Source organism: Triturus cristatus, chromosome 4_1 (assembly GCF_964204655.1).
Source record: "Triturus cristatus chromosome 4_1, aTriCri1.1, whole genome shotgun sequence".
Classification (NCBI taxonomy): Eukaryota; Metazoa; Chordata; class Amphibia; order Caudata; family Salamandridae; genus Triturus; species Triturus cristatus.
This window is the reverse complement of record NC_140585.1, coordinates 152,446,504-152,518,592: the sequence shown is the minus strand read 5'-3', so window position 1 is coordinate 152,518,592 and position 72,089 is coordinate 152,446,504.

The window sequence follows — 72,089 nt, the reverse complement described above, 5'->3', positions numbered from 1 at the left end:
GACTTTTTAACATTGATCTTTAGGTCCAGGGAACCCATAAAGACCTCAAAAGCGTCCAATAATCGTTGGAGGCCAACACCAGTACGAGAAAGCAAGACAGCGTCGTCCGCGTATAGGAGGACTGGAATTCCAAGTTCTCCTATACGTTGAATGTCATGGGTTGCATCTTTTAGTGTGGGTTCCAAGGCGTTTATGTAAACAGTAAATAGGAGGGGTGCCAAAATGTACCCCTGCCTGACTCCCCTTTCTGAGTTAAAGTGTCTCGTACATCGCCCCTCAGGGGTAACTCTAACTGAAGCAGTTAGATCGGTATGTAAATCTGCTAAGAGATTAACAAGAGCCCTGTCCAGTCCTAAGTCAAGCAAAATTTTCCATAATTTGGAACAATTAACAAGGTCAAAGGCTGACGAGAGGTCCATGAACCCCAGGTACATGGACCCCTCCTTAGCCTTCGTGTATTTTTCTATTAATAAATACAAATTCAGACCTTGATCTATAGTGCTCCTTTTTGGTCTAAAGCCATACTGAACGTCTGCTAGGACCCATTTCTCTGTTAGCCAATCGTTCAGTTTTGTTAAAATAACCCGGCCCAATATTTTCACCGATGAATGGATCAGTGAAATGGGTCTGTAACAGGATGGGTCTTGCCTGTTACCCTTTTTAAAAACTGGTATAATTATAGATTTCTTCCAAGAAAGCGGGATTTTATCAGATGAGAGAACATTAAAAACCTTACATTATACTTTAGACCAAAATTTCGGGGTACTTTTAAAAACATCTCCTGGTACCCCATCTGGGCCCGGGGCTTTATTTTTTAGGGTCAGATCTATTGCCCTTTTCACATCTGCTGCCGCAAAAATAACAGCGTCCTCAGCAGTGCAGATTTCCCCGACTTCAACTTCTTGGATGCCATCAGGGGTGCCAGTGTTACATGTTTCAGAGTATATCTGACTAACATGTTTGATCCAGCCCTCATCTGGAATGTTTGCCTCTAAGGGGGTATTTGTGTCATCAGAAAAGAGGGGCTGATTTATTATTTTTCAGAATAAACCACTATTTTTTAGGGTTTCTGGTTCTAGGAGTTGGGCCAAAGCATTGTCTTTCAAGTCCCTCTTTCTTTCTAAAATAGTTTTTTTGTACACGTTCCTAGCATTAGCTATATCTGCTCGATTTTTAGGACTTGCTTTTAATGCTTTTAGTAGTACTCCATGCGCTTTAGAGCATTTCTTGTCAAACCATCTATTGCCCACTAGCGACTTCTGCCTAGATTTATCCTGGAGACTACGATTAATTTCTATGCAGATATTATCAAATGCTAATATGACCTCTTTGGGATCTGTACTTTCCGCTAAACATATAGAGACTTCATCCTCCACTTTGGATGAGACCTCTGGAAGAAAGATTTCAGGGACTATTTTTGTCCACTTCAACCTACGATTCTGATCTTTGACCTTAAGGTTCAAGCCCCCACTAACTTTTACTTTTTTAAGAGAAATTAATTCAGTATTCTTCAATACAAGTAAAACTGGATTATGGTCACTAAAAACTGACACCTCTGTATGATAATTTAACACGTTATTTAACAAACAAGAAGACAAAAAAATATAATCTATAACTGTACCCTTATCTTTTCCCTTAAACGTAGGGGACCTATTATTACCATCCCCGCAACCAGACTCATATAAGTTCCATTTTGCAAGAAAAAGCTCAAGATGATCACCCTGCCTAGTGTGTTCCGGGTGTACAGTTGAGGAAAGGGGAGGACCTTCATCATCCCGCCTAATGCATGGTAGGGTGCATGGGTGTATATTAAAGTCCCCTAATACTATTAATTCAAAAGTATTTACATTTATACTATAGACTGACAGAAATTTATCCAAATTTTGACTGGTGCATTCATTTGCATGCGAGTTATAACAATTGACAAAAAGAATCTTGACCTTATCTTGGGTAAAAAGCTCAACAATTAGACAATTTTCGGAGCCCGAAGAGCACTGAGTTAGTTTACCTTTAATGTCCAGTTTAAAAAGGCTTAACAGGCCCCCCTTGGGTCTTCCTGCCACACTACTGGTGGCTGGATTACAAAAATGACAATAGCCATCCATGGAAAAGCTGTTCATTTGATCCCAAGTCTCTTGCAGGGCAATAATATCAAAATATTTTAATGTCATTTCCCATTCGGCAATCCCAATTTTGTTCTTTAATCCAGCAATGTTCCATGTGGCGATCTTGAGGGACGGTGCTAAAGACTGGGTAGAATTCCCCAAGGCATCGGGCAGTCAGTCATTTTCCTCCAATGATGATAGAACAGTATACCGATTGTAAAGAGGTAAAATGTTATCAAACTGCCTATTGACCAACTGGACACAATTTGGCTCCCCACTGATTTGAGACCAGGACATATTCACAAATGCATTCGGGGCACACCCAACCATCCCTCCTCCATTCCCATTTAGAGGGTACCTTTGCACATGGGACGGACGACATTGGGTATTATCCAGATGATTATAGAAAAAACCAAGGGGTCTAACACGTACCGAATTTTCCAGGGTTGGCAAAACGGCAGCTCTGAGGAGAACTGTTGCCGCATGTTGTGGGTATTTAAAATTTATAATAATGCAGTCTCCTCTTGTATTTTTTGTGCCATTGCCAATCCAACTAACTCTACGGGTAAAAAATATATCATTAGCAAAGGCACACGGAAAACCACAATTCCGATTCAGCCAGGCAAGCGTTTTGTTTTTAAGAGCATCATAAGTTTCTAGCCTAGGATCATTCAAACAGGAGTCATCCTCTGGTACATTTGTTAGTACCACGGTATATGGAACACACTCCAGAGGCAGATTAATAAAATTATTCCTCCTAGGTCTACTTCTCCCAACAGTGTCTCCCCCTGCTATACTGTCCTGACTGCTCTTTTGTACTATTTGTGGTTGTCCAGATGTTGTTTGTGCTCTAGCAGATCCTGCTAGTGATAAGGTCGAGGATGGAGTATTCAGCGCAATTGCGGCTGATGACGCCTGAACAATAGCCCCTAAGCCACCAGCCGTATTACTGACTAAAGCATGTGCTGCTGGACCCACTGTATGGTTACCCATAGTGCCCGATGAGCCAGGTTGAGGGCTCGACGAGGTGGTGGACCGGGTCATGCAGGATTCTACGAGACCTTCCAGTCTAGTAACCCTAAGAAGCACTAGTTCTACCTTTGCCACCAGGGGACTGATCATTACTTCCAATTTAGACTCAAGGATGGGAGCCAAGAGATCAATCTGAGCTGCATGCAAAATATTTTCCTCTATACTATTTGTGGGCTCAGGAGTATTTCCCCTATTGTGAGATATTAAACCTGCCTTTTTGGGCTTCCGACCCCCTGCTTTCTTAACAGGAACCTTTCTACAAGCACGCACCGCTCTCCTTGTGGGAGATTGAGTTGGAGAGGACCTTAATGGTGGTGTCGGGCTCTGGCTTTGGATAAAATCAATACAAAATTCCTGCTCTACCATGGGTACATCAATACTTGTATCATCCTCGTTATTAGAATTAACCAGGCCACTAAGGGGCATCAATGAGGTAGATGGGCACAGCCTTGTGGGTGACGTTTCTGGGCTAACCCTACTTAATGACAGTCTCCTATCTTTGTTAATTTTACTGACTACTTTAACAAGATAGTTGTCCAGAGTCCTTGAATCATTGTTTGTCGCCAGTTTAGAGGACCTAAGTTTGGACATAATGGGGCCAGCAGACGCAAGCTACCAAATAAATAGTACCACAGTACCTTGTCCGTTTACCTGCCCAGTTATTTAAAAAGAAAAAAAACCCTCAGATTAAAATAAGGCCAACAATCGTAATGTACACAATAAACAATATTAAAAGTTAAAAGTAGTACGTTACAACATGTCCAGGATCCGAGTTCTGAAAGCTGATAGTCTGTGGCCCTGCCCTGCCTCCTCCTGCCCCGGACGGCCACAGACGGCCCGCCCTTTGCCCGGGCTTAGCCCGGCGCCACACGCGCGCGGTCCCGCGACGCAGGGGATGATGTTGGTTTTAAAGCGCCTTCGGGCGCGAAAGACAGCCTGTCCACTTCTGGTGGCCTGGAGCGAAGCGAAGGAGCCTGGACGATGTGGTCCCCAGATCCCTCCACACAGCGGTCGCGGTAAGTACCAGCGACGGCGGGAGGGTAAATTAGGCGCCAGCAGCTATCTAAACATGAGCAGCAACCCCAGGTGTGCAGGGGAACACAAACAAACACTGCAATGTCCTTGCAAGCATGCCTTCGGGTCGAGCTCGCGCTGTATAAAACAGAAAAAAGAATGTGCTCTCACCTGAGATTAGAGATCTGGTGTGACATAATTCGACCAATTGCCCTTTTCACGACTTACATTTTTCATCTCATGTGGATGGTGGAAACACTCATTTCGTTTTTTACAGAAAAACTCTTGGGTCAGCTCTCATCTTGTCTCCTCGCAATTGCTGTTCCTCGTTGGATGTTTCTATGTTAATCACCCCAAGTACCTTATTTCTCCTTGCCAGAAAATTCAAAATTCATGAGTCTATCCTCTATTCTCTTTTCGGTATTTCTTGTTGTTGGACCTGGCCCTTTTTTTTAAGATTCGCCCCAAGATGTTTGCCTTCAGTTGTTAAACCTGTTGGTATTAGAACATTTTTTTTTGGCAGATCTATATAGCGCGAACTCGACCGGAAGGTATTGGAGCGCCTTACACAAGCACTGGTTACGTTACACAAGGACACATTCATTTTTTGGTAGGCACGGGAAGATTAAGTGATTTGCCACAATCACAGGATGTGGACGTGACCCCAATGCTCAAACCTTGGTTTCTAGCACCAGTCAGAAGCTCCAGCCGTCCGACCACATCCTCTCCCCTCTTCCTTCTAACCAATGGGTAAAGTGCTTGTGCTCCCTCCCTATAGAATTACACAATGGGCATATGCCAGTGTCATGTGTCATCCGTAGGACCTGCGCATTTGTTGAACAACAAAAACTTTGGGCGTGGTGCATAGACTGATTCTGGGCACCCCGCAAGAAATTATGGCCTAGAGAACAGCTAGTCCACAGTGCCACCATAAGGCCCCATAACCTTACAATTGAGCGAATGGTTTCTGGCAACCGCTGAATATGACAACCCTGACCCCTCAGGGTTCAGGGAAACAGATCAGAATCTTTGGCTGAGTTACTCGTATACACTCGTGCTCGGAGCAATATACAGAAAATACACACTGGGACACATCAATGTATTAATTGAACTAATGTTATTCTTGTATAGAATGCATGTGATGCAATAATCGGTAGACAGAAGCAGATGAAAGTGTTAACAAGCACCAAAAGAGTAAATAGTAGATAAAGTTCTACCATGGTGCTAAAACAATTGATATATGCAGGCATATAAACAAGGCAGTAATCAGGTGTACTCCTACTATGCAAACCCTACTCTGTGTGTACCTAGAGTTTGTGTAGGTGTGAAGCCAAGAATCCCCCCAAGGGACGATCCAACCCTCTTATCTGGTGGGAGAGAAAGCAGGAGCCTGTCTTGGTAATGAATTGGACACTCCTCGTGGAAGTGTCAGTCCACTGCTTGGTAAAGTCTCAGCATGCAGGGACCCTCGGTGTCAGCTGAAGTGCCTCCTATGCTAATCTTCTGGGCTGCTCATTTTTGATAATTGAAAGCATCCTTACGATGTGTGTATAGATTAGCTGTATTATGGATATGTAGATAGCCCTGTTGCCCCATGGATGAAGATTGAACAACATTTGTACTTAGTGCGTAGAAAGGCTCAGTACATGATGTTTGAGGCATTGTGATAATGTTGTCCGAAGCCAGATGTGTACACAAAATAATTTGAGAGAAACTAATCCAACATTGTCACGCACGCAAATGTGCCAAAGGTCATAGCCGAAATGTTATTGTGAAAAATAGGACAATGAAAGAAATGAGTCACTTCGCTGTATGGATCTAAACACAGGCAAAAGCCAACAAGCAATAACGAAGTTAGGCTATAATGTTTAAAACTACTCTTGAAATCATCTAAAATCAAGCTTCCCTTAAAATATTCATATAAAAGCCTTAAAAAGTCATTATACTATTTGAAATCACAAGCACTCAGAAAGCAATAGTGCGTAGAAAAAATAAAGCAAAACACTGATTTGATGCAGTTTGTTTAAAAAACACGCCAAATTGTTCTCACCATATGGAAAAAGCCAAGTGTTTATGTGTTTCGACTTGTAGACGTAACATTGCTGTTGCTCAAAACTGCAGACAATGTTCCCAGAGGCTCACCTCTGTTGTTTAGTTTCTACTAATCCATGGGATCTGGACATTTTTTTGGCCAACATAAACTAGGGGGTTTGTGCCTACACTGATTTTGGACACCCCCAGAGGATATATTGGCCTAGAGACCAGCTAGCTTACAGTGCCCCCGTAAGTTCCCCTAACCCTACCAGGAATCAAATAGATTCCGGCAACCACTGAACAGGACAATCCTGAACCCTTAGTGATTTTGGAAACAGATCAGAACCTTTAGCTCATTTACTCGTGCTTACTTATGCTCAGAGAAATATACAGAATACACAGTGAGACGTTTTCAATATATAATCATTGAACCAACAATATTCTGGTATAGAATACATATGCTGCAATAATCAGTCAACAGAAGCAGAAGAAAGCTATTACAAGCACCAAAAGTGTAAATAGTAGATGCAGTTCTACCATGTTGAGAAGACCGTGTGTACATGCAGGCATATAAACAAGGCAGTAATTTAGCATACTCCTAATCTACAAAACCTTACTCTGCATGCGTCTGGAGTGTGTGTAGGTGTGTAGTTAAGAATCCCCAAAGCAATGAGCCAAACCAATTACCTAGTGTGAGAGAATGTAGGAGTCCGTCTTGGTCACAATCTGGACGCCTCTCACAGAGATGTCAGACCTCTGAGTGGTGAAGTCTCAGCATGCAGGGACCCTCGGTGTCAGCTGAAGTGCCTCCTCTGCTAATCTATGGGGATGCTCATTATTTATAATAGAAAGCAGGCTTTCGATGTACATCTAGATTACCAATATTATGGATATGTAGATAGCTCTATCGCCCCGTGGATGAAGTTAAAACGACTTTTGCACCTAGTATAAAAAGAGGCCTTGTACATGATGTGTGAGCCAATGTTTTAATGTTTTGCGAAGCTAGATGTGTAAACAAGGCAGTTTCAGAGAAACTAATCCAACATTGCCATGCATGCAATGCGTGCAAAAGTTCATAGCTGAGAAAATAGGCCAATGTAAGAAATAAGCCGCTTCGCCACATGTTCCTAACCTGGCAATATAATACCTACTCCGAATACTAAGGGTCAATATATAAAAGCTGTCTAAAAAGCCAGCAGACCATAATGAAATACAATGTTAAAAAAGGTTAAAGAAAAGTCAAGTTTATTCAAATGTTTGGTCTTTTAAAACCATCACACCGTCTAATTTCATTTACATTACTTATGAAAAAAAAATAATAATAAAAAGAAAAAAATCCTTAGTTCATTGCTCTACACTTCATAAAATCTAGACCCGATTATATTGTCCATAAAGTGCTGCAACCGTAACATCGTCCTTATCTTAAAGAGAAGAATGATCATAAAACGGTATATTAAATTATTTGATTTTCTTCTGCAACTCTTCCTAATTCGTTTAGGTACAAATTTATGAATTTAACCCCCCTGGAGGATAACATTTTTAAAAAGGTTAAAAAGTACACTTAAAATCATCTAGAAGCAAGCATCCCTTTAAAATATTCATATAAAAGCCTTAACGTCATTATACTACTTGTAAATCCAAGCACTCAGAAAGCCATGGTGCCTAGAAAAATAAAACAAACATTTTTTTTTTTTTGTTCATATCGTTTAAAAAACATGGAAAACACTAAGGGGCATATGCATCAACATTGGCATTTGCGATTCCTTATTAGCGAAAAATAAGGAATCGCTAATAAGGAATAGCAAAAGGCTATGCATGTAGGAATCGCTATTCAAATAGCGATTCCTTAACTTTCCTTAATTGCTACTAGCAAATTGCGAGTAGCAATTAAGGAATGCCATCCCAATCATTCCTATGGGCCTCCAGGCCCATAGGAATGAATTGGAGATTGCATGAGCAAATAGCGAGTACCAGTAGGTTCTCGCAAATTGCTCATGCAATTTCAAGGGTGCAAGGGTGTCAAAATGACACCCTATTGCACCCCTGAAATTGATAAGTGCACATATGTTGCACACACACATGCTCTAAGGGCATGTGTGTGCGCAACATGAAACTTTGAAAAATGCACAAAAGCGCATTTTTCAAACTTTTAGCAAATTACCATGCAGTTCATCTTCATGGTAATTTGCTCCCCCTATTAGCGAATTCGCTAATTTTTTTACTTTCATGCATTGCATTTAAGGAATCCCAAATAGAGATTCCTTAAATTAAGGAATCTCAATTTGGGATTCCTTAAATGCTATCGCTATTTAAGGAATCGCTATTTAAGGATTCCTTAAATAGTGATTTTTGCTTTTGGGTTGATGCATTGGGATTGGGTATTTTTAACTCAATACCGGGAGCTATTAGCGAATCGGTATTTTACCGACTGGATTTTGGCTTGATGCATGAGGCTGTTATTGTTTATGGGTTCCGAGAGGTAGTTGCAACATTGCAGTTGCCAACAACTGCAGACTATGTTCCGCACCTCATAGCAGGTTTATAGAGCAAAGGTGATTCCATCCAGTTCCCAAAGCAGCCGCTGAGGGAGGGACTGCATCCTGTAAGTGTATTGTACAGCCGATGTCCTTTTCACCATAGGCCATTAAAGGGTCCATCAGTAACTCAATGTCCAGTGGCTCAACCAGTGTGTGACCCTAGGCATAGGTCCAATACACATTTGTGACTGCATATTAGACAGCCGCATACGAGTTGTAAGCAGTGAAGCCAAACAGGTCTCAACTACAAAAACCAGTGATCATTCAGCTCTCAAAGCTGACGAGTACCGAAACAGTGTACCATGCATTCACGGGCATCGCAGCTCAAGCAGTGCGGTCTCCATGCGGGGTTGAACTGGGAGGTCCACTGGGGAGCAGAAAAATGTAAATCAGAATTCCCGCCACAAGTAGCAGGACAAGCAGAATCCCTCCAAAAACACTTCCCAACACAGAGTGTAATAATGGTGGTATAACTCTGAAAATAACCTGAAAGGTGCTGACCTGTCTAGAGCCGATACATACAAAAAAATACACTATTCCCCTCGTAGCAGCCATTAAAGAAACAGTGGACCAACTCCCCAAAATGCAGTGGGAAGTTAGTGTGGAGTTGCGTCTGTATCTCAGATGGACCCTGTAACCTGGAGATCAAACCTTTCTCTGTCCGAAGTTAAGGCATGTACAATGACAAAATATCGACACTCAAAATATCCCCATACTCAACTATTGTGACCAAAATATCGATGCCAAACATATCTACATCCTATACTTATAATGGTAAGTACAAAATAGCAAAAAGAAAATATCAATGTCATATATTTAGTTGTACACAATATTGTTTTTTTAATATATATATATATATATACATATATATATATATATATATATTCAAAAATGAAGCAGAGAACTCTGGGAAGTTCTCAAGTTTAGAAAGAAAGCAGCACCTGTATAGAGCACTCTCAATACCAGCGACACTCTGGATCTGCTCACCCCAAATGTCTGCTTTTCTATCAAAGTATTTAAGCATAGGATTAGCACAGTGCTATCCACACCGAGATAGAAAGGGACAAAGTCTTTTGCCATTTCTACAGCAAAGTCTTTAAGCATAGGACTAGCACAGTGCGGTCCTTGCCGAGCTGTAAAATGACAAAAGCCATTTACCACTCCAGGCACAGTATTACAGCTTTGAATTGGTAAAATACCAATCAAGCCAACCTGAAATCAGTAAAAGCAGCACCTGACACAGTATTTTGCTCTAATTAGATCTCTTCAGAGAGGTATAGCTTTGTCCAGTCACAAGGAAGCACCCAGTATAAGTAAAAAAAAGTCCTATGCTGGTCCTATGCTTAAAGACTTTGGTGCAGTGAGTTATTGGCACCTGAAGCAACCAGCGTGTGCGCACCCTGCGATGATACGTGGTCAGGGCAGGCTGGATTGGTAGCAATGTCTTTTGTCTTATGAATTCTGCCTTAATAAGGCCACGTGGCGTTGACTTGTGGTGCACTGAGTTAGTGGTACCTCTGGCGCTCAGAGTGTAAGCAGCCTGCGATGATGGGTGGTCCGGGCGGGCCACACTGAGAGCAATGTGACTTGCCTACTGGACTACGTCATCTGCATTCGCGTCTCCATCTGAATTGCGAGCCCTGCTGTCCGCAGTGTAGTTTGAAGGCAGTAGTCTGAGCAGACATATGTCTGCGGTGCTGTGCCGCTGTCTTCGCAGGGGGGCTGTGTTGAGGAGGCCAGCGGTCATGGCGGCAGCTACGTGGCAGGGTGAGGTCCTCTGGCCTCACACAAGTGAACCACGCCCAGATCCCAGTACTATTTATTCACACGTCTACGCTGGAGTGGCGTATGTTGGACCAGCCCACTGCGCTTCACCTTACAGGGGACGACGACACAGGTACATGACCGAGATCTTCCTCACTGCCTGAGGTAACAAGGGTGCGTCCACTGTCCACAACACTACAATCACCAGGAGTATATGTACACATGGATAGGTTTGTGCTCTGCATAGTGAGGTCTGTGCAGCACATCACTGCTACAGTTGGTATTGCGTGCATTATTATTGGTGGGTGACTTGCGTCCTTAACACATGTTTGGTTGCCACATCTCACAACATTCAACTATTGTGTGGCTGAGGGGCCATGCCGTATTTGGAAGGTTCACTGTCCTGTTGAGCGCTGCCTCAGTGGTAGTGGGGGGTTCAGGGGGAGGTCCTGAGGGTGGTGGCAGTGGGTTTTGTAGCCTTCTTGGGTGTGGGAGGTGCATGATCAGTAGCTCTATGACATGTGTTCATCTTTAGAGGTGATTCAGAGGTGATTCTGGGTGGGCTCCCTTTCACACTGTAGGTAGTCGTCCTACTTTACAACAGTAAAAGGCAGATGTTACATTCCTACTGCTAACGCAGCTTATCGCCTGTTTTTGGATTGCACCGCAGATTTGGCTGCTCGTTGAAAATATTGGGAAGTGGTGTTTTATCCAACAACATCATCACTTGTTTGCATTTTCAGCTTCTTTACATCTTTTCTTTTCTGTTGATTTTCTTTCTGCTTTTCAACTATAGTTAACTCTTCAACATATTTGCGCTTTGAACACACAACACGTTTCTCATAAATAGGATATTCACCTAAATGGGGAGCATAAAGCCTTCTCAAACGATTATATTCTGTTACCCAATTAACATCAGCACTAACCTTGTTCTCATCAAAATCAATTAAATACAAACCAGACAATGTTCTAACTCGAGATAATGCAACATATACCATTTCCTCTTTAAACACAGTTTTTCCAACATTTACCAAAGCATTATCTACACTTAAACCTTGTGATTTGTGAATAGTTACTGCATATGCTAAACAGAAGGGAAACTGTTTTCTACGAACATACAAGCCTTTTACAAGCAAAAAACGTGCGGCAGAACGTGCAATCTGTCTTACCTCTGCAATCTGATCAAATTTAACTTTCAAAAATTCAATTCCATTTCTATTTTGATATTTCACAAAATCAACAACTTTCCCCATTGCTCCATTCACTAATCCTTCTTCTACATTCAGATTACACTTCAAAATTCCCCGACAGTTTAAACATACATCTAAATGTTTTTCTAAGCCAGCAGTTTTTGATACAGACTTTTCCAAAGAATCCAATTTAGTCTGTAGTTTTTCTGAAAGAACAATTGTTATTCCTTGATGCTCTATTTTATCAATAGCTTCAATGTGAACTATTTCTTGATTTTCCAATTTCATAAGCTCTCTATTAAATGTATTACACTCTTCCACTGTAGGCATTAAGCAAACTATAGACTTTTTTTCTTTCATTTTCTTGTACATTACTTCTGCTGGTGTGTTTTCATTTGTAAACAAGTTCTTTAGTAGACGACTTGGAAAAGCTTATTTACCATGTTTGCTTAGAACACCAATTCTTACATCTTTTAGAATATTTGCATAATCTTCATCTCTTGCTTGTCGCATATTCTGAGTGAGTTCTTTATATTCAAAATTTAACCACAGATTCACATTTCCAATACTTCCCAGAGATTTCTTTGTGTCTTCATGTAGAAAGTAATTCACTTTCGCTACGCCATGGTTTAAACAGCTGCAGAAGTGCTGAATAGTAAAATCCTCGCTTATCTGGAGTTTCACAACTAAGTTTCTTGTGGTTTATAAGATAACCCTTTGCATGTTTTACTAAACAACCATCACATCCAACTACTGCAAACTTTCCTTCTTTTAAATTCTCTTTAACATTTCTTTTGAAGCTGTAATGTTGAAGTACTTCATACAGACATAGCTGTTCCAGATGTTGACTCCTTTTCGGATAGTATGTGTCCAACATATTAGTTTTACGAATGTCTGTACTATCTGCTCATTTGCTGCTAATTGTTCAATTTCTTCCAATGATTTCAACACTCTATTTCGTTTGCAGGCAAAACCTAAACTTACCCAAATGATTCCTCGTCGACTTTGAATATAAACTTGAAGAACACAAGCGGTCTGAACATTCATACGATCCAAATTCTCGGTGGGAAAGCATTTTCAAACTAAAGCTGTACAATTTTTTGCTAAGACTATTCTCTTGTGCAATTTCTTCCCATATTTGTTTCATCTCTGTTTTTGCAGATTTTGTTATGTACGATGTAACATAACGTGCAACAGCAATGGAGTTATCCGCAACATACTGGATGTCCATGTTTGCATTCCACATTTTTAAAATGACTGGATTGTAGTCATTGATATACTTTGACACTTCTGTTCTTTTTAAGTTGTAGGTATTCTTTGGAGATTTCCAAGTTATTGTGTGCCTCACAGAAGAAAAAAAATAATTTATTCTTCCTTTACAAATGACTGGACGGGGAAAACCAAACCGACATTTGGTGTAAAATTTTCCTTTAGACTTTTATTTTCTTCTGCAGTACTTTCCACAACGGTGACTTTGGAAACGTAAAACTTGCTGTCTCAAGCTTCTATCTCCTCCTTCTCTTGGAATCTCACATGTCACATACTGTTCGATGAAAGACAATACCGTTTCATCAGAATCAGTTCCAAATTTAGGTGCATCCTTGACCCATAGTAGCATATGCATATGAGGTGCACCTCTTGCTTGGTACTCCTTTCTCCAAAAGAAATCGGTAACTTCTCCAAGAGGTGGATTCTTTTTATTACAGATAAAAGACATCATACCTTGAAACTTATGATTAAAATATCTGCACACATTTACAGGATCCAATGAACACAGTTCACCAGGAGTCTTTATTTCAACATTTTTTATATTAGAATTTGCTTCTCTTAAAAACTCAAGGAAATCTTCCCATGCATACTAAGCACAGCTAAGTGTGACAAACCATGTTGGTGCACCTAAGTTCCGTAAAATACACTTGAGTTCTCCATGACGACAATACCAATACTCATTTGTTTCACGTTGACATGCCATCAAATTGATTAACTGTGCTTCTAAATTTTCATCTGTTTCCTGAACTTTCTCCACAAATTCGTTCGCAGAAAGAAGTGATTCGTAAACTCCAGTTTTAAGTATATGATTCACTGCATACGAGAGAGAAGACAGATCACTTTCAATCATTCAATCAATCAATCAAGCATTTGTATAGCGCGCTACTCACCCGGAGGGTCTCAAGGCGCTTGGGGGAGGGGGGTCCACTACTGCTCGAACAGCCAGGTCTTGAGTTGCTTCCTGAAGGAGAGGTGGTCTTGGGTCAGGCGGAGGTGGATGGGGAGGGAGTTCCACATCTTGGCAGCCAGGTAGGAGAAGGATCTTCCTCCTGTTGTGGCTCTTCGGATGCGGGGGACGGCGGCGAGGGCGTGGCTGGTTGATCGAAGCTGGCGGGTGGGAGTGTAGAAGGTCACGCGGTCGTTGAGGTATCTTGGGCCTTGGTTGTGGAGAGCTTTGTGTGCGTGGGTGAGGAGTCGGAACGTGATTCTCTTACTGATGGGGAGCCAGTGCAGGTTTCTCAGGTGTACGGAGATGTGGCTGTGTCGGGGAATGTCCAGGATGAGGCGTGCTGTGGCATTCTGGATGCGCTGGAGTCGTTTCTGGAGTTTGGCTGTGGTTCCGGCGTAGAGGGAGTTGCCGTACTCCAGTCGGCTGGTGACGAGGGCCTGGGTGACCGTCTTCCTGGTTTCGGTGGGGATCCACCGGAAGATCTTACGTAGCATGCGTAGGATGTTGAAGCATGATGCGGAGACGGCGTTGACTTGTCTGGTCATGGAGAGGGAGGAGTCCAGGACAAAGCCCAGGTTGCGTGCGTGGTCTGTTGGTTTGGGTGCGCTGCAAAGGGCAGGGGGCCACCAGGAGTCATCCCAGGCGGAGGGTGATGATCCCAGGATGAGGACTTCTGTCTTATATGAGTTCAGTTTCAGGCGGCTGTTCGTCATCCACTCGGCTACGTCTTTCATCCCTTCGTGTAGGTTGGTTCTGGTGGTGGCGGGGTCGTTGGTGAGGGAGAGGATCAGCTGGGTGTCATTGGCGTAGGAGATGATGTTGAGGTTGTGTTGGCGTGCGATGGCTGCGAGGGGGCTCATGTAGACGTTGAAGAGGGTGGGGCTGAGTGATGATCCTTGTGGTACGCCGCAGATGACTTTGGTGGCCTCGGATCTGAATGAGGGTAGGCGGACTCTCTGTGTTCTTCCGGCGAGGAAGGAGATGATCCATTCCAGTGCCTTCTCCTGGATACCGATGTTGTTGAGGCGCTGCACTAGGGTGCGGTGGCAGACCGTGTCGAACGCCGCGGAGAGGTCCAGGAGGATGAGGGCCGTTGTTTCCCCGTTGTCGAGCAAAGCTCGGATGTCGTCGGTGGCTGCGATGAGGGCGGTCTCGGGGCTGTGGTTGGCCCGGAAGCCGGACTGCGAGTGGTTGAGGGATCCGTTCGTCTCGAGGAAGGCGGCCAGTTGTCTGTTGACGGTTTTCTCGATGACTTTGGCCGGAAAAGGAAGGAGCGAGATGGGGCGGTAGTTTTTGAGGTCGGTGGGGTCCGCTGATGGTTTCTTCAGTAGGGCGCTGAGTTCGGCGTGCTTCCAGCTCTCTGGGAAGGTGGCGGTGTCGAAGGAGGCGTTGATGATGTCCCACAGGTGGGGTGCGATGACGGAGTCGGCCTTGTTGAAGATGTGGTGAGGGCAGGGGTCGGTTGGAGATCCTAAGTGGATGGAGTTCATCGTGCGGATGGTGTCTTCGGTGTTGACTGGGGTCCAGGCGCGGAGGGTGGTGGTGGGGGGCGTTGTTCCGGTCGAAGGGTGCGTTGGCTGTGTGCTGAAACTGTTGTGTATGTCTGCGATCTTGCTGTGGAAGAACGAACCGAGCGAGTTGCAGAGGTCTTGCGAGGGCGTGATGTCGTTGTTTCCGGCGCTGGGGTTCGAGAGCTCTTTGACGATGTTGAAGAGTTCCTTGCTGTTGTGGGCTTTGTTGTCCAGTCGTTCCTTGAATGCGGATTTCTTGGTGGCGTGGATCAGCTGGTGATGTCTTCGAGTGGCGAGCTTGAGGGTGGTCATGTTGTCTGTAGTTGGGTATCTGTGCCAGGCTTTCTCAAGGGCCCGGCAGTTCTTCTTGGAGCTCTTGAGTTCGTCGGTAAACCAAGATGCTTTCTTGGTGCCGGGTCTGGCGGGGGGGGTCTTCAGTGGAGCGAGGTCATCTGCGCAGTTGCTGATCCATTTCATGAGGTTGTTGGCGGCTTGGTTGGGGTTCGATGATCTGATGGGGGGGTTCTGGCTCAGGGATGTGGTGAGCTGGTCGGCAGTGATCTTGTTCCAGCTTCTGCAGGGGACCAGTTGCGGGTGGTGGTGAGTCGTGGTCCTTCTGAAGCTGAAGTGGACGCAGCTGTGGTCTGTCCAGTGGAGTCCGGTGTCGTGGCTGAAGGTGATGTCTTTGCTGGAGGAGAAGACGGGGTCGAGCGTGTGGCCGGCGTAGTGGGTGGGGGTGGTCACCAATTGCTTGAGTCCGAGGTTGGCGAGGTTGTCCAGCAGGGTGGTGGTGTTGCGGTCGTTGTTGTTCTCCAGGTGGCAGTTGAGGTCCCCGAGGAGGATGTAGTCAGTGGAGGGGAGGGCGTGTGTGCTGATGAAGTTGGCGATGTCTTCGCTGAACTGTGTGCGAGGTCCCGGGGGTCTGTAGATGAGGGTGCCTCTGAGGGTGGTCTTGGGGTTGGTGTGTATCTGGAAGTGCAGGTGTTCGGCGGCTGTAAGGGTGTCTTCGGAGTTGGTCGTGATGCGGATGGTGTTCTTGTGGACGATGGCGATGCCTCCTCCATTCTGGTTGGCGCGGTCCCTCCGGGTGATCTTGTATGCGTCCGGGATGGCGATGGCGCTGTCAGGTGCTGAGGAGGCGTTCATCCAGGTTTCCGTGAGGAAGGCGACGTCTGGGCATGTGGCGTCTGTTGGACTTGGCCCTTCTGGCAGGTTCACCCCTGAACTTTTTGCTTTTATTGGTGACATGGTGGTGGTGATTTTTGGTTTCTGCGCACTTTCCCTGTGTCCCAGAGGAAAGTGCGTGCGCATTCTGAGTGCATGTGGTGAGATAGGCCTGCCCTCCCATAGGAATGCATGGGGAATGTATGTGTCCCTGGTAGTTCCTGATGCGTGGGGTGTGCAGGCTCGAGTTTGGTATGTGCGGACTCGTGTGATTGAATGCTGCGCGATGATGTGTGCGGCGTGCATGTACCTAGGGTGGAAGTGCCACTTCTAGAAGTGGGCACTTCGGTGTGCAGTGTAAAATGTGTGCCTTGTCGCGTGATTAGCTGGCTGAGGTCATGTGACGGGCTAGGGATTCCCCAGAGTCAGGAGGAGTCACCCGGTGGTGAATAGGGAGATTAGCATGCTGATGGCTGGGGAGGAGTGCACCTTGGACCTGAATAGGGCAGGGCTTTCCCCACACACTGCTGGCTCCGCCCCCTGTGGTGCGACTGACGACCCTAGCCCTACCAGTGAATAGAGTGAGGGGCTGAGCACATCAAGGGTGCTCCCCAACCAGCTGCGACTGGTTTTCCCCCTCACCCTGAACCAAGAACAAAGGGTTTTACTGTATAAAAATGGGGCTGTGTCCCCACAGAATCTGTTCACTTCCAGGATCCTGAGGGGGGCTGCCGCTGCTGGAGGCCAGGAGGACCCGCCACTTGGGACTGCCTTCCTGCCCTGGAGGGCCCAGTGAGCTGGCCCCTGGCCCAGCCTTGCCCCCTGCCCACCTTCCTAAATACTTTGCTGGACTTTGTGCTTATTTTCCCCTAAGCGCTGGGAGCGCTTTATTTGTATCCCTAAAGCGCCTGGGAGCTTCTATTGGCCTTTAGCGCTGAGAACGCTTTCCCTTTTTATCCCTAGCGCTAGGAGCGCTTTATTTCTGCTAGCCGGTGCCCACCCGGCGTTTGCCCCGTTTTTGCTGATTCCAGAGTCTCCTGGCAGGTGCCCACCCTGCCAGGGACATTGCTGTAACTGTAAGCGGGTGCCCACCCCGCTGGATATTGTTTTATTATCACGAGGGAGCCTACCCCTCTGGTTTCCGAGTTGTGGAATCACCGCCGCGGCCGGGCTTGTAGGAAGTCAGGCAGGCCGGGGGCGGGACTCTGGGACAACCGGAAGTAGGAGGGCGGGAGCCTACCCCGCCTCCTTCCGACGACGCGCGACTGGACTGATTCCCCTTCGAGACCCAGGCGGGAGCCTACCCCGCGCTGGGCCGGCCAGGAGAAGAAGCGGGCCGGAGGTTCGGCCCACCCCGCCAAACAGCGAAGAAAAGAGCCCCGTGTCGGCTGCTGCGCCCGATCCGACGGAGTCCGGTGAGTGGGGGCAGCCTGGTTGGTGTGAAGGGCGCGAGGTCGCTCCCAAGCAGGGCGCATTGGTGTCTAGAGCCCCGAAAGACTCCATCGCGGGCAGGAGGCTGCATTGAGATAACGAAGCCCCGTGGGGCTTGGGGGGGACATTTTCTAGTGCCCCAGTCTGCTCAGTGCCACTGAAGGCACAGCACAGTTCTGCCTCGCACAGCTCAACCCCGGGGGCAAGTCGTTTTGTCTAAGAGCCCCGAGAAGGCTCCAACGTGGAGATTGATTTATCCAAGAGTCCAGAGGGACTCAGATTGCGTTGAGGTATCTTGGGCCTTGGTTGTGGAGAGCTTTGTGTGCATGGGTGAGGAGTCGGAACGTGATTCTCTTGCTGATGGGGAGCCAGTGCAGGTTTCTCAGGTGTACGGAGATTTGGCTGTGTCGGGGAATGTCCAGGATGAGGCGTGCTGAGGCGTTCTGGATGCGCTGGAGTCGTTTCTGGAGTTTGGCTGTGGTTCCGGCGTAGAGGGAGTTGCCGTACTCCAGTCGGCTGGTGACGAGGGCCTGGGTGACCGTCTTCCTGGTTTCGGTGGGGATCCACCGGAAGATCTTACGTAGCATGCGTAGGATGTTGAAGCATGATGCGGAGACGGCGTTGACTTGTCTGGTCATGGAGAGGGAGGAGTCCAGGACAAAGCCCAGGTTGCGTGCGTGGTCTGTTGGTTTGGGTGCGCTGCCAAGGGCAGGGGGCCACCAGGAGTCATCCCAGGTGGAGGGTGATGATCCCAGGATGAGGACTTCTGTCTTATCTGAGTTCAGTTTCAGGCGGCTGTTCGTCATCCACTCGGCTACGTCTTTCATCCCTTCGTGTAGGTTGGTTCTGGCGGTGGCGGGGTCGTTGGTGAGGGAGAGGATCAGCTGGGTGTCGTCGGCGTAGGAGATGATGTTGAGGTTGTGTTGGCGTGCGATGGCTGCGAGGGGGCTCATGTAGACGTTGACGAGGGTGGGGCTGAGTGATGATCCTTGTGGTACGCCGCAGATGACTTCGGTGGCCTCGGATCTGAATGAGGGTAGGCGGACTCTCTGTGTTCTTCCGGCGAGGAAGGAGATGATCCATTCCAGTGCCTTCTCCTGGATACCAATGTTTTTGAGGCGCTGCACTAGGGTGCGGTGGCAGACCGTGTCGAACGCCGCGGAGAGGTCCAGGAGGATGAGGGCCGTTGTTTCCCCGTTGTCGAGCAAAGCTCGGATGTCGTCGGTGGCTGCGATGAGGGCGGTCTCAGTGCTGTGGTTGGCCCGGAAGCCGGACTGCGAGTGGTCGAGGGATCCGTTCGTCTCGAGGAAGGCGGCCAGTTGTCTGTTGACGGTTTTCTCGATGACTTTGGCCGGAAAAGGAAGGAGCGAGATGGGGCGGTAGTTTTTGAGGTCGGTGGGGTCCGCTGATGGTTTCTTCAGTAGGGCGCTGAGTTCGGCGTGCTTCCAGCTCTCTGGGAAGGTGGCGGTGTCGAAGGAGGCGTTGATGATGTCCCGCAGGTGGGGTGCGATGACGGAGTCGGCCTTGTTGAAGATGTGGTGAGGGCAGGGGTCGGTTGAAGATCCTGAGTGGATGGAGTTCATCGTGCGGATGGTGTCTTCGGTGTTGACTGGGGTCCAGGCGCGGAGGGTGGTGGTGGGGGGCGTTGTTCCGGTCGTAGGGTGCATTGGCTGTGTGCTGAAACTGTTGTGTATGTCTGCGATCTTGCTGTGGAAGAACGAACTGAGCGAGTTGCAGAGGTCTTGCGAGGGCGTGATGTCGTTGTTTCCGGCGCTGGGGTTCGAGAGCTCTTTGACGATGTTGAAAAGTTCCTTGCTGTTGTGGGCTTTGTTGTCCAGTCGTTCCTTGAATGCGGATTTCTTGGTGGCGTGGATCAGCTGGTGATGTCTTCGAGTGGCGAGCTTGAGGGTGGTCATGTTGTCTGTAGTTGGGTATCTGCGCCAGGCTTTCTCAAGGGCCCGGCAGTTCTTCTTGGAGCTCTTGAGTTAGTCGGTAAACCAAGATGCTTTCTTGGTGCCGGGTCTGGCGGGGGGGGGGTCTTCAGTGGAGCGAGGTCATCTGCGCAGTTGCTGATCCATTTCGTGAGGTTGTTGGCGGCTTGGTTGGGGTTCGATGATCTGATGGGGGGGTTCTGGCTCAGGGATGTGGTGAGCTGTTCGGCAGTGATCTTGTTCCAGCTTCTGCGGGGGACCAGTTGCGGGTGGTGGTGAGTTGTGGTCCTTCTGAAGCTGAAGTGGACGCAGCTGTGGTCTGTTCAGTGGAGTCCGGTGGCGTGGCTGAAGGTGATGTCCTTGCTGGAGGAGAAGACGGGGTCGAGCGTGTGGCCGGTGTAGTGGGTGGGGGTGGTCACCAGGTGCTTGAGTCCGAGGTTGGCAAGGTTGTCCAGCAGGGTGGTGGTGTTGCGGTCGTTGTTGTTCTCCAGGTGGCAGTTGAGGTCCCCGAGGAGGATGTAGTCAGCGGAGGGGAGGGCGTGTGTGCTGATGAAGTCGGCGATGTCTTCGCTGAATTGTGTGCGAGGTCCCGGGGGTCTGTAGATGAGGGTGCCTCTGAGGGTGGTCTTGGGGTCGGTGTGTATCTGGAAGTGCAGGTGTTCGGCGGCTGTGAGGGTGTCTTCAGAGTTGGTCGTGATGCGGATGGTGTTCTTGTGGACGATGGCGATGCCTCCTCCATTCTGGTTGGCGCGGTCCCTCCGGGTGATCTTGTATGCGTCCGGGATGGCGATGGCGCTGTCAGGTGCTGAGGAGGCGTTCATCCAGGTTTCTGTGAGGAAGGCGACGTCTGAGCATGTGGCGCCTGTTGGACTTGGCCCTTCTGGCAGGTTCACACCTGAACTTTTTGCTTTTATTGGTGACATGGTGGTGGTGATTTTTGGTTTCTGCGCACTTTCCCTGTGTCCCAGAGGAAAGTGCGTGCGCATTCTGAGTGCATGTGGTGAGATAGGCCTGCCCTCCCATAGGAATGCATGGGGAATGTATGTGTCCCTGGTAGTTCCTGATGCGTGGGGTGTGCAGGCTCGAGTTTGGTATGTGCGGACTCGTGTGATTGAATGCTGCGCGATGATGTGTGCGGCGTGCATGTAACTAGGGTGGAAGTGCCACTTCTAATGAATGAATGAATGAAATGAAATTTATATTGCGCAGAACAATAACCCTCAGGTATCAAGGCGCCTAACAAAAACCAGAAAATGATCAAAAGGAGGAGACAGGAAACCTTACATGTAGGCTTGCCGAAAGAGGAGAGTTTTTAGAGCAGAACGAAAGTCCTGTAAGGACGGGAGAGATCTCAGGTCCAGGGGGAGGTCGTTCCACCACTTAGGGGCAAGAGTGGAGAAGGCTCTACCTCCCCACTTGGCTTTCCGCACACGGGGGGTAGTCAGACGCAGTTTCCCAGAGGAGCGCAAGTTCCTTCCGGGAATATAGTGGGAGATGATGGACCCAATTCCTGTGTCGCTATTATTGACAATGGCTCTGTAGGTCATACATAGAACTTTGAATCGGATTCGGTGTTCTACCGGCAGCCAATGCAGTGTTTTCCTAGCTGCAGAGGCCGAAGAGCGTCTGGGGGTGTCCAAGACAAATCTAGCTATGGCGTTTTGGACTACCTGTAAGCGATGCAGCTGGCCTTTGTTAAGCCCAGCATACAGTGCATTACAGTAGTCCAAGCGCGATCCAATGAGCGCAACAGCTATTTGTTTTCTTGCCTGCAGGGAGAGATAATTCCTGATCCTTCGTAAGGTATGAATCAGACCCCAGCAGGTGGAAACAGTTCTGCTCACCTGGCTGCCTAAGTCGAGAGCAGGATCTATTAGCACCCCGAGGTTCTTGGCAGATGTTGTAGGGGAGGGGCATGTCCCTAGTGAGTCAGGCCACCAATTGGCTGACCAGATGTTTTCTTTCCCCCCGAACACCATCACCTCAGTCTTCTCCCCATTCAGTTTTAGAGAGTTCTGAATCATCCAATGACCAACCGCCTCCATACAAGATCTAAACCTGGAGGCGATTAGGTCATCAGAATGGGGAAGAGAGACGAGGATTTGAGTGTCGTCTGCATAAGAGACTACCTCCATCCCGAAAGATCTTACTAGTCTGGCCAGTGGGGTCACATAGATATTAAAAAGGGTTGGGCTAAGAGCTGACCCTTGAGGGACCCCACATAGCACAGATCGGGATGGAGATAGGAACTCCCCCAGCTTGACTCTCTGCTCCCTCCCTGTGAGGAAGGAGGTCAAAAGATCCAACGCTGCGTTCTTCACCCCCACCTCCCTCAGTCGAGATGTAAGGACTGAGGGGGAGAGGGTATCGAAGGCCGCAGTTAGATCCAGCAGGACCAGGAGAGAGGTCTGGCCCTCATCTACTGTCGTGCGAATTTTATCGAGCACGATGGTGAGGGCTGACTCGGTGCTGAATTCTCTTCTAAATCCATGCTGGGAAGGATCTAAGCATTCCGAGCCCTCCACAAAAACAGCGAGATGCTTGTTGAGATAAGTCTCAAGCATCTTCGCTGGGGCAGGGAGCAGAGAGATAGGCCGGTAGTTTTTTAAGTCACCCGGGTCCAAGGAGGGCTTTTTCAACAGGGGTTTTACTACCGCCTTCTTCCATTCCATAGGGAAGATACCATCTCTAATAGCTAGATTCATTACCTCTAGCAGTGGAGGTAAGAGGGTATCCCTACACTGCTTGATGACTTTCAGTGGACAGGTATCCAGAGGGGAACCAGACTTGATCTTAGTTAGCAGTAGTTCAAGATCTTGTAAGACCAACGGGGGAAAAGAGTCCAGGGTGCTTGGGGGGGAGATTTCTGTGATGGTCAGACTCATCTCTACCCCAGGTGTAAAAGCACTAAGACCAGCTCTTTGTTCCTCGAGGGCCAAGTGGATATCTTGGATTTTAGTGTGGAAGAAGGAGGCAATCTTGTCGCATAGATCCTGCGAAGGAATAACAGGATCGGGGGCTTGCAGTTTGACCAAGGAATCTACAGTTTTAAAAAGCTCCTTCGAGGAGGAGAGCGAGGTGGTCACCGTAACAAAGTAATCTTGTTTGGCTTGCAAGATTGCAACCTTGTATTTTTTGACAAGGAGTTTATGGACTTCCTTGTTCTTAGGGTCCCAACTAGTGTGCCAGAGCCTCTCCTTTCTCCTCACCTCCTGCCTAAGGAGCCTGAGGGAATCAGAGAACCAGGGGGCAGATGGTCTCTTTCTGGCTCGGCGCCGAGATTGTACTGGGGCCAATTTATTCAAGGCCTCGGTAGTAACCTTTTCGAAGCGAGCGACTGCAGTCTGTACATTATCTAGGTCCGTGATAGTAAGGCTAGCGGCCCAGGGCTTAAGAGAGTCACTGTTAATATTCCTAAAATTTCTGGCAGTCTCCATTAGGTGGTTCCCTTTTGTACCGGAGTCCATCCTATGATATTTCAAAAGAAAAGGGACCGCCAGATGATCCGACCAGGAAAGATGAATAGGGTCCTTAGTAGTCAGGCGAGGGTCATTGGAAAAGATACCATCCAAAGTGTGTCCTGCCCGATGTGTGGCTCCGGAGACACGTTGTGTAAGCCCACAAGATTCAAGGGCCTCAGTGAGACAGAAGGTATCAAAAAGATCAAGCCGTTCAAGATGGTAATTAAAATCACCCATGATAGAGAAATTGTCCCGGCCAAAGTAAGGTTCTAGGGACTGGAGAAAATTGTGCGTAAAGTGAGTCCTCGAACCGGGAGGTTCTAGAAGTGGGCACTTCGGTGTGCAGTGTAAAATGTGTGCCTTGTCGCGTGATTGGCTGGCTGAGGTCATGTGACGGGCTAGGGATTCCCCAGAGTCAGGAGGAGTCACCCGGTGGTGAATAGGGAGATTAGCATGCTGATGGCTGGGGAGGAGTGCACCTTGGACCTGAATAGGGCAGGGCTTTCCCCACACAATGCTGGCTCCGCCCCCTGTGGTGCGACTGACGACCCTAGCCCTGCCAGTGAATAGAGTGAGGGGCTGAGCACATCAAGGGTGCTCCCCAACCAGCTGCGACTGGTTTTCCCCCTCACCCTGAACCAAGAACAAAGGGTTTTACTGTATAAAAATGGGGCTGTGTCCCCACAGAATCTGTTCACTTCCAGGATCCTGAGGGGGGCTGCCGCTGCTGGAGGCCAGGAGGAACCACCACTTGGGACTGCCTTCCTGCCCTGGAGGGCCCAGTGAGCTGGCCCCTGGCCCAACCTTGCCCCCTGCCCACCTTCCTAAGGACTTTGCTGGACTTTGTGCTTATTTTCCCCTAAGCGCTGGGAGCGCTTTATTTGTGTCCCTAAAGCGCCTGTGAGCTTCTATTGGCCTTTAGCGCTGAGAACACTTTCCCTTTTTATCCCTAGCGCTAGGAGCGCTTTATTTCTGCTAGCCGGTGCCCACCCGGCGTTTGCCCCGTTTTTGCTGATTCCAGAGTCTCCTGGCAGGTGCCCACCCTGCCAGGGACATTGCTGTAACTGTAAGCGGGTGCCCACCCCGCGGGATATTGTTTTATTATCACGAGGGAGCCTACCCCTCTGGTTTCCGAGTTGTGGAATCACCGCCGCGGCCGGGCTTGTAGGAAGTCAGGCAGGCCGGGGGCGGGACTCCTGGACAACCGGAAGTAGGAGGGCGGGAGCCTACCCCGCCTCCTTCCGACGACGCGCGACTGGACTGATTCCCCTTCGAGACCCAGGCGGGAGCCTACCCCGCGCTGGGCCGGCCCGGAGAAGAAGTGGGCCGGAGGTTCGGCCCACCCCGCCAACCAGCGATGAAAAGAGCCCCGTGTCGGCTGCTGCGCCCGATCCGACGGAGTCCGGTGAGTGGGGGCAGCCTGGTTGGTGTGAAGGGCGCGAGGTCGCTCCCAAGCAGGGCGCATTGGTGTCTAGAGCCCCGAAAGGCTCCATCGCGGGCAGGAGGCTGCATTGAGATAAAGAAGCCCCGTGGGGCTTGGGGGGGGACATTTTCTAGCGCCCCAGTCTGCTCAGTGCCACTGAAGGCACAGCACAGTTCTGCCTCGCACAGCTCAACCCCGGGGGCAAGTCATTTTGTCTAAGAGCCCCGAGAAGGCTCCAACGTGGAGATTGATTTATCCAAGAGTCCAGAGGGACTCAGATTGCGGGGGCATTAAGTGCGGAATCAGAGTGGCCCCGGAAGGCAGTGGGCCGCTCCCACGAAGGAGCGCATTATTGATTCGAGCCTGCGAGGCTCAGGGGGCATTTCTTGTTTAGAGCCTGCGAGGCTCAGGGGGCCACAAGTGTGGCATATTTAGAGTCCAGGAGAGGCTCCAACCCCTGCCATATTTGTTTGTTGTAACAATATTTGTTTAGGAAGGCACAGTGGTGCCCCAGCATCCCTCCAGTTGCCCAGCACTTAGTGGGCAACTGCTACGTGTAGGTTGTGCTTTGTGCGCCCTGGTTTGTGCAGCCTGCGCAGGTGCGCCCTGTCTCTGCTGGACACAGGGCGTCCTTGCCCCTTCAAGGCCAGTTGGCCCAGGGACTGCCACAAGTGGTGGCTGATGTGAGTTCTTGCGCAATTGTGTTTCCCTGCACCTCTGAATGTGGTTTTATGCGTCATATGCCTTGTTCTACACCGCTGAATGTTTTTATGCATCATGTGTTTTCCTTACCTACACCTCTGAATGTGATGCATCATGTGTAACGTGCTATTACCCCTACAGGTATTGTGATACTTAGGTGGTTGTTTGTTTTCTCCTAGTACAGGTGGTGCTAGTGAGGTCCTAGTTCCCTGCGCGACATTTTCCTAAGGTGGTTAGGGTTGCGTAGGTGGTACTTACCTGTTACCAGTAGTTACTGGTTGTGTGCTACATTTGCTATTTTGTACTACAGTATTATTCCTACGTTCTAAGTGCTATTTCTAAAAAGTGCTAATTCCTGACAGTGGTCCATGTGGCCCTGTCCCCTGTACATATAATCCCTTGTACATTCTGCCCGTGCCTGTTGGCACATTGTAAAGTGTGTGTTTTTATCTAATGTGTTTGGTATAATACAAAGGTTATTTTTATATAATTCCTTGTGTGGAGTTTCTTTTGTGGTGGGCCTTGGGTGTTGTTGCTGGGTGTGCGCGCAAACGCTTTACACATCACCTCAGAGATCAGCCTGACTGCTTGTGCCAAGCTACCAAGGGGGTGAGCAGGGGTTATCTTCGGCGTGTAACTTCCTTGCCCTGACTAGAGTGGTGGTTTCTGCCTGACTTTGGCGCAAGCCTTAGCCAACCAGAAATCGCCATTTCTAACAGCGTCGAGCAGATTCCAGAGTTCCACTGCTTGCCTGTGGACGGAGCGGGTGTTGAGCAGGATGCACTTCAGGTGCTTCAGGGGGTTGCTGTTGGTGCTTGGCTTGGCGGGTGCGGTACGGGTCCGGATGCAGGAGAACTTGCAGGATTGGCAGGTGAAGGGTCCGTGGGTGCGTCTTGGGGTGGCTCTGCAGCAGCCGGGGCTCTGGCCGGTGTTGAGTGCGATGAGAGTGGCGGCGTTGTAGGTCTTGCGGGTGGGCTGGCATCTGCGGGGGCCAGGGGGTCTGGCGCTGGGCGCGGGCCAGGCGCAGACGGGCGCAGACGGGCTTGCCTTAGGCGCGCCGGCGGCACGCCCCCTGCGTGGCCTCCATATGAGTGGGAGAGGGAGGGAGGAGCAGCTGGGAGGTGGGAGCGGGGCGGCCAATAGGGTGCGAGGGGGGCGGAGCTATGGGACGTGGCAGCCAATAGGGTGTGAGGGGGGCGGAGCTACTGGACATGGCGGCGGGAAACGGGCGGCGAGGGGGAGACGCGGGGAAAGACAGAAGAAAAAAGGGACACAATCTGGGCACCAAAGGAGAGGGGGACAATCAAGGCAGCAAAATACACAGGTACAGTGGGGGAGAATCACTCACTCGTGGGTACAGAAGAGAAGGAGGGCACAGTCACTCTAATGCAGGCAGACACAATGCAGCAGCGGTCAGTGGTCACACAGGGGGCTGCGTGGCGGTGAGGGGAGCGACCTGCCTGGTAAACAGGGTCAGAGGTCGCTCTCTGTACCGCTGCGCGACCTCCATATGAGTGGGAGAGGGAGGGAGGAGCAGCTGGGAGGTGGGAGCGGGGCGGCCAATAGGGTGCGAGGGGGGCGGAACTATGGGACGCGGCGGCCAATAGGGTGCGAGGGGGTGGAGCTACGGGATGCGGCAGCGGAAAACGGGCGGCGATGGGGAGACGCGGGGAAAGACAGAAGAAAAAAGGGACACAATCTGGGCACCAAAGGAGAGGGGGACAATCAAGGCAGCAAAATACACAGGTACAGTGGGGGAGAATCACTCACTTGTGGGTACAGAAGAGAAGGAGGGCACAGTCACCCTAACGCAGGCACACACAATGCAGCAGCGGTCAGTGGTCACACAGGGGGCTGCGTGGCGGTGAGGGGAGCGACCTGCCTGGTAAACAGGGTCAGAGGTCGCTCTCTCTACCGCTGCGCGGCCTCCATATGAGTGGGAGAGGGAGGGAGGAGCAGCTGGGAGGTGGGAGCGGGGCGGCCAATAGGGTGTGAGGGGGCAGAGCTATGGGACGCGGCGGCCAATAGGGTGCGAGGGGGGCGGAGCTACGGGACGCGGCGGCGGGAAACGGGCAGCGAGGGGGAGACGCGGGGAAAGACAGAAGAAAAAAGGGACACAATCTGGGCACCAAAGGAGAGGGGGACAATCAAGGCAGCAAAATACACAGGTACAGTGGGGGAGAATCACTCACTCGTGGGTACAGAAGAGAAGGAGGGCACAGTCACTCTAACGCAGGCAGACACAATGCAGCAGCGGTCAGTGGTCAAACAGGGGGCTGCGTGGCAGTGAGTGGAGCGACCTGCCTGGTCGAAACAAAAGGTGAAATATGTATGGAATGCACTGTCGAAATCTAGGATCTTTAGAATATAATCTTGTTGACTGATATTCTGAAGCAGTAATCTATACAGGTCGATCATCATAGCGTCCACCTTCTCCAGTAGGAAACAACTGTGGAAAACAACGAGCTTCCAAGCTTTTCTCCCATACACTCATTGGAGTTCCCTGTGCTTTTTTCATTTGAAATAACTCAATGCTACTTCCTTTCACTTCTTTTGAATGCAAAGTACATATTGTACAATGTTCATAAATCTCTTCAGTCCTTGACTTGTCCACTTTCTCTATTTGACCACTTGAAATTTCAAAATCATCTTCTAAACGTATTACCTGTTCATTCACATTCACATTTTTGTAATAAATATTGTTCTCCATAAGATATAAGGTAGCCTTTTCAACTTTATTAACATCCACAAATTTTTGCCATATTTTCCGACTCCTTGTGGGTACACCATTTACTAAAATAACTACTGCCACATCTTGCTCTTTCTCTCCAGCAATAGTTTCTATATTTTTCTTAAAATCCAAAGGTAAGTACACCACTCTTCCTTTCAGCCCTCTTTGCAAGTCTGTTGGTGGCCGTTTACCTGTTTTAGGCTCCATCCAAATTATAGTTTGAAAAGGATGAACAGATTGAATTAGAACTGACTCATATGTATTCAATTTGGACAGCCCCTGTGGAATAGTTACTAACTCCAACGTATTATAACAGGCATTTTGTTCTCTTCTAATTTGTTGTAACAATATTTACATATATGTTGATTACTACCTAACTCAAATCGGCCTTCAACAAACAAGTAAATTGCAAATTCTTCCCACTTACCATTGTTCTCCTTTTCACTTTTCAAATACAAATCAACATTCCTACTTTGACTTTTATAATGAGTACGTCGACAACTAACATAGTTTGGTACTTCAGAGCACACTACATTAAACTTTCCAATTTGTTCTTCAGTGCTAATCACTTTCTCATCTCCTCCAACATCTGTATTTGTCAAACTTGCCTGATAATATGCCCTTGTGAATTCCCATAGAAGCCCATGATCCGGTGTGAACATGGGCTTCCATGGGAATTCACAAGGGCATATTATCAAGCCCATTATCGCCGCTTTAGTGGCAGTTTCCTGCCGCTAAAGCGGCGATAATTTTAACGCCGTCCTTGATAATATGGCCCCATATTCTTATTATAACTCAACTAAGTATCACATGATTCAACCTATGCGTACATATAAAAGGAACGTATCACTTTTCCTATCTCCATATCCTCTCCATGTACTCTCAAAACACTGTACACGGCCCCACTGTACAACAACCTATCCTGACTTACATTCAAACCTACCTCTCAGTGTCAAAAATAAGACCACAACCTGCCCACATAACATTTCTGCATTTCGTTTTATCGCTTTTAACTTAACCCCTTCGCTGCCAGGCCTTTTCCCCCTCCTGTGCCAGGCCTTTTTTTGGCTATTTGGGGTAGTGCGCGCTTAGGCCCCTGTAACTTTTTGACCGCATTAGGTAGCCACGCCAAATTTGCGTCCTTTTCTTCCAACATCATGGGGATTCTAAAGGTACTCAGGGTTTGTGGATTCCCCTGGAGGGGTCACAGAAAAGAGCCAAAATACAGCAACATTTTGTTTTTTTGGGGAAAAATTGGAAAAACGGGCTGCAAATGAAAGCTTCTGGGTTTTTCCCTGCAAATGTTATCAAAAAAGGGTTTGTGGGGTTGAAATCACCATTTTCCCAGCTTTTCGGGGATACCTGACTTATGTCAGCAACCCAACATTTTTTACACAGTTTTGGCATTTTTCTGGGACATAGCCTATTTTTGCTATTTTTTGTGCTTTTGACCTCCTTCCAGTTAATGGCAGAAATGGGTACAAAAGCAATAATGGATCCTGGAAAACTATACATTTTCGAAAAGAAGACAACATTCTGAATTCAGCAAGGGGTCATTTGTGTAGATCCATCAAGGTTTTTTTATAGAAACAAACAGTTAAATGTAGGATAAATTCAAAATTAGTTGACAAAAACAGCCTTTTGTGTCAATGTTTTCACCTGTAACTTCTTCTAATTATGACAGCTCTTTGAAAGCAATATACCGTTGCATCCGCTGGACATTACTGGTTGTGGGGGTATATAGGACTTGTAGGTTCACCAAGAACCCGACGAACCCAGAGCCAAAAACTGAGTAGTAACTTGCAATGGTTTTTTATTATGTACCGGGTATATAGTAATTATTCTGTAAAAAAAGTGTACATGGAAAAATCGGTATGAAAGACACCTATGTATTTCTGAAATGGGAACACAATATAGAGTTTAGAAACAGTAGATATTTGCACATTTCTGAAATTGGGAATACTCATACTAGCATGAGAATTATCAGTCATTTTTTAGAATGACTTCTTTTTTACACAATATCTTTCATTTGGAAAGCAGAAATGCATCGAAAGTCAATAGATAATAACAGTTCCTTTACAAACCTGAATTACTCTAAGTCTCCCAATAAAAATGGTACCTCACTTGTGTGGGTAGGCATAGTGCCCACGACAGGAAACGGCGCAAAACGCAACGTGGTCACAACTCAATATCGCAGTGAAAATTTACCCTTTTTTTGCAAAGTGGCTAGCTGTAGTTTTTGAACCCTAGCTCTGCGGGCACCTTGGGAAACCTAGCAAACCTATACATTTTTGAAAACTAGACACCCAGGGGAATCCAGGATGGGGTGACTTGACTGCCTCCCGCCAGGGTCTGTTACCCAGAATCCCTTGCAAACCTAAAAAATTGTCCAAAAAACACATTTTCCCCACATTTCTGTCGTGGAAAGTTCCGGAATCTGCGTGGATCCACAAATTTCCACCCACCCCGCGTTTCCCAAAGTCTTACGAGAAAAACGGTACCTCACTTGTGTCGGTTGGCCTAGTGCCCGCGACAGGAAACGGCACAAAACGCAACCTGGTCACACCTCAATTTCGCAGTGAAAAATGACAATTTTTTGGAAAAATGACTAGCTGTAGTTTTTGAACCCTAGCTCTGCGGGCACCTTGGGAAACCTAGAAAACCTATACATTTTTGAAAACTAGAAACCCAGGGGAATCCAGGATGGGGTGACTTGACTGCCTCCCACAAGGGTCTGTTACCCAGAATCCCTTGCAAACCTAAATAATTGTCCAAAAAAACACATTTTCCACACATTTCTGTCATGGAAAGTTCCGGAATCTGCGTGGATCCACAAATTTCCACCCACCCCACGTTCCCCAAAGTCTTTCGAGAAAAACGGTACCTCACTTGTGTGGGTCGGCCTAGTGCCCGCGACAGGAAACGGCGCAAAACGCAACCAGGTCACACCTCAATTTCGCAGTGAAAAATGACCCTTTTTTGGAAAAATGACTAGCTGTAGTTTTTGAACCCTAGCTCTGCGGGCACCTTGGGAAACCTAGCAAACCTATACATTTTTGAAAACTAGACACCCAGGGGAATCCAGGATGGGGTGACTTGACTGCCTCCCACCAGGGTCTGTTACCCAGAATCCCTTGCAAACCTAAAAAATTGTCAAAAAAAACACATTTTCCCCACATTTCTGTCGTGGAAAGTTCCGGAATCTGCGTGGATCCACAGATTTCCACCCCCCCCCATGTTCCCCAAAATCTTACGAGAAAAACTGTACCTCACTTGTGTGGGTCGGCCTAGTGCCCGCGACTGGAAGCGGCGCAAAACGCAACGTGGTCAAACCTCAATTTCGCAGTGAAAAATGACCCTTTTTTGGAAAAATGACTAGCTGTAGTTTTTGAACCCTAGCTCTGCGGGCACCTTGGGAAACCTAGAAAACCTATACATTTTTGAAAACTAGACATCGAGGGGAATCCAGGATGGGGTGACTTGACTGCCTACCACCAGGGTCTGTTACCCAGAATCCCTTGCAAACCTAAAAAATTGTTTAACAAAAACACATTTTCCCCACATTTCTGTCGTGGAAAGTTCCGGAATCTGCGTGGATCCACAAATTTCCACCCACCCCGCGTTCCCCAAAGTCTTACCAGAAAAACGGTACCTCGCTTGTGTGGGTCGGCCTAGTGCCCGCGACAGGAAACGGCGCAAAACGCAACCTGGTCACACCTCAATTTCGCAGTGAAAAATGACCCTTTTTTGGCAAAATGACTAGCTGTAGTTTTTTAACCCTAGCTCTGCGGGCATCTTGGGAAACCTAGCAAACCTATACATTTTTGAAAACTAGACACCCAGGGGAATCCAGGATGGGGTGACTTGACTGCCTCCCACCAGGGTCTGTTACCCAGAATCCCTTGCAAACCTAAACAATTGTAAAAAAAAACCACATTTTCCCCACATTTCTGTCGTGGAAAGTTCCGGAATCTGCGTGGATCTACAAATTTCCACCCACCCCGTGTTTCCCAAAGTCTTACGAGAAAAACGGTACCTCACTTGTGTGGGTCGGCCTAGTGCCCGCGACAGGAAACGGCACAAAACACAACGTGATCACACCTCAATTTCGCAGTGAAAAATGACCCTTTTTTGGCAAAATGACTAGCTGTAGTTTTTGAACCCTAGCTCTGTGGGCACCTTGGAAAACCTAGCAAACCTATACATTTTTGAAAACTAGATACCCAGGGGAATCCAGGATGGGGTGACTTGGCTGCCTCCCACCAGGGTCTGTTACCCAGAATCCCTTGCAAACCTAAAAAATTGTCAAAAAAACCACATTTTCCCCACATTTCTGTCGTGGAAAGTTCCGGAATCTGCGTGGATCTACAAATTTCCACCCACCCCGCGTTCCCCAAAGTCTTACGAGAAAAACGGTACCTCACTTGTGTGGGTCGGCCTAGTGACCGCGACAGGAAACGGCACAAAACGCAACATGGTCACACCTCAATTTCGCAGTGAAAAATGACCCTTTTTTGGCAAAATGACTAGCTGTAGTTTTTGAACCCTAGCTCTGTGGGCACCTTTGGAAACCTAGCAAACCTATACACTTCTGAAAACTAGACACTCAGGGGAATCCAGGATGGGGTGACTTGGCTGCCTCCCACCAGGGTCTGTTACCCAGAATCCCTTGCAAACCTAAAAAATTGTCAAAAAAAACACATTTTCCCCACATTTCTGTCGTGGAAAGTTCCGGAATCTGCGTGGGTCCACAAATTTCCACCCACCCCGCATTCCCCAAAGTCTTACGAGAAAAACGGTACCTCACTTGTGTGGGTCGGCCTAGTGCCCGCGACAGGAAACGGCGCAAAACGCAACGTGGTCATACCTCAATTTCGCAGTGAAAAATGACCCTTTTTTGGCAAAATGACTAGCTGTAGTTTTTGAACCCTAGCTCTGTGGGCACCTTGGGAAACCTAGCAAACCTATACATTTTTGAAAACTAGACACCCAGGGAAATCCAGGATGGGGTGACTTGGCTGCCTCCCACCAGGGTCTGTTACCCAGAATCCCTTGCAAAACTAAAAAATTGTCAAAAAAAACACATTTTCCCCACATTTCTGTCGTGGAAAGTTCCGGAACCTGCGTGGGTCCACAAATTTCCACGCACCCCGCGTTCCCCAAAGTCTTACGAGAAAAACGGTACCTCACTTGTGTGGGTCGGCCTAGTGCCCGCGGCAGGAAATGGCGCAAAACGCAACGTGGTCACACCTCAATTTCGCAGTGAAAAATGACCCTTTTTTGGCAAAATGACTAGCTGTAGTTTTTGAACCCTAGCTCTGTGGGCACCTTGGGAAACCTAGCAAACCTATACATTTTTGAAAACTAGACACCCAGGGAAATCCAGGATGGGGTGACTTGGCTGCCTCCCACCAGGGTCTGTTACCCAGAATCCCTTGCAAACCTAAACAATTGTCAAAAAAAACACATTTTCCCCACATTTCTGTCGTGGAAAGTTCCGGAATCTGCGTGGGTCCACAAATTTCCACCCACCCCGCGTTCCCCAAAGTCTTACGAGAAAAACGGTACCTCACTTGTGTGTGTTGGCCTAGTGCCCGCGACAGGAAACGGCACAAAACATAGTGAGGTGACATCAAAATTGCCTTTCTCAAAACCACCTGATTTTGCATGGGGGGTCACTTGGGTTTTTGGCCCGGTGCACGGCGGACATCTAGGGAAGCCTACCAAACCCATACATTTCTGAAAACTAGACACCCAGGGGCTTCCAGGGAGGTATGGCTTGCGTGGATCCCCCAACGTTTCCTTACCCAGAATCCCCTGCAAACCTCAATTTTAGCTGAAAAAATCACTTTTTTCACACTTTTTTGTGTGGGAAAGTTGTGGCATCACCGGGCTCACTCAAATTTCACACCTCCCAGCGTTCCCCTGGGTCTCCCGGTAAAAATGGTGCCTCACTTGTGTGGGAGGCCCAAGTACCCGCGACAGGCAAGGGCCCAAAACATAGTGATGCGACATCAACATTGCCTATCTCAAAACCACCTGGTTTTGCAAGGGGGGTCTCTTGGGTTTTTGGCCCGTTGCACGGCGGCCATCTAGGGAAACCTACCAAACCCATACATTTCTGAAAACTAGACACCCGGGGGCTTCCAGGGAGGTATGGCTTGCGTGGATCCCCCAACGTTTCCTTACCCAGAATCCCCTGCAAACTTCAATTTTAGCTGAAAAAATCACTTTTTTCACACTTTTTTGTGTGGGAAAGTTGTGGCATCACCGGGCTCACTCAAATTTCACACCTCCCAGCGTTCCCCTGGGTCTCCCGGTAAAAATGGTGCCTCACTTGTGTGGGAGGCCCAAGTACCCGCGACAGGCAAGTGCCCAAAACGTAGTGATGCGACATCAACATTGCCTATCTCAAAACCACCTGGTTTTGCAAGGGGGGTCTCTTGGGTTTTTGGCCCGGTGCACGGCGGACATCTAGGGAAGCCTACCAAACCCATACATTTCTGAAAACTAGACACCCGGGGGCTTCCAGGGAGGTATGGCTTGCGTGGATCCCCCAACGTTTCCTTACCCAGAATCCCCTACAAACCTCAATTTTAGCTGAAAAAATCACTTTTTTCACACTTTTTTGTGTGGGAAAGTTGTGGCATCACCGGGCTCACTCAAATTTCACACATCCCAGTGTTCCCCTGCGTCTCCCGGTAAAAATGGTGCCTCACTTGTGTGGGAGGCCCAAGTACCCGCGACAGGCAAGGGCCCAAAACGTAGTGATGCGACATCAACATTGCCTATCTCAAAACCACCTGGTTTTGCAAGGGGGGTCTCTTGGGTTTTTGGCCCGGTGCACGGCGGCCATCTAGGGAAACCTATCAAACCCATACATTTCTGAAAACTAGACACCGGGGGCTTCCAGGGAGGTATGGCTTGCGTGGATCCCCCAACGTTTCCTTACCCAGAATCCCCTGCAAACTTCAATTTTACCTGAAAAAATCACTTTTTTCACACTTTTTTGTGTGGGAAAGTTGTGGCATCACCGGGCTCACTCAAATTTCACACCTCCCAGCGTTCCCCTGGGTCTCCCGGTAAAAATGGTGCCTCACTTGTGTGGGAGGCCCAAGTACCCGCGACAGGCAAGTGCCCAAAACGTAGTGATGCGACATCAACATTGCCTATCTCAAAAGCACCTGGTTTTGCAAGGGGGGTCTCTTGGGTTTTTGGCCCGGTGCACGGCGGCCATCTAGGGAAACCTACAAAACCCATACATTTCTGAAAACTAGACACCCGGGGGCTTCCAGGGAGGTATGGCTTGCGTGGATCCCCCAACGTTTCGTTACCCAGAATCCCCTGCAAACCTCAATTTTAGCTGAAAAAATCACTTTTTTCACACTTTTTTGTGTGGGAAAGTTGTGGCATCACCGGGCTCACTCAAATTTCACACCTCCCAGCGTTCCCCTGGGTCTCCCGGTAAAAATGGTGCCTCACTTGTGTGGGAGGCCCAAGTGCCCGCGACAGGCAAGTGCCCAAAACGTAGTGATGCGACATCAACATTGCCTATCTCAAAACCACCTGGTTTTGCAAGGGGGGTCTCTTGGGTTTTTGGCCCGGTGCACGGTGGCCATCTAGGGAAACCTACCAAACCCATACATTTCTGAAAACTAGACACCCGGGGGCTTCCAGGGAGGTATGGCTTGCGTGGATCCCCCAACGTTTCCTTACCCAGAATCCCCTGCAAACCTCAATTTTAGCTGAAAAAATCTTTTTTTTCACACTTTTTTGTGTGGGAAAGTTGTGGCTTCACCGGGCTCACTCAAATTTCACACCTCCCAGCGTTCCCCTGGGTCTCCCGGTAAAAATGGTGCCTCACTTGTGTAGGAGGCCCAAGTACCGGCGACAGGCAAGGGCCCAAAACGTAGTGATGCGACATCAACATTGCCTATCTCAAAACCACCTGGATTTGCAAGGGGGGTCTCTTGGGTTTTTGGCCCGGTGCACGGCGGCCATCTAGGGAAACCTACCAAACCCATACATTTCTGAAAACTAGACACCTGGGGGCTTCCAGGGAGGTATGGCTTGCGTGGATCCCCCAACGTTTCCTTACCCAGAATCCCCTGCAAACCTCAATTTTAGCTGAAAAAATCACTTTTTTCACACTTTTTTGTGTGGGAAAGTTGTGGCATCACCGGGCTCACTCAAATTTCACACCTCCCAGCGTTCTCCTGGGTCTCCCGGTAAAAATGGTGCCTCACTTGTGTGGGAGGCCCAAGTACCCGCGACAGGCAAGTGCCAAAAACATAGTGATGCGACATCAACATTGCCTATCTCAAAACCACCTGGTTTTGCAAGGGGGGTCTCTTGGGTTTTTGGCCCGGTGCACGGCGCCCATCTAGGGAAACCTACCAAACCCATACATTTCTGAAAACTAGATACCCGGGGGCTTCCAGGGAGGTATGGCTTGCATGGATCCCCCAACGTTTCCTTACCCAGAATCCCCTGCAAACCTCAATTTTAGCTGAAAAAATCACTTTTTTCACACTTTTTTGTGTGGGAAAGTTGTGGCATCACCGGGCTCACTCAAATTTCACACCTCCCAGCATTCCCCCGGGTCTCCCGGTAAAAATGGTGCCTCACTTGTGTGGGAGGCCCAAGTACCCACGACAGGCAAGGGCCCAAAACGTAGTGATGCGACATCAACATTGCCTATCTCAAAACCACCTGGTTTTTCAAGGGGGGTCTCTTGGGTTTTTGGCCCGGTGCACGGCGGCCATCTAGGGAAACCTACCAAACCCATACATTTCTGAAAACTAGACACCCGGGGGCTTCCAGGGAGGTATGGCTTGCGTGGATCCCCCAACGTTTCCTTACCCAGAATCCCCTGCAAACCTCAATTTTAGCTGAAAAAATCACCTTTTTCACACTTTTTTGTGTGGGAAAGTTGTGGCATCACCGGGCTCACTCAAATTTCACACCTCCCAGCGTTCCCCTGCGTCTCCCGGTAAAAATGGTGCCTCACTTGTGTGGGAGGCCCAAGTACCCGCGACAGGCAAGGGCCCAAAACGTAGTGATGCGACATCAACATTGCCTATCTCAAAACCACCTGGTTTTGCAAGGGGGGTCTCTTGGGTTTTTGGCCCGGTGCACGGCGGCCATCTAGGGAAACCTACCAAACCCATACATTTCTGAAAACTAGACACCCGGGGAATTCCAGGGAGGTATGGCTTGCGTGGATCCCCCAATGTTTCCTTACCCAGAATCCCCTGCAAACCTCAATTTTAGTTGAAAAAATCACTTTTTTCACACTTTTTTGTGTGGGAAAGTTGTGGCATCACCGGGCTCACTCAAATTTCACACCTCCCAGCGTTCCCCTGCGTCTCCTGGTAAAAATGGTGCCTCACTTGTGTGGGAGGCCCAAGTACCCGCGACAGGCAAGGGCCCAAAACGTAGTGATGCAACATCAACATTGACTATCCCAAATGTCGCATCACTACGTTTTGGGCCCTTGCCTGTCGCGGGTACTTGGGCCTCCCACACAAGTGAGGCACCATTTTTACCGGGAGACCCAGGGGAACGCTGGGAGGTGTGAAATTAGAGTGAGCCCGGTGATGCCACAACTTTCCCACACAAAAAAGTGTGAGAAAAGTGATTTTTTCAGCTAAAATTGAGGTTTGCAGGGGATTCTGGGTAAGGAAACGTTGGGGGATCCATGCAAGCCATACCTCCCTGGAAGCCCCCGGGTGTCTAGTTTTCAGAAATGTATGGGTTTGGTAGGTTTCCCTAGATGGCTGCCGTGCACCGGGCCAAAAACCCAAGAGACCCCCCTTGCAAAACCAGGTGGTTTTGAGATAGGCAATGTTGATGTCGCATCACTACGTTTTGGGCCCTTGCCTGTCGCGGGTACTTGGGCCTCCCACACAAGTGAGGCACCATTTTTACCGGGAGACCCAGGGGAACGCTGGGAGGTGGGAAATTTGAGTGAGCCCGGTGATGCCACAACTTTCCCACACAAAAAAGTGTGAAAAAAGTGATTTTTTCAGCTGAAATTGAGGTTTGCAGGGGATTCTGGGTAAGGAAACGTTGGGGGATCCACGCAAGCCATACCTCCCTGGAAGCCCCCGGGTGTCTAGTTTTCAGAAATATATAGGTTTGGTAGGTTTCCCTAGATGGCCGCCGTGCACCGGGCCAAAAACTCAAGAGACCCCCCTTGCAAAACCAGGTGGTTTTGAGATAGGCAATGTTGATGTCGCATCACTACGTTTTGGGCCCTTGCCTGTCGCGGGTACTTGGGCCTCCCACACAAGTGAGGCACCATTTTTACCGGGAGACCCAGGTGAACGCTGGGCGGTGTGAAATTTGAGTGAGCCCGGTGATGCCACAACTTTCCCACACAAAAAAGTGTGAAAAAACTGTTTTTTTTCAGCTAAAATTGAGGTTTGCAGGGGATTCTGGGTAAGGAAACGTTGGGGGATCCACGCAAGCCATACCTCCCTGGAAGCCCCGGGTGTCTAGTTTTCAGAAATGTATGGGTTTGGTAGGTTTCCCTAGATGGCCGCCGAGCACGGGCCAAAAAGAGAGTTGACCCCCTTGCAAAAGCAGAACGTTTTGACATTGTTTCTACAACGTGAGAATTTCGGCACAATATTGCATGGACAATGTGACAGATATTTTGAGGTTTGCAGGACATTGAGGATAAAAAACCTTTTTGGAATTCACAAGAGAGACATCACCATGAACTCCCATGGGTTTACGACAATATCTACAGTTGGTGGGTTATTTTTACATGGAACATGCACCTTGGCAGAGAAACTAAAAAGACAAAGATTCCTGCACAGCCATCTATTCCTCAAACGCACACACATACTGGTTGGATTTGGCACGAGGGCGAGTGATGGTTCAGTATATTAAATTTTATTAACAAGAGATTTCACAAAAATGAAATGCACTGTCAATAATTCAATGGAGAAAAAACTGAACCAATGACTCGCAGCTCGTGAGCTGTAAAGCCACGGCAAGGCACCAACCGCTTTACAGGCCATTCACACACCTTTCATACGTGATACACACAAGACAACCTAGCAAACCTATACATTTTTGAAAACTAGACACCCAGGGGAATCCAGGATGGGGTGACTTGACTGCCTCCCACCAGGGTCTGTTACCCAAAATCCCTTGCAAACCTAAACAATTGTCAAAAAAAACACATTTTCCCCACATTTCTGTCGTGGAAAGTTCCGGAATCTGCGTGGATCCACAGATTTCCACCCCCCCCGTGTTCCCCAAAGTCTTACGAGAAAAACTGTACCTCACTTGTGTGGGTCGGCCTAGTGCCCGCGACTGGAAGCGGCGCAAAACGCAACGTGGTCAAACCTCAATTTCGCAGTGAAAAATGACCCTTTTTTGGAAAAATGACTAGCTGTAGTTTTTGAACCCTAGCTCTGCGGGCACCTTGGGAAACCTAGAAAACCTATACATTTTTGAAAACTAGACATCGAGGGGAATCCAGGATGGGGTGACTTGACTGCCTACCACCAGGGTCTGTTACCCAGAATCCCTTGCAAACATAAAAAATTGTTTAAAAAAAACACATTTTCCCCACATTTCTGTCGTGGAAAGTTCCGGAATCTGCGTGGATCCACAAATTTCCACCCACCCCGCGTTCCCCAAAGTGTTACGAGAAAAACAGTACCTCACTTGTGTGGGTCGGCCTAGTGCCCGCGACAGGAAACAGCGCAAAACGCAACCTGGTTACACCTCAATTTCGCAGTGAAAAATGACCCTTTTTTGGAAAAATGACTAGCTGTAATTTTTGAACCCTAGCTCTGCGGGCACCTTGGGAAACCTAGCAAACCTATACATTTTTGAAAACTAGACACCCAGGGGAATCCAGGATGGGGTGACTTGACTGCCTCCCACCAGGGTCTGTTACCCAGAATCCCTTGCAAACCTTAAAAATTGTCAAAAAAAACAAATTTTCCCCACATTTCTGTCGTGGAAAGTTCCGGAATCTGCGTGGATCCACAAATTTCCACCCACCCCGCATTCCCCAAAGTCTTACGAGAAAAACGGTACCTCGCTTGTGTGGGTCGGCCTAGTGCCCGCAACAGGAAACGGCACAAAACGCAACCTGGTCACACCTCAATTTCGCAGTGAAAAAGGACCCTTTTTTGGCAAAATGACTAGCTGTAGTTTTTTAACCCTAGCTCTGCGGGCATCTTGGGAAACCTAGCAAACCTATACATTTTTGAAAACTAGATACCCAGGGGAATCCAGGATGGGGTGACTTGGCTGCCTCCCACCAGGGTCTGTTACCCAGAATCCCTTGCAAACCTAAAAAATTGTCCAAAAAAACACATTTTCCCCACATTTCTGTCGTGGAAAGTTCCGGAATCTCCGTGGATCCACAAATTTCCACCCACCCCGCGTTCCCCAAAGTCTTAAGAGAAAAACGGTACCTCACTTGTGTGGGTCTGCCTAGTGCCCGCGACAGGAAACGGCGCAAAACGCAACATGGTCACACCTAAATTTCGCAGTGAAAAATGACCCTTTTTTGGCAAAATGACTAGCTGTAGTTTTTGAACCCTAGCTCTGTGGGCACCTTGGAAAACCTAGCAAACCTATACATTTTTGAAAACTAGACACCCAGGGGAATCCAGGATGGGGTGACTTGGCTGCCTCCCACCAGGGTCTGTTACCCAGAATCCCTTGCAAACCTAAAAAATTGTCAAAAAAAACACATTTTCCCCACATTTCTGTCGTGGAAAGTTCCGGAATCTGCGTGGATCTACAAATTTCCACCCACCCCGCGTTCCCCAAAGTCTTACGAGAAAAACGGTACCTCACTTGTGTGGGTCGGCCTAGTGCCCGCGACAGGAAATGGCGCAAAACGCAACGTGGTCACACCTCAATTTCGCAGTGAAAAATGACCCTTTTTTGGCAAAATGACTAGCTGTAGTTTTTGAACCCTAGCTCTGTGGGCACCTTGGGAAACCTAGCAAACCTATACATTTTTGAAAACTAGACACCCAGGGAAATCCAGGATGGGGTGACTTGGCTGCCTCCCACCAGGGTCTGTTACCCAGAATCCCTTGCAAACCTAAACAATTGTCAAAAAAAACACATTTTCCCCACATTTCTGTCGTGGAAAGTTCCAGAATCTGCGTGGGTCCACAAATTTCCACCCACCCCGCGTTCCCCAAAGTCTTACGAGAAAAACGGTACCTCACTTGTGTGTGTTGGCCTAGTGCCCGCGACAGGAAACGGCACAAAACATAGTGAGGTGACATCAAAATTGCCTTTCTCAAAACCACCTGATTTTGCAAGGGGGGTCACTTGGGTTTTTGGCCCGGTGCACGGCGGACATCTAGGGAAGCCTACCAAACCCATACATTTCTGAAAACTAGACACCCGGGGGCTTCCAGGGAGGTATGGCTTGCGTGGATCCCCCAACGTTTCCTTACCCAGAATCCCCTGCAAACCTCAATTTTAGCTGAAAAAATCACTTTTTTCACACTTTTTTGTGTGGGAAAGTTGTGGCATCACCGGGCTCACTCAAATTTCACACCTCCCAGCGTTCCCCTGGGTCTCCCGGTAAAAATGGTGCCTCACTTGTGTGGGAGGCCCAAGTACCCGCGACAGGCAAGTGCCCAAAACGTAGTGATGCGACATCAACATTGCCTATCTCAAAAGCACCTGGTTTTGCAGGGGGGGTCTCTTGGGTTTTTGGCCCGGTGCACGGCGGCCATCTAGGGAAACCTACAAAACCCATACATTTCTGAAAACTAGACACCCGGGGGCTTCCAGGGAGGTATGGCTTGCGTGGATCCCCCAACATTTCCTTACCCAGAATCCCCTGCAAACCTCAATTTTAGCTGAAAAAATCTTTTTTTTCACACTTTTTTGTGTGGGAAAGTTGTGGCTTCACCGGGCTCACTCAAATTTCACACCTCCCAGCGTTCCCCTGGGTCTCCCGGTAAAAATGGTGCCTCACTTGTGTAGGAGGCCCAAGTACCCGCGACAGGCAAGGGCCCAAAACATAGTGATGCGACATCAACATTGCCTATCTCAAAACCACCTGGATTTGCAAGGGGGGTCTCTTGGGTTTTTGGCCCGGTGCACGGCGGCCATCTAGGGAAACCTACCAAACCCATACATTTCTGAAAACTAGACACCTGGGGGCTTCCAGGGAGGTATGGCTTGCGTGGATCCCCCAACGTTTCCTTACCCAGAATCCCCTGCAAACCTCAATTTTAGCTGAAAAAATCACTTTTTTCACACTTTTTTGTGTGGGAAAGTTGTGGCATCACCGGGCTCACTCAAATTTCACACCTCCCAGCGTTCCCCTGGGTCTCCCGGTAAAAATGGTGCCTCACTTGTGTGGGAGGCCCAACTACCCGCGACAGGCAAGTGCCAAAAACGTAGTCATGCGACATCAACATTGTCTATCTCAAAACCACCTGGTTTTGCAAGGGGGGTCTCTTGGGTTTTTGGCCCGGTGCACGGCGGCCATCTAGGGAAACCTACCAAACCCATACATTTCTGAAAACTAGATACCCGGGGGCTTCCAGGGAGGTATGGCTTGCATGGATCCCCCAACGTTTCCTTACCCAGAATCCCCTGCAAACCTCAATTTTAGCTGAAAAAATCACTTTTTTCACACTTTTTTGTGTGGGAAAGTTGTGGCATCACCGGGCTCACTCAAATTTCACACCTCCCAGCATTCCCCCGGGTCTCCCGGTAAAAATGGTGCCTCACTTGTGTGGGAGGCCCAAGTACCCACGACAGGCAAGGGCCCAAAACGTAGTGATGCGACATCAACATTGCCTATCTCAAAACCACCTGGTTTTTCAAGGGGGGTCTCTTGGGTTTTTGGCCCGGTGCACGGCGGCCATCTAGGGAAACCTACCAAACCCATACATTTCTGAAAACTAGACACCCGGGGGCTTCCAGGGAGGTATGGCTTGCGTGGATCCCCCAACGTTTCCTTACCCAGAATCCCCTGCAAACCTCAATTTTAGCTGAAAAAATCACTTTTTTCACACTTTTTTGTGTGGGAAAGTTGTGGCATCACCGGGCTCACTCAAATTTCACACCTCCCAGCGTTCCCCTGCGTCTCCCGGTAAAAATGGTGCCTCACTTGTGTGGGAGGCCCAAGTACCCGCGACAGGCAAGGGCCCAAAACGTAGTGATGCAACATCAACATTGCCTATCTCAAAACCACCTGGTTTTGCAAGGGGGGTCTCTTGGGTTTTTGGCCCGGTGCACGGCGGCCATCTAGGGAAACCTACCAAACCCATACATTTCTGAAAACTAGACACCCGGGGAATTCCAGGGAGGTATGGCTTGCGTGGATCCCCCAATGTTTCCTTACCCAGAATCCCCTGCAAACCTCAATTTTAGCTGAAAAAATCACTTTTTTCACACTTTTTTGTGTGGGAAAGTTGTGGCATCACCGGGCTCACTCAAATTTCACACCTCCCAGCGTTCCCCTGCGTCTCCTGGTAAAAATGGTGCCTCACTTGTGTGGGAGGCCCAAGTACCCGCGACAGGCAAGGGCCCAAAACGTAGTGATGCAATATCAACATTGACTATCCCAAATGTCGCATCACTACGTTTTGGGCCCTTGCCTGTCGCGGGTACTTGGGCCTCCCACACAAGTGAGGCACCATTTTTACCGGGAGACCCAGGGGAACGCTGGGAGGTGTGAAATTTGAGTGAGCCCGGTGATGCCACAACTTTCCCACACAAAAAAGTGTGAAAAAAGTGATTTTTTCAGCTAAAATTGAGGTTTGCAGGGGATTCTGGGTAAGGAAACGTTGGGGGATCCACGCAAGCCATACCTCCCTGGAAGCCCCCGGGTGTCTAGTTTTCAGAAATGTATGGGTTTGGTAGGTTTCCCTAGATGGCCGCCGTGCACCGTGCCAAAAACCTAAGAGACCCCCCTTGCAAAACCAGGTGGTTTTGAGATAGGCAATGTTGATGTCGCATCACTACGTTTTGGGCCCTTGCCTGTCGCGGGTACTTGGGCCTCCCACACAAGTGAGGCACCATTTTTACCGGGAGACCCAGGGGAACGCTGGGAGGTGTGAAATTAGAGTGAGCCCGGTGATGCCACAACTTTCCCACACAAAAAAGTGTGAGAAAAGTGATTTTTTCAGCTAAAATTGAGGTTTGCAGGGGATTCTGGGTAAGGAAACGTTGGGGGATCCATGCAAGCCATACCTCCCTGGAAGCCCCCGGGTGTCTAGTTTTCAGAAATGTATGGGTTTGGTAGGTTTCCCTAGATGGCTGCTGTGCACCGGGCCAAAAACCCAAGAGACCCCCCTTGCAAAACCAGGTGGTTTTGAGATAGGCAATGTTGATGTCGCATCACTACGTTTTGGGCCCTTGCCTGTCGCGGGTACTTGGGCCTCCCACACAAGTGAGGCACCATTTTTACCGGGAGACCCAGGGGAACGCTGGGAGGTGGGAAATTTGAGTGAGCCCGGTGATGCCACAACTTTCCCACACAAAAAAGTGTGAAAAAAGTGATTTTTTCAGCTGAAATTGAGGTTTGCAGGGGATTCTGGGTAAGGAAACGTTGGGGGATCCACGCAAGCCATACCTCCCTGGAAGCCCCCGGGTGTCTAGTTTTCAGAAATATATAGGTTTGGTAGGTTTCCCTAGATGGCCGCCGTGCACCGGGCCAAAAACTCAAGAGACCCCCCTTGCAAAACCAGGTGGTTTTGAGATAGGCAATGTTGATGTCGCATCACTACGTTTTGGGCCCTTGCCTGTCGCGGGTACTTGGGCCTCCCACACAAGTGAGGCACTATTTTTACCGGGAGACCCAGATGAACGCTGGGCGGTGTGAAATTTGAGTGAGCCCGGTGATGCCACAACTTTCCCACACAAAAAAGTGTGAAAAAACTGTTTTTTTCAGCTAAAATTGAGGTTTGCAGGGGATTCTGGGTAAGGAAACGTTGGGGGATCCACGCAAGCCATACCTCCCTGGAAGCCCCGGGTGTCTAGTTTTCAGAAATGTATGGGTTTGGTAGGTTTCCCTAGATGGCCGCCGAGCACGGGCCAAAAAGAGAGTTGACCCCCTTGCAAAAGCAGAACGTTTTGACATTGTTTCTACAACGTGAGAATTTCGGCACAATATTGCATGGACAATGTGACAGATATTTTGAGGTTTGCAGGACATAGAGGATAAAAAACCTTTTTGGAATTCACAAGAGAGACATCACCATGAACTCCCATGGGTTTACGACAATATCTACAGTTGGTGGGTTATTTTTTCATGGAACATGCACCTTGGCAGAGAAACTAAAAAGACAAAGATTCCTGCACAGCCATCTATTCCTCAAACGCACACACATACTGGTTGGATTTGGCACGAGGGCGAGTGATGGTTCAGTATATTAAATTTTATTAAGAAGAGATTTCACAAAAATGAAATGCACTGTCAATAATTCAATGGAGAAAAAACTGAACCAATGACTCGCAGCTCGTGAGCTGTAAAGCCACGGCAAGGCACCAACCGCTTTACAGGCCATTCACACACCTTTCATACGTGATACACACAAGACAACCTAGCAAACCTATACATTTTTGAAAACTAGACACCCAGGGGAATCCAGGATGGGGTGACTTGACTGCCTCCCACCAGGGTCTGTTACCCAAAATCCCTTGCAAACCTAAAAAATTGTCAAAAAAAACACATTTTCCCCACATTTCTGTCGTGGAAAGTTCCGGAATCTGCGTGGATCCACAGATTTCCACCCCCCCCGTGTTCCCCAAAGTCTTACGAGAAAAACTGTACCTCACTTGTGTGGGTCGGCCTAGTGCCCGCGACTGGAAGCGGCGCAAAACGCAACGTGGTCAAACCTCAATTTCGCAGTGAAAAATGACCCTTTTTTGGAAAAATGACTAGCTGTAGTTTTTGAACCCTAGCTCTGCGGGCACCTTGGGAAACCTAGAAAACCTATACATGTTTGAAAACTAGACATCGAGGGGAATCCAGGATGGGGTGACTTGACTGCCTGCCACCAGGGTCTGTTACCCAGAATCCCTTGCAAACATAAAAAATTGTTTAAAAAAAACACATTTTCCCCACATTTCTGTCGTGGAAAGTTCCGGAATCTGCGTGGATCCACAAATTTCCACCCACCCCGCGTTCCCCAAAGTGTTACGAGAAAAACAGTACCTCACTTGTGTGGGTCGGCCTAGTGCCCGCGACAGGAAACAGCGCAAAACGCAACCTGGTTACACCTCAATTTCGCAGTGAAAAATGACCCTTTTTTGGAAAAATGACTAGCTGTAATTTTTGAACCCTAGCTCTGCGGGCACCTTGGGAAACCTAGAAAACCTATACATTTTTGAAAACTAGACACCCAGGGGAATCCAGGATGGGGTGACTTGACTGCCTCCCACCAGGGTCTGTTACCCAGAATCCCTTGCAAACCTTAAAAATTGTCAAAAAAAACAAATTTTCCCCACATTTCTGTCGTGGAAAGTTCCGGAATCTGCGTGGATCCACAAATTTCCACCCACCCCGCGTTCCCCAAAGTCTTACGAGAAAAACGGTACCTCACTTGTGTGGGTCAGCCTAGTGACCGCGACAGGAAACGGCACAAAACGCAACATGGTCACACCTCAATTTCGCAGTGAAAAATGACCCTTTTTTGGCAAAATGACTAGCTGTAGTTTTTGAACCCTAGCTCTGTGGGCACCTTTGGAAACCTAGCAAACCTATACACTTCTGAAAACTAGACACTCAGGGGAATCCAGGATGGGGTGACTTGGCTGCCTCCCACCAGGGTCTGTTACCCAGAATCCCTTGCAAACCTAAAAAATTGTCAAAAAAACCACATTTTCCCCACATTTCTGTCGTGGAAAGTTCCGGAATCTGCGTGGGTCCACAAATTTCCACCCACCCCGCGTTCCCCAAAGTCTTAAGAGAAAAACGGTACCTCACTTGTGTGGGTCGGCCTAGTGCCCGCGACAGGAAACGGCGCAAAACGCAACGTGGTCACACCTCAATTTCGCAGTGAAAAATGACCCTTTTTTGGCAAAATGACTAGCTGTAGTTTTTGAACCCTAGCTCTGTGGGCACCTTGGGAAACCTAGCAAGCCTATACATTTTTGAAAACTAGACACCCAGGGAAATCCAGGATGGGGTGACTTGGCTGCCTCCCACCAGGGTCTGTTACCCAGAATCCCTTGCAAAACTAAAAAATTGACAAAAAAAACACATTTTCCCCACATTTCTGTCGTGGAAAGTTCCGGAATCTGCGTGGGTCCACAAATTTCCACCCACCCCGCGTTCCCCAAAGTCTTAAGAGAAAAACGGTACCTCACTTGTGTGGGTCGGCCTAGTGCCCGCGACAGGAAACGGCGCAAAACGCAACGTGGTCACACCTCAATTTCGCAGTGAAAAAGGACCCTTTTTTGGCAAAATGACTAGCTGTAGTTTTTGAACCCTAGCTCTGCGGGCACCTTGGGAAACCTAGAAAACCTATACATTTTTTAAAACTAGACATCGAGGGGAATCCAGGATGGGGTGACTATTGCCTACCACCAGGGTCTGTTACCCAGAATCCCTTGCAAACATAAAAAATTGTTTTAAAAAAACACATTTTCCCCACATTTCTGTCGTGGAAAGTTCCGGAATCTGCGTGGATCCACAAATTTCCACCCAACCCGCGTTCCCCAAAGTGTTACGAGAAAAACAGTACCTCACTTGTGTGGGTCGGCCTAGTGCCCGCGACAGGAAACAGCGCAAAACGCAACCTGGTTACACCTCAATTTCGCAGTGAAAAATGACCCTTTTTTGGAAAAATGACTAGCTGTAATTTTTGAACCCTAGCTCTGCGGGCACCTTGGGAAATGTTAGACCTGGCATCATTGGCATGAGTCTCTCCTCCATTTTTTTCTGTTTGCCTCCTCTGTTTACGATGTTTTTGCTGGATTATTGCTTTGGGCACTGTGCCACTGCTGATCAGTGCCACAGTGCAAGTGCTCCCTATGTTAAATTGTTACATTGATTGGTGTTACCATGATTGGCTTGGTTGACTTACTGTTCAGACCCTAGTCTAGTGCACTGCGTGTGCCAAGGGCGTGTAAGTTAACTGCTGCTGGTGGGCTTGCAGCACTGGTTGTGCCACCCACAGAAGCAGCGTGCAAAATGTGTCTCAGGCCTGCCACCGCGGCGCCTGCGTGCAGTCCCTGACTGCCATGTCGACTTGGTAAGGAAACCTACTTACCCGTCTCTAAACCTTCCCTTTGCCACATATCAGACACCTCTATGGTAGGCCCTAGGGCAGGGTGCATTGCTGGTAAAAGGTAGGTCAGGCCCTGATGTGTGTGGCATGACCTAATAGTGAATTACAGCCATTTTCGTTTTTCACTATTGAAGGGCTACCTGCCTCCAATAGGCCAGACTGGGCAGACTGATTATTAACTCCATTATAATCTATCTGACTCAGGGAGCATGGTAGCAAGTCGAGTTTAGTATCCCTGAACTCAGAATTTAATAACACACCCTTTAGGATGGATGGTTTTTAAATTCTATGTTTGAAAATAGCACTTTTAGAAAGTGGCTATTTTCTTGTCCAACTATCTACCGGTCTCTGCTGGTTTGGTGTGTGTGTCAGGGGCTGGGTGGCTCCAGAGGTCTGAGTGAGTCAGTGTGGGGGGAATGGGGCGTTTACACCTAGAGTGAGGGAAGAGTAGCCTGCCCTGCCTGACACAATACTGGCTCCGCCTCCTGCTGGGCGGCTGATAGCCCTGCTCCTGCCAGTGACAATACTGGCTCCGCCTCCTGCTGGGCGGCTGAGGACTCTGCCCTGCTCAGTGAATGGGCCAGGTGCCTCTGCCTGGCAACACCCACAACAAACCTGAGATGGTGGGAATCTCCCTGCTTGGACAAAGGGAACAAAGGGAAAAAGGGGTATAAGAGAAGGACCCCTGAACCAAGAACTCAGATCACTTCTGACAAGGAAACCTGTACCAAGGACAAGAAGCCTGCTGATCTAAGGACTTGCCTCCCCTTTCTGCCAGAGTGCTGTTCTGCTGTGGAGGAACCTGAAAGCTGCTTCTTTATTTTTGCCAAGGAACAAGGAGAGAGGAACTTGGTGTGTACTCTCTGAACACTTGCTAGGAAATCTCCAAGGACTGGAAGAGTGCCAGTCTCCTGTTGAAGTCACAGGGCCAAAGGACTTCACCATCTACTGAATTGCTGAATTGCTGGAAAGTGTTGTTTCCAGTACACAAGGGAAAATCTGCAGTCTCGACGCCAGCAGCAACGCCAGTGAGCAGTGGGTATCGGCCCCGGCTCCAAGTGACCCCGTCTCGACGCCGGTATCGACGCCAGTGAGGAGTGAGTATCGGCTCTACCTCCAAGCGGCCCCGTCCTGACGCCGCTGCTGATCGCATCGACTCGACGCCCTGCTCGACGCCGTGAGCGCTGCTCCGGCCCGACATCCCTCGACGCCGCTGCGGATTGACCCGACTCCGAGGCACGATCGACGCCGACCTCGACGCCGACATCTCGACGCCGTGGATCATCGTTTTCTTCGTTTCTCAAGGTACTGTACTTGTGGGGTCTGTTGCAACTCCAGGCTCGACGTAGCGCTCCTCGCGGTCGACGCCGAACCTTGGGAATCCTGTAGACTCGACGTCGTGTGACTCCTGTGGGGGTTACATTGTTGCCAAAGAACTGTGCTCAGAAGAATACTTTGCTAAAGAACTATTTGCCAAGAAGAAACCTTACTTGAACTATTATTTTTCCTTCCAAAGAGTACTTATTAAGACTGTGGTATATTTTTGTCGTTATTTGGTCTTGTGCTAAGCCTTATATAAAAATACTATTTTTATAATAACTTCTGTGTCGTGTCCATCTGTAGTGTATTCACTTTATTACTGTATGTGGTCATAAATGCTTAACACACTGCCTCTGAGATAAGCCTGTCTGCTCTGCCAAGCTACCAAGGGGGTAGCAGGGGTTATCTGAGTGTGTAATCCCCTTTCCCTGACTAGAGTTGGTTGGCCCCTATTTGTCAGAAGTGTATACCTCTGCCAACTAGAGACCGCCGGTTCTAACATTGGTGGCAGCGGTGAGGATTTGAACTTTGCATTTATGACTCATGTGCAGTAATTAGTGTACGCTACATAGTGAAAGCAGACCATAACGCAGCCACAGTCTGTTTGGTAGGATATTCTATTCTTGTTCTCCGCTTTCCGGGATCTGATTTTTTTTAAACACTGCCAGTTTTGACCATGGAGAATGCCGGAGCTGCTACACCTGTGGAGAATGTTGTGGGGGAATTCGATAAGGAGAAGATAGATTCCTACATGCTAAAAGATCTAAAAGGATTTTGCAAGCAGTTTAAAGTTCCTACCACAGGTGTCTCAAAGAAAGAGGGCTTCCTCAAAGCGCTGAAGGCCTGGTTGGAGGCCAGAAATCCCTCTGATCCGGTGGTGGTACCGGAAGAGGAAGAAGAAGAGGAAGAGGAAGAGCCCACAGGTGGGCCAGTGTCATCTCCAGGCAGTAGTGCGTCCTCTAGGAGCCTTTCCCCCGAAGAATTAGAAGACAGGGAGAAGGAGAGGGGGTACAAGTTAGAAATGGCAAAACTTAAATTAGGAGGGCAGTTGGAATTAGAGAATGCGAGAAGCAAGAGAGAAGCTGAAATGGAGAGCAAAAGATTAGATTTTGAGAGAGAGAAATTAGCGTTTGAACGTGAGAAGATGGTGAGGGAGATGGAGCTTAAAACTAAGAGTTTAGAGTTGAATCCCTCTGGTGGCAGCACTCCATCTGTGCCTGCAGAAAGTAGGTTTTATTTTCCTAAAGATGTGATCAAGGATTACAGTAAGAATGAAGATATTAGCCAATGGTTTAAAGCATATGAGTTAGCGTTATTGGCCCACCGGGTCCCTGAGAAGGATTGGGGAACGGGGTTGTGGAGCCGCTTTACAAACGAGGGGAGCGATACCTTGTTGAGCCTTCCTGCTGAGGATAGGATGTCTTATACTCATATGAAAGATGCTTTAATGCTGAGATATGGCTTAACTCCAGAAAAGTACAGACAAACCTTTAGAGAATGTAAGAAGTTGCCTGGTACTACGTGGGTTGAATATGTGTCTTTTTTCTGCAGAACCATGGATGGTTGGATAAAGGGTAGCAAGGTTGATAGTTATGATGCTCTTTATGATTTGTTCGCTTGGGAGCACTTGTCTAATAACTGTTTTCCAGAGCTACGCCAGCACCTTGTTGATAGCAAGCTATCTAACCCTAGAAAACTTGCTGAGGAGGCGGACCGCTGGGTCAGTACCAGGGTCCACAAGGGTCCAGTGGGAGACTCAGCCAAAGGTGGGCAGGGTCCCCAGCAGAAGAGTGGGGGGGACAGGGGTAAACAGAGGGAGTTTCAGAAAGGGCCCCAAAGTAGTCCCCAAGGGAACCAAGGGAAGGGTTCCCAGCCTCCCCCTGTAAAGAAGCCAGAGGCCCCGACAGGTAAACCTGTTCACAGGGGCCCCATGACCTGCTATGCCTGTAAGCAGGTGGGACACCGTTATTATGATCCCCAGTGTCCCATGAAGGATTCGAATGCACCGCCGCGTGCACCCCCTCGTCAGGTAGCGAGTGTAGCCCTGGGAGGGGATGAGATGGGTGCCCCCGGTGGGTGGGGTCCCGCAGAAATGTCCCTGGTCTCTTTAGGAGACGTGGAAATGGTCCCTCCAACCCCTCTGCCTAGTAACACTAAGAAATATAGGCAGTGGGTGACCATTAATGGCCATAGGGTGGAAGCTCTCAGAGACACCGGAGCGAGTGTGACAGCTGTCAAGTGTCACTTGGTGTCCAAAGAGCAGGTGGTCCCTCATGCATTCTACCCCGTTGTAGCTGCTGACAACTCACAGAGTCAGTGTGAGGTAGCTCAAGTTCCCTTTGAGTGGGGGGGGTCTCAGGTACTCTTCAGGTTGCTGTGAGGCCCGCCATGCCTGTTGATTGTCTCTTGGGCAATGATTTGGAGGACTCCCCTTGGGCTAAGGTGGAGAGAAAAGCGCATCTGGAAATGTTGGGTCTGCCTGAGTGGGTGTGTGCGACCACCCGGTCCATGTCAGTCAGTAAGGGTGTTGATGGGGGCCCGGAGCCTGAAAGTATGGCCCTGGTCCCAACCGTGAAGAGAAGAGGCAGGGGGCGCGGGAAACCGTCCCCCATCGTTCCCGCGGTCCAGGAGGGAGCAGACCCTGAGGGGGATGCCCTGGAACCGACAGGAGAACAAGTGGCCGAACTGGGAGACCTGCCCGAGCTGACCTATTGGCAGCAGGATGGTGGTCCCTCCAGGGAGGAATTTTGTGCTGAACAGAAAGTGTGCCCTTCTCTTGTGGGTATGAGGCAGCAGGCCTCAGCCCAAATGACAGGTGATCAGTCAGGATCGCATTGGGTCTACTGGGAGAACGACCTCCTGTATAGCGAGCCTAAGGCTGCTGAACCTGGGTCAGCCCGTGTGCTGGTGGTACCCCAGCGCTTCAGAGCCTTCCTACTGGGGTTGGCTCATGACGTTCCGTTAGCTGGACATCTGGGGCAGGACAAGACCTATGACAGGCTTGTCACCCATTTTTATTGGCCCCAGATGAGAAGGGATTCAGATATCCATTGTAGGACCTGTCAAACTTGCCAGGCAAGTGGGAAAAGTGGGCGGAAGCAGAAGGCTCCCCTCCAACCTTTTCCCGTCGTCAGTACCCCCTTTGAGCGAGTGGGAATTGACATTGTGGGGCCACTGGACCCCAAGACAGCCATGGGCAACAGGTTTATCCTGGTCTTGGTGGACCATGCCACCCGGTACCCGGAAGCCATCCCTCTCCGAACAGTGACGGCCCCCGTGGTGGGACGGGCACTGATGGGTGTTTTCTCCCGCATGGGGTTCCCCAGAGAGGTGGTGTCAGACCGGGGCACCAACTTCATTTCGAATTATATGAAGTCTCTGTGGAAGGAGTGTGGGGTAACCTACAAGTTTACCACTCCTTACCACCCTCAAGGTAATGGGCTGGTTGAGAGATTCAACCGGACCCTAAAAGGCATGATCATTGGTCTTGAAGAACCAATGAGGCGTAAATGGGACGTCCTCTTGCCATGCCTGCTGTTTGCTTACCGTGAGGTGCCACAGAAGTCTCTAGGGTTCAGCCCCTTTGAGCTTTTGTATGGTCACCCGGTAAGAGGACCTTTGAGTCTGGTCAAAGAAGGCTGGGAGCAATCTCCCAGGAAACCTCCCCAGGATGTATATAGTTACATGCTGGCCTTTAGGAACCAGACTCGGCGCTTCAGAGATCTTGCTCAGGCAAATCTGGAGGCCAGCCAGGAAGAGATGAAGCGGTGGTACGATCAGAATGCCACTCTGGTTGAGCTTCAACCTGGTCAGAAAGTTTGGGTCATGGCCCCTGTGGAACCTTGTGCGCTCAAGGACAGGTGGACTGGACCATTTGAGGTTGTGGAGAAGAAGAGCGATGTCACCTACTTGGTGGACTTGAAATCTCCCAGGAACCCCTTAAGGGTCCTGCATGTCAACCGGTTAAAGCCCCACTTAGAAAGGTCCGAAGTGGGCATGCTCCTTGCCACAGATGCTGGGATGGAGGAGGAGAGTGACCTCCTGTGTGCAAAAGAAAAAGATGGGTCAGTGGATGGTGTTGTCCTCTCTGACACACTGACCCCTGAGCAGCAGCAAGATTGTCGCCATCTGTTGGTACAGTTCCCTGATCTGTTCTCCTTAATCCCTGGTGTCACTCAGTGGTGTGTCCATGATGTGGACACTGGGGACAGCACTCCTGTGAGGCACAAGGCCTACAGGGTGACTGAAAAGGTCAGAGCATATATCAAGGAGGAGGTCTCCAAGATGTTTGCCTTAGGGGTGGTTGAGTCCTCTAGCAGTCCTTGGGCCAGCCCAGTGGTCTTGGTCCCAAAGGCTGCAGCGCCTGGTGCTTCACCAGAACTTCGGTTCTGTGTGGATTACCGAGGACTCAATTCGGTCACCAAGACTGACGCGCACCCCATCCCCAGAGCTGATGAGCTCATCGATCGGTTGGGGGCTGCCCGGTACCTTAGTACGTTTGATCTAACGTCTGGGTACTGGCAGATCGCCTTGACTGATGGGGCAAAAGAGAGGTCTGCATTCTCCACACCAGATGGGCACTACCAGTTCCGTGTGATGCCCTTTGGGATGAAGAATGCCCCTGCCACATTCCAGAGGTTGGTTAACCAGGTATTGGCCGGGCTGGAAGATTTCAGCGCCGCCTACCTGGACGATATAGCAGTGTTCAGCGCCAGCTGGGAGGAACACTTGCGCCACCTCCAGGAAGTGTTGTTGGCCCTGCGCAGAGCAGGCCTCACAATCAAGGCTAGTAAGTGCCAGATTGGGCAGGGTTCAGTGGTGTACTTGGGGCACCAAGTAGGGAGTGGCAAGGTGGCCCCCCTGCAACCCAAGATAGATACCATCCTGGCTTGGGAACCGCCCAAAACCCAGACTCAGGTGAGAGCCTTCTTGGGTCTCACGGGTTACTACAGGAGGTTTGTCAAGGGGTATGGCAACATTGTGCACCCCTTGACCTCGCTGACTTCCAGGAAGCAGCCGAGACTTGTGATCTGGACTGACGCCTGTCAGCACGCCTTTGACACCCTGAAAACTGCAATGTGTACCGCACCGGTCCTCCAGGCACCCGACTTTTCAAAAGAATTCATTGTCCAGACAGACGCTTCAGAGCATGGTGTGGGGGCTGTTCTAGCACAGATGAATGAGGAGGGCCTAGACTTACCTGTAGCCTTCATCAGCCGGAGGTTACTTCCCAGGGAACAAAGGTGGAGTGCAATAGAGCGTGAGGCATTTGCTGTGGTCTGGGCGCTGAAGAAGCTAAGACCCTACCTGTTTGGGACTCACTTCCGGGTTCAGACAGACCACAGGCCCCTCAGATGGTTAATGCAGATGAGGGGTGAGAACCCAAAGCTGTTGAGGTGGTCCATTTCCCTACAGGGGATGGACTTTACGGTGGAACACCGCCCTGGTACAGATCACGCCAATGCTGATGGTCTGTCCAGATTTTTCCGCCTTAGTGATGAGGACTCCCTGGGTGAAGGGTAGTTCTCCCCACATTTCAGCTGGAGGGGACACGTGTTAGACCTGGCATCATTGGCATGAGTCTCTCCTCCATTTTTTTCTGTTTGCCTCCTCTGTTTACGATGTTTTTGCTGGATTATTGCTTTGGGCACTGTGCCACTGCTGATCAGTGCCACAGTGCAAGTGCTCCCTATGTTAAATTGTTACATTGATTGGTGTTACCATGATTGGCTTGGTTGACTTACTGTTCAGACCCTAGTCTAGTGCACTGCGTGTGCCAAGGGCGTGTAAGTTAACTGCTGCTGGTGGGCTTGCAGCACTGGTTGTGCCACCCACAGAAGCAGCGTGCAAAATGTGTCTCAGGCCTGCCACCGCGGCGCCTGCGTGCAGTCCCTGACTGCCATGTCGACTTGGTAAGGAAACCTACTTACCCGTCTCTAAACCTTCCCTTTGCCACATATCAGACACCTCTATGGTAGGCCCTAGGGCAGGGTGCATTGCTGGTAAAAGGTAGGTCAGGCCCTGATGTGTGTGGCATGACCTAATAGTGAATTACAGCCATTTTCGTTTTTCACTATTGAAGGGCTACCTGCCTCCAATAGGCCAGACTGGGCAGACTGATTATTAACTCCATTATAATCTATCTGACTCAGGGAGCATGGTAGCAAGTCGAGTTTAGTATCCCTGAACTCAGAATTTAATAACACACCCTTTAGGATGGATGGTTTTTAAATTCTATGTTTGAAAATAGCACTTTTAGAAAGTGGCTATTTTCTTGTCCAACTATCTACCGGTCTCTGCTGGTTTGGTGTGTGTGTCAGGGGCTGGGTGGCTCCAGAGGTCTGAGTGAGTCAGTGTGGGGGGAATGGGGCGTTTACACCTAGAGTGAGGGAAGAGTAGCCTGCCCTGCCTGACACAATACTGGCTCCGCCTCCTGCTGGGCGGCTGATAGCCCTGCTCCTGCCAGTGACAATACTGGCTCCGCCTCCTGCTGGGCGGCTGAGGACTCTGCCCTGCTCAGTGAATGGGCCAGGTGCCTCTGCCTGGCAACACCCACAACAAACCTGAGATGGTGGGAATCTCCCTGCTTGGACAAAGGGAACAAAGGGAAAAAGGGGTATAAGAGAAGGACCCCTGAACCAAGAACTCAGATCACTTCTGACAAGGAAACCTGTACCAAGGACAAGAAGCCTGCTGATCTAAGGACTTGCCTCCCCTTTCTGCCAGAGTGCTGTTCTGCTGTGGAGGAACCTGAAAGCTGCTTCTTTATTTTTGCCAAGGAACAAGGAGAGAGGAACTTGGTGTGTACTCTCTGAACACTTGCTAGGAAATCTCCAAGGACTGGAAGAGTGCCAGTCTCCTGTTGAAGTCACAGGGCCAAAGGACTTCACCATCTACTGAATTGCTGAATTGCTGGAAAGTGTTGTTTCCAGTACACAAGGGAAAATCTGCAGTCTCGACGCCAGCAGCAACGCCAGTGAGCAGTGGGTATCGGCCCCGGCTCCAAGTGACCCCGTCTCGACGCCGGTATCGACGCCAGTGAGGAGTGAGTATCGGCTCTACCTCCAAGCGGCCCCGTCCTGACGCCGCTGCTGATCGCATCGACTCGACGCCCTGCTCGACGCCGTGAGCGCTGCTCCGGCCCGACATCCCTCGACGCCGCTGCGGATTGACCCGACTCCGAGGCACGATCGACGCCGACCTCGACGCCGACATCTCGACGCCGTGGATCATCGTTTTCTTCGTTTCTCAAGGTACTGTACTTGTGGGGTCTGTTGCAACTCCAGGCTCGACGTAGCGCTCCTCGCGGTCGACGCCGAACCTTGGGAATCCTGTAGACTCGACGTCGTGTGACTCCTGTGGGGGTTACATTGTTGCCAAAGAACTGTGCTCAGAAGAATACTTTGCTAAAGAACTATTTGCCAAGAAGAAACCTTACTTGAACTATTATTTTTCCTTCCAAAGAGTACTTATTAAGACTGTGGTATATTTTTGTCGTTATTTGGTCTTGTGCTAAGCCTTATATAAAAATACTATTTTTATAATAACTTCTGTGTCGTGTCCATCTGTAGTGTATTCACTTTATTACTGTATGTGGTCATAAATGCTTAACACACTGCCTCTGAGATAAGCCTGTCTGCTCTGCCAAGCTACCAAGGGGGTAGCAGGGGTTATCTGAGTGTGTAATCCCCTTTCCCTGACTAGAGTTGGTTGGCCCCTATTTGTCAGAAGTGTATACCTCTGCCAACTAGAGACCGCCGGTTCTAACAGGAAACCTAGCAAACCTATACATTTTTGAAAACTAGACACCCAGGGGAATCCAGGATGGGGTGACTTGACTGCCTCCCACCAGGGTCTGTTACCCAGAATCCCTTGCAAACCTTAAAAATTGTCAAAAAAACACAATTTTCTCCACATTTCTGTCGTGGAAAGTTCCGGAATCTGCGTGGATCCACAAATTTCCACCCACCCCGCATTCCCCAAAGTCTTACGAGAAAAACGGTACCTCGCTTGTGTGGGTCGGCCTAGTGCCCGCGACAGGAAACGGCACAAAACGCAACCTGGTCACACCTCAATTTCGCAGTGAAAAAGGACCCTTTTTTGGCAAAATGACTAGCTGTAGTTTTTTAACCCTAGCTCTGCGGGCATCTTGGGAAACCTAGCAAACCTATACATTTTTTAAAACTAGACACCCAGGGGAATCCAGGATGGGGTGACTTGACTGCCTCCCACCAGGGTCTGTTACCCAGAATCCCTTGCAAACCTAAACAATTGTCAAAAAAAACACATTTTCCCCACATTTCTGTCGTGGAAAGTTCCGGAATCTGCGTGGATCTACAAATTTCCACCCACCCCGCGTTTCCCAAAGTCTTACGAGAAAAACGGTACCTCACTTGTGTGGGTCGGCCTAGTGCCCGCGACAGGAAACGGCAAAAAACACAACGTGATCACACCTCAATTTCGCAGTGAAAAATGACCCTTTTTTGGCAAAATGACTAGCTGTAGTTTTTGAACCCTAGCTCTGTGGGCACCTTGGGAAACCTAGCAAACCTATACATTTTTGAAAACTAGATACCCAGGGGAATCCAGGATGGGGTGACTTGGCTGCCTCCCACCAGGTTCTGTTACCCAGAATCCCTTGCAAACCTAAAAAATTGTCAAAAAAACACATTTTCCCCACATTTGTGTCGTGGAAAGTTCCGGAATCTCCGTGGGTCCACAAATTTCCACCCACCCCGCGTTCCCCAAAGTCTTAAGAGAAAAACGGTACCTCACTTGTGTGGGTCGGCCTAGTGCCCGCGACAGGAAACGGCGCAAAACGCAACATGGTCACACCTAAATTTCGCAGTGAAAAATGACCCTTTTTTGGCAAAATGACTAGCTGTCGTTTTTGAACCCTAGCTCTGTGGGCACCTTGGAAAACCTAGCAAACCTATACATTTTTGAAAACTAGACACCCAGGGGAATCCAGGATGGGGTGACTTGGCTGCCTCCCACCAGGGTCTGTTACCCAGAATCCCTTGCAAACCTAAAACATTTTTAAAAAAAACACATTTTCCCCACATTTCTGTCGTGGAAAGTTCCGGAATCTGCGTGGATCTACAAATTTCCACCCACCCCGCGTTCCCCAAAGTCTTACGAGAAAAACGGTACCTCACTTGTGTGGGTCAGCCTAGTGACCGCGACAGGAAACGGCACAAAACGCAACATGGTCACACCTCAATTTCGCAGTGAAAAATGACCCTTTTTTGGCAAAATGACTAGCTGTAGTTTTTGAACCCTAGCTCTGTGGGCACCTTTGGAAACCTAGCAAACCTATACACTTCTGAAAACTAGACACTCAGGGGAATCCAGGATGGGGTGACTTGGCTGCCTCCCACCAGGGTCTGTTACCCAGAATCCCTTGCAAACCTAAAAAATTGTCAAAAAAACCACATTTTCCCCACATTTCTGTCGTGGAAAGTTCCGGAATCTGCGTGGGTGCACAAATTTCCACCCACCCCGCGTTCCCCAAAGTCTTAAGAGAAAAACGGTACCTCACTTGTGTGGGTCGGCCTAGTGCCCGCGACAGGAAAAGGCGCAAAACGCAACGTGGTCACACCTCAATTTCGCAGTGAAAAATGACCCTTTTTTGGCAAAATGACTAGCTGTAGTTTTTGAACCCTAGCTCTGTGGGCACCTTGGGAAACCTAGCAAGCCTATACATTTTTGAAAACTAGACACCCAGGGAAATCCAGGATGGGGTGACTTGGCTGCCTCCCACCAGGGTCTGTTACCCAGAATCCCTTGCAAAACTAAAAAATTGTCAAAAAAAACACATTTTCCCCACATTTCTGTCGTGGAAAGTTCCGGAACCTGCGTGGGTCCATAAATTTCCACCCACCCCGCGTTCCCCAAAGTCTTACGAGAAAAACGGTACCTCACTTGTGTGGGTCGGCCTAGTGCCCGCGACAGGAAATGGCGCAAAACGCAACGTGGTCACACCTCAATTTCGCAGTGAAAAATGACCCTTTTTTGGCAAAATGACTAGCTGTAGTTTTTGAACCCTAGCTCTGTGGGCACCTTGGGAAACCTAGCAAACCTATACATTTTTGAAAACTAGACACCCAGGGAAATCCAGGATGGGGTGACTTGGCTGCCTCCCACCAGGGTCTGTTACCCAGAATCTCTTGCAAACCTAAACAATTGTCAAAAAAACCACATTTTCCCCACATTTCTGTCGTGGAAAGTTCCGGAATCTGCGTGGGTCCACAAATTTCCACCCACCCCGCGTTCCCCAAAGTCTTACGAGAAAAACGGTACCTCATTTGTGTGTGTTGGCCTAGTGCCCGCGACAGGAAACGGCACAAAACATGGTGAGGTGACATCAAAATTGCCTTTCTCAAAACCACCTGATTTTGCAAGGGGGGTCACTTGGGTTTTTGGCCCGGTGCACGGCGGACATCTAGGGAAGCCTACCAAACCCATACATTTCTGAAAACTAGACACCCGGGGGCTTCCAGGGAGGTATGGCTTGCGTGGATCCCCCAACGTTTCCTTACCCAGAATCCCCTGCAAACCTCAATTTTAGCTGAAAAAATCACTTTTTTCACACTTTTTTGTGTGGGAAAGTTGTGGCATCACCGGGCTCACTCAAATTTCACACCTCCCAGCGTTCCCCTGGGTCTCCCGGTAAAAATGGTGCCTCACTTGTGTGGGAGGCCCAAGTACCCGCGACAGGCAAGGGCCCAAAACGTAGTGATGCGACATCAACATTGCCTATCTCAAAACCACCTGGTTTTGCAAGGGGGGGTCTCTTGGGTTTTTGGCCCGTTGCACGGCGGCCATCTAGGGAAACCTACCAAACCCATACATTTCTGAAAACAAGACACCCGGGGGCTTCCAGGGAGGTATGGCTTGCATGGATCCCCCAACGTTTCCTTACCCAGAATCCCCTGCAAACTTCAATTTTAGCTGAAAAAATCACTTTTTTCACACTTTTTTGTGTGGGAAAGTTGTGGCATCACCGGGCTCACTCAAATTTCACACCTCCCAGCGTTCCCCTGGGTCTCCCGGTAAAAATGGTGCCTCACTTGTGTGGGAGGCCCAAGTACCCGCGACAGGCAAGTGCCCAAAACGTAGTGATGCGACATCAACATTGCCTATCTCAAAACCACCTGGTTTTGCAAGGGGGGTCTCTTGGGTTTTTGGCCCGGTGCACGGCGGCCATCTAGGGAAACCTACCAAACCCATACATTTCTGAAAACTAGACACCTGGGGGGTTCCAGGGAGGTATGGCTTGCGTGGATCCCCCAATGTTTCCTTACCCAGAATCCCCTGCAAACCTCAATTTTAGCTGAAAAAATCACTTTTTTCACACTTTTTTGTGTGGGAAAGTTGTGGCATCACCGGGCTCACTCAAATTTCACACCTCCCAGCGTTCCCCTGGGTCTCCCGGTAAAAATGGTGCCTCACTTGTGTGGGAGGCCCAAGTACCCGCGACAGGCAAGTGCCCAAAACGTAGTGATGCGACATCAACATTGCCTATCTCAAAACCACCTGGTTTTGCAAGGGGGGTCTCTTGGGTTTTTGGCCCGGTGCAGGTGGCCATCTAGGGAAACCTACCAAACCCATACATTTCTGAAAACTAGACACCCGGGGGCTTCCAGGGAGGTATGGCTTGCGTGGATCCCCCAACGTTTCCTTACCCAGAATCCCCTGCAAACCTCAATTTTAGCTGAAAAAATCTTTTTTTTCACACTTTTTTGTGTGGGAAAGTTGTGGCTTCACCGGGCTCACTCAAATTTCACACCTCCCAGCGTTCCCCTGGGTCTCCCGGTAAAAATGGTGCCTCACTTGTGTGGGAGGCCCAAGTACCCGCGACAGGCAAGTTCCCAAAACGTAGTGATGCGACATCAACATTGCCTATCTCAAAACCACCTGGTTTTGCAAGGGGGGTCTCTTGGGTTTTTGGCCCGGTGCACGGCGGCCATCTAGGGAAACCTACCAAACCCATACATTTCTGAAAACTAGATACCCGGGGGCTTCCAGGGAGGTATGGCTTGCATGGATCCCCCAACGTTTCCTTACCCAGAATCCCCTGCAAACCTCAATTTTAGCTGAAAAAAATCACTTTTTTCACACTTTTTTGTGTGGGAAAGTTGTGGCATCACCGGGCTCACTCAAATTTCATACCTCCCAGCATTCCCCCGGGTCTCCCGGTAAAAATGGTGCCTCACTTCTGTGGGAGGCCCAAGTACCCACGACAGGCAAGGGCCCAAAACGTAGTGATGCGACATCAACAATGCCTATCTCAAAACCACCTGGTTTTTCAAGGGGGGTCTCTTGGGTTTTTGGCCCAATGCACGGCGGCCATCTAGGGAAACCTACCAAACCCATACATTTCTGAAAACTAGACACCCGGGGGCTTCCAGGGAGGTATGGCTTGCATGGATCCCCCAACGTTTCCTTACCCAGAATCCCCTGCAAACCTCAATTTTAGCTGAAAAAATCACTTTTTTCACACTTTTTTGTGTGGGAAAGTTGTGGCATCACCGGGCTCACTCAAATTTCACACCTCCCAGTGTTCCCCTGCCTCTCCCGGTAAAAATGGTGCCTCACTTGTGTGGGAGGCCCAAGTACCCGCGACAGGCAAGGGCCCAAAACGTAGTGATGCGACATCAACATTGCCTATCTCAAAACCACCTGGTTTTGCAAGGGGGGTCTCTTGGGTTTTTGGCCCGGTGCACGGCGGCCATCTAGGGAAACCTACCAAACCCATACATTTCTGAAAACTACACACCCGGGGAATTCCAGGGAGGTATGGCTTGCGTGGATCCCCCAATGTTTCCTTACCCAGAATCCCCTGCAAACCTCAATTTTAGCTGAAAAAATCACTTTTTTTCACACTTATTTGTGTGGGAAAGTTGTGGCATCACCGGGCTCACTCAAATTTTACACCTCCCAGCGTTCCCCTGCATCTCCTGGTAAAAATGGTGCCTCACTTGTGTGGGAGGCCCAAGTACCCGCGACAGGCAAGGGCCCAAAACGTAGTGATGCGACATCAACATTGCCTATCTCAAAACCACCTGGTTTTGCAAGGGGGGTCTCTTGAGTTTTTGGCCCGGTGCACGGCGGCCATCTAGGGAAACCTACCAAACCCATACATTTCTGAAAACTAGACACCCGGGGGCTTCCAGGGAGGTATGGCTTGCGTGGATCCCCCAACGTTTCCTTACCCAGAATCCCCTGCAAACCTCAATTTTAGCTGAAAAAATCTTTTTTTTCACACTTTTTTGTGTGGGAAAGTTGTGGCTTCACCGGGCTCACTCAAATTTCACACCTCCCAGCATTCCCCTGGGTCTCCCGGTAAAAATGGTGCCTCACTTGTGTGGGAGGCCCAAGTACCCGCGACAGGCAAGTGCCCAAAACGTAGTGATGCGACATCAACATTGCCTATCTCAAAACCACCTGGTTTTGCAAGGGGGGTCTCTTGGGTTTTTGGCCCGGTGCACGGCGGCCATCTAGGGAAACCTACCAAACCCATACATTTCTGAAAACTAGATACCCGGGGGCTTCCAGGGAGGTATGGCTTGCATGGATCCCCCAACGTTTCCTTACCCAGAATCCCCTGCAAACCTCAATTTTAGCTGAAAAAATCACTTTTTTCACAATTTTTTGTGTGGGAAAGTTGTGGCATCACCGGGCTCACTCAAATTTCACACCTCCCAGCATTCCCCCGGGTCTCCCGGTAAAAATGGTGCCTCACTTGTGTGGGAGGCCCAAGTACCCGCGACAGGCAAGGGCCCAAAACGTAGTGATGCGACATCAACATTGCCTATCTCAAAACCACCTGGTTTTGCAAGGGGGGTCTCTTGGGTTTTTGGCCCGGTGCACGGCGGCCATCTAGGGAAACCTACCAAACCCATACATTTCTGAAAACTACACACCCGGGGAATTCCAGGGAGGTATGGCTTGCGTGGATCCCCCAATGTTTCCTTACCCAGAATCCCCTGCAAACCTCAATTTTAGCTGAAAAAATCACTTTTTTCACACTTTTTTGTGTGGGAAAGTTGTGGCATCACCGGGCTCACTCAAATTTCACACCTCCCAGCGTTCCCCTGCATCTCCTGGTAAAAATGGTGCCTCACTTGTGTGGGAGGCCCAAGTACCCGCGACAGGCAAGGGCCCAAAACGTAGTGATGCGACATCAACATTGCCTATCTCAAAACCACCTGGTTTTGCAAGGGGGGTCTCTTGAGTTTTTGGCCCGGTGCCCGGTAAAATTGAGGTTTGCAGGGGATTCTGGGTAAGGAAACGTTGGGGGATCCACGCAAGCCATACCTCCCTGGAAGCCCCGGGTGTCTAGTTTTCAGAAATGTATGGGTTTGGTAGGTTTCCCTAAATGGCCGCCGAGCACGGGCCAAAAAGAGAGTTGACCCCCTTGCAAAAGCAGAACGTTTTGACATTGTTTCTACAACGTGAGAATTTCGGCACAATATTGCATGGACAATGTGACAGATATTTTGAGGTTTGCAGGACATTGAGGATAAAAAACCTTTTTGGAATTCACAAGAGAGACATCACCATGAACTCCCATGGGTTTACGACAATATCTACAGTTGGTGGGTTATTTTTACATGGAACATGCACCTTGGCAGAGAAACTAAAAAGACAAAGATTCCTGCACAGCCATCTATTCCTCAAACGCACACACATACTGGTTGGATTTGGCACAAGGGCGAGTGATGGTTCAGTATATTAAATTTTATTAACAAGAGATTTCACAAAAATGAAATGCACTGTCAATAATTCAATGGAGAAAAAACTAGGCCTGGGCGAAGCACTACGCTACGCTCGCGTAGTTTGCGAAGTTCGCGCTACTTCGCACTACGCGAACTGCACGTAGCACAGTGCGAACACGCGTAGCGTAGTGTTGCGTAGTGCTGCGGTCATTTTTTGCTTGCTCGCGGTCCTCAACGTCAAGTTGGTGACCGCGAGCAAGCAAAATGACATCCTGGCGAGACTTTTTCCTTGTTCGCGATCGCGAGCATGGAAAATAAACCTCCCGGCGAGATTCCCAACGCGAGAAGGTCAGGTTTCTCATTGCGAGGGGTCGCGTATGCTCGCGACCGCTCGCGATGAGAAACTACCAGTTCGCGTTGAGAAAGCTGCAGCTCGAGTAAAAATCTACTCGAGCAGCAGAAAACTACAGCTCGCACTGTGCAAGATGCCATTTTCAATGATTGCACAGTGCCGGTTGCTTGTCCGCACTGTGCAATCATTGAAAACAACATCTTGCACAGTGCGAACATGTTACTTCGCAGTTCGCGAAGTGCTACGCGTAGCTCGCGTAGTGCGAACTTCACTTTGCGTAGCTTCGCGAAGTGCTACTTCGCGAACTACGCCCACCCTTAGAAAAAACTGAACCAATGACTCGCAGCTCGTGAGCTGTAAAGCCACGGCAAGGCACCAATCGCTTTACAGGCCATTCACACACCTTTCATACGTGATACACACAAGACCATTCACACCACCAGGCACAAAAACAACACATTACAAAATTCACAAAAGGGACAAGGTACACCCTGCTTCAGAAAGGCAAATTTTACTGCACAGCCATCTAATCCTCAAGCACACACACATACTGGTTGGATTTGGCACGAGGGTGAGTGATGGTTCAGAATATACAATTGTATTAGCAAGTGATTTCACAAAAATGAAATGCACTGTTAATAATTGAAAGGGCGAGAAACTGAACCATTGACTCACAGCTTGTGAGCTGTAAAGCCACAACAAGGCACCAACCTCTTTACAGGCCATTCATACACATTTCATACGCATGAGACATACAAAACCATTCACACCGCCAGCCGCGGGCCCATCACATAACAAAACTCACACCAGCACACAGCGCCATTCAAGGGCCCATCACTTTCACACGCCCACATTCCTGACACAGCAACTACACAAGCAGATGGATTGCGTGGAGTGGCACTCAGCTAGCAGTGTATGTAGTGACCAGCAGCAAGTCACTACTCACACACAGCCAGCCGAGCGCCAGTCCACGCACACCGCTAGCCGAGCGCCAGTCCACGCACACCGCTAGCTAAACACCAGTCCACGCACACCGCTAGCCAAGCGCCAGTCCAGGCACACCACCAGCCAATTGCCAGTCTTCGCACACCGCCAGACAAGCACCAGTCCACGCACACCGCCAGCCAAGCACCAGTCCACGCACACCGCCAGCCAAGCACCAGTCCATGCACACCGCCAGCCAAGCACCATTCCAAAGAAGTGCCAGTCCACACACACCGCCAACACATTTAGGATTTTTTTAGACAAAAATAAAAACACAAACAAATCACAAATAGATACAAATCTACAAACACAAAATCAGAAACTAAACACACTGCACTAACGCCAACCTTGAAACAGAATCAAATTTTTCAAAGAATACAAACCAATCAGTTAACTTTACCACTCATGAATGCTCCCAAAAATTCTTTTGCGTATGGTACGCTCTAAAACAAGCAGGGACACACAGCCCAGGTTTAGATGGACAGTCGGGGCAGTACATACGAATCTCCTTCCGCGTACCTCTTCGCCAACAGACTCTGCATCTCCTAGTGGGAAAATCTTTTGCCGGTGTGGGAGGGATGAAATCAGGAAAGTGGCGATCTTTCAATCGAACCCCATCCTCCATCACTCCAAATCTAGGAACACTTGCCTGTTCCACAACAACAAGGCTAGCTATCACAGAGTGCTGAAACTGAAGAAATGTCAACTTTGACGCAGGAGAACACTCCTTGAACACAATAAAAGCATTGAACATTGCTAATTCGAAGAAATGGATGGACAACTTCTTATACCAAACATAAGCCTTCCGAATAGCAGAGTAAGGTTCCAACCTCTGATCTACTCTGTCAACAACACCCATGTGCTTATTGTAGTCTAGAATGCACACAGGTTTGCGCACTTCAGCAACCTGACCCCAAACAGCCACAGGTGAAGTACTCTCATCATGGATGGTAGTCAGCATGTACACATCCCTCCTGTCCACAAATTTTACAGCTAGTAGTTCATCACTACGCAAGGAACTGCACTGCCCCCTCTGAAGCTTTTTGCAAACAAGCTCTTTCGGATAAGCTTTACGGTTAGAGCGGATTGTGCCACATGCAAAAGTGTCCACTTTATACAATTCCTTAAATAATTGCACAGCAGTATAGAAGTTATCAAGGTACAAATGGTGGCCTCTGTTAAACAGTCTTCTAGCAAGATCCCACACAATTTTCTCTGCAACTCCAAAAGTGGACGGACAACCTGGGGGGTCAATAGTAGAATCTCTACCAGTGTACACATGAAAATTAAAAACATATCCTGTCCTACTCTCAGACAACATATACAGCTTAATTCCATAGCGTGCCCTCTTGCTAGGGATGTACTGCCTAAAAACCAAACGGCCCTTGAACAAGACCAAAGACTCATCAATAGATATTTCTTTCCCTGGAGTATAGATCTCAGAAAATTGATCTACAAAGTGATCAAGAACGGGCCGAATCTTAAAAAGACGGTCACAGTCAGGGTGATCTCGTGGCAACGCCATAGAATTATCAACAAAATGCAGCATACGTTGCCAAAGTAAATACCGATTACGAGTCATAACTGCAGGAAATATGGCAGTTGCCAACAAAGGGCTAGTAGACCAATATGAAGCCAAGGTTGGCTTCCTTACCACACCCATCAATAAAGTCAAACCCAAAAACTTCTTAATCTCTTCCAGATATGTGGGAGTCCACCGGGTAGCTCTAGACTGGGGCCTAAGTTTGTCGCTGTTGTTCCTCAAAAACTGTTCAGCATACAAATTCGTCTGCTCAACAATCTCACCGAAAAATACATCATCCATAAACAACTGAAAAAACTTTTTACAATTCACTGTACACCCTGCATCACCGTTAAAGGCAGGCAACACCGGCTGCACCATGTTTGGATCAACCCAAAGTCCAGCACTTCCAGTAGGAAGCCTAGCAGCCTCAGACTGCAATCCAGATGCCTCTTGCACCATCGACACAGCAGTTTCCTCCTCTAAGACAGGCACTTCATCCGCACTGAGAGTTGCTTCATCCACACCAAGAGTACCTTCATCTGCACTAAGAGTACCTTCATCATCCGATGATTCCATGTTGAGTGACAACTCACTGCCAGAATCTTCCCCTCCCTCCTCTCCCTCAGACGCACTGTCAGTCTCATAATCATGCTCAGAGGAAGATTCAAGAAGCATACCGACCACCTGTTGAGCAGTCATTCTACGGCTAGCCATATTGCTTACTAATAAAGGTAACTTGTCAAACAAGTCAACAACAACAAACTCTTTGTAAAATAAGTAATAAACAAAAAGCACCTTTATCAAAACTCAAATATACTCCAAAACAATACCACTCACTTGCCAGAGGCAGCTAAACTACTCACCACCACCAACTCTGTACAGACACAGTATGGATCAACAATATCCCACTAAAAAAGAAAGAGAAAAGCAATTACACATAAGACTATGCAAAACACATCGCAACGAATTTCATGCTCAAACCACTAACTAAATATGCCGCCATTATGACATCACTTACAAAAAAATTCATTCAGACATTATATTATTACTCATTTGGTGTAAATACAACAACAAAAAAATTCTTACCAAAACAATGCATCTACACAAAACTGCAGAACAGCCACTGTCGGAAAAGCTTTAGACTAGAATAATAAGAAGCAAAAAAACGTTATTGTAACATATGCATATAATGCTCTGGACCATCACGTACTGCGCAAAATTTATTGCTTGAACCTCCCACTTTCAAAAAGGAAAGATCGATGGCCCAATCCTTTACAAGCAACGCGGCGAGAATCTGGAACTGAGCCTCAGCTCCGGACCACCCCCTCCCTCTTCCCAGTCCTTCAAAACTGACCTCAAAGTTCTGCTCCTGCAAAGACACTTCCAAACTTAATTCACACCCTCTCTATTGTGTGAAGGAAGTCTTTACATTATAGGAAATTCTGTTCTCCATGCCCGTAGAAGTGCCTTCCCAGTGTGTTCCTGTGTTTTGCGTGTCTGCCATTTATTGCACTTTTATACCTCTACTTGTACTTTGTACTCTTTTGTAAGTTGCACACATGTCACTTTTCCTCTTGAAACGTATTGTTTGCTACCTCTTGTATTTTGTTTACTTTTGATACATGCACAATTACCACCATTGCCTCATGTAACATAACGTTTGCTCTAGTTTTCAGAGTGTCTGCCATTTATTGCAGTATTTTACCTCATGTGACATCCATCAGAAAGCTGTGTGAATAATTACCTGGTAATCCCCTCATCACAGTGCAATCACCCACCCGAAATAGGTACCCAGTGAGGTCACACCGTTCGAATCGCCCTAACCTGCTCAAGGTTCATGTGACCTCAGTGACAGTCACAGCGACTGGATCACTGTTGCTCTAGGGTGTGCTGCTTTGTAGGCCTGTCACCAACACTGGAGATGAACTTCAGTATGGATTGTGGTGGACAGGCCTTCAAGGATAACCACAATTGACACCACTACAGTACACCTGCTTGTGCTAAGACATCAAGCCTTCTAAGGTCTAGTGGGGCCTTCTACGGTCTAGCATGGGAATGTGCTCCCTCAGTAAAGTGGTGTGGTGGACTGGTCATGAATGCTGAACCCGGTTCCCCATTTCCAAATTCAACAGCTCCGGCCATAGTGCCACATCCCCACTGAACGCCATACTTGCCCACTGAGAGAAACTCGCACTGCCTTCAGCTATAACCTAATTGTGCCCGCTATAAACACTTGGATGTGGCTCAATTCAAATTATGCACTTGATAAGAGTAATACGCTGCCTAAAAAAAAAAAAACACTCCTAGGGAATGCAAAGCATGTGAAATGTAAGCATAAACAACATGGTTACCTAAACAATCTCTCACTAACTATTCAGAAATCAGCGAGTGGTTTCACCTGAAAAGTTATGGACATGACTAGAGGGCCCTGAAGGGAACCGTTTCACTGTCCATTGCTTACATCCTTACAAAACATAAGCAGTATGTTAAACCACATCCATAAACACAGAACCATGGTGCACATTGTGTTTTCCAATTCACCCATCAACCAGGTATTGCAGTACCTCCAGGAATGGTACACTCTCCCACCCTGGAAACGACAATGCTGTTCAAAGGAAGACGAGAAAACGAAAGTAGCACTACACTGGCAAACTCTGATGCTGGTGTACTTGGATGCAAATAAAATCAATCTGGCCACTTTGCAACCCCTCTGTCTTACTTTATTTCGCCCCCCCTGGGAACAACAATGCTGTTCAAAGTTAGACGAGAAAACGAAAGTAGCACTTCACTGGCAAACTGTGATGCTGGTGTACTTGGATGCAAATAAAAACAATCTGGCCACTTTGCAACCCCTCTGTCTTACTTTATTTCGCCCCCCCTGGGAACAACAATGCTGTTCAAAGTTAGACGAGAAAACGAAAGTAGCACTTCACTGGCAAACTCTGATGCTGGTGTACTTGGATGCAAATAAAATCAATCTGGCCACTTTGCAACCCCTCTGTCTTACTTTATTTCGCCCCCCCTGGGAACAACAATACTGTTCAAAGGAAGACGAGAAAACAAAAGTAGCACTTCACTGGCAAACTCTGATGCTGGTGTACTTGGATGCAAATAAAATCAATCTGGCCACTTTGCAACCCCTCTGTCTTACTTTATTTCGCCCCCCCTGGGAACAACAATGCTGTTCAAAGTTAGACGAGAAAACGAAAGTAGCACTTCACTGGCAAACTCTGAAGCTGTCGACTTGGATGCAAATAAAATCAATCTGGCCACTTTGCAACCCCTCTGTTTTACTTTATTTCGCCCCCCCTGGGAACAACAATACTGTTCAAAGGAAGACGAGAAAACGAAAGTAGCACTTCACTGGCAAACTCTGATGCTGGTGTACTTGGATGCAAATAAAATCAATCTGGCCACTTTGCAACCCCTCTGTCTTACTTTATTTCGCCCCCCCTGGGAACAACAATGCTGTTCAAAGTTAGACGAGAAAATGAAAGTAGCACTTCACTGGCAAACTCTGATGCTGGTGTACTTGGATGCAAATAAAATCAATCTGGCCACTTTGCAACCCCTCTGTCTTACTTTATTTCGCCCCCCCTGGGAACAACAATACTGTTCAAAGGAAGACGAGAAAACGAAAGTAGCACTTCACTGGCAAACTCTGATGCTGGTGTACTTGGAAGCAAATAAAATCAATCTGGCCACTTTGCAACCCCTCTGTCTTACTTTATTTCGCCCCCCCTGGGAACAACAATGCTGTTCAAAGTTAGACGAGTAAACGAAAGTAGCACTTCACTGGCAAACTCTGTGATGCTGGTGTATTTGTATACAAAAAAAAAACAATCAGGGCACTTTGCAACCCCTCTCTTACTTTATTTCACCCCCCTACGCTAGCAGCACCCACCGATCGCAATATAGCCCTCCTCCCCAGCCCCAAAACTGACCTTTACTCTCCGACGCGCAGGAAGCAAATGGCTTCCTGCGCCTCGGAGAGCAAAGGGGAAGCCTCCGATGACGTCAGCGCACCTCGCGCACTGACGTCATTGATGACGCGGGTGGGGGGGCGCGGGGGGAGGCAGGGGAAGGTCTTCCCCTGCCTCCCCAGTAAAAAAAAAAAAGATCGACCAATCACGGGGGGAGCGGCAGCGCTTCCCCCAAGGGTGGGTCTCATGACGAGATGGTCTCGTCATGGGCACAGCGCGACTGTGCTCCATGACGAGACCATCTCGTCATGGGCACAGAAGGGGTTAATAACACATACGTCTCCTACCACCACCCCACTATTTCCACAAAAAGTATCAGTTGCAAACGTGCGACCTTTTCTTTGTCTCCCCAAATACATTACAAACTCAAATTAACGCTGCACCTCATTTTCAAAACAATACAGTCCTATAAAGATGACAAACTACACTTCTTCTCAGTGAAAAATTCCTAAACACATATAAAATACTTATATAACAGCTCAAATTGTATGCATATTTCATAACCAATATCAAACACCACACTTTAATAACAGTATATCACTTTGAAATAAAAAATACTTTCAAAATTAAAAACATCAACTCAAATACTTAATCAATACTATAAAACACATAACCCACCTGTTCATTTCTAACTCACCTTTGTAGTTGTTATCCAGATTTCAAATGACACACACATACAATTCTCTCTTTCTCACATAG